This window comes from Marmota monax, unplaced genomic scaffold (assembly GCF_021218885.2).
Source record: "Marmota monax isolate L192 unplaced genomic scaffold, Marmota_monax_Labrador192_F-V1.1 WCK01_AAM20220418_F8-fsc00045, whole genome shotgun sequence".
NCBI lineage: Eukaryota > Metazoa > Chordata > Mammalia > Rodentia > Sciuridae > Marmota > Marmota monax.
This window is the reverse complement of record NW_026692132.1, coordinates 10,813,822-10,885,910: the sequence shown is the minus strand read 5'-3', so window position 1 is coordinate 10,885,910 and position 72,089 is coordinate 10,813,822. Positions and strand designations below refer to the sequence as shown.

Here is a 72,089-nt window from a genome sequence, read left to right as displayed (position 1 = left end):
AGATATAGCACTAATCTCCAGGGTATATAAAGAACTCAAAAAGCTAAACATCAAAAAACCAAATAGCCCAATCAATAAATGGGCAAAGGAACTGAACAGACATCGCTCAGAAAATGATATACAATCAATCAACAAGTACATTAAAAAATGTTCAATACCTCTAGCAGTTAGAGAAATGCAAATCAAAACTTCTCTAAGATTTCATCTTATTCCTGTCAGAATGTCAGCTATTAAGAATACAAACAACAGGGGCTGGGGATGTGGCTCAAGCAGTAGCGCGCTCGCCTGGCATGCGTGCGACCCGGGTTCGATCCTCAGCACCACATACAAACAATGATGTTGTGTCCACCGAGAACTAAAAAATAAATATTAAAAAAAAAAAAGAATACAAACAACAATAAGTGTTGACGAGGATGTGGGGAAAAAGGCACACTTATATATTACTGGTGGGACTGCAAATTGGTGCAGCCAATATGGAAAGCAGTATGGAGATTCCTTGGAAAGCTGGGAATGGAAGCACCATTTGACCCAGCTATCTCACTCTTCGGTCTATACCCAAAGGACTTAAAAACGGTATACTACAGGGACACAGTCACATCAATGTTTTTAGAAGCACAATTCACAATAGCTAAACTGTGGAACCAACCTAGATGCCCTTCAATGGATGAATGAATAAAGAAATTGTGGAATGTATGTTCAATGGAATACTACTCAGCAATAAAAGAGAATAAAATCATGGCATTTGCAGGTAAATGGATACAGTTGGAGAATATACCGTTGAGAGAAGTTAGACAATCCCCAAAAAATAAATGCCAAATGTTTTCTCTGATATAAGGATGCTGATTCATAATGGGGTTGGGAGGGGAAGCATGGGAAGATTAGACGAACTCTAGATATGGCAAAGGGTGGGAAGGGAAGGGATGGGGCATGAGGGTACAAAAGATGGTGAAATAGATGAATGTCATTACCTTAATACATGTATGAAGACATGAATGTTGTGAATATACTTTGTATACAACCAGAGATACAAAAAATTGTGCTCTATATGTGTAATATGAATTGTAATGCACTCTGCTGTCATACAAACAAATTAGAATAAATTTTTTTACATTAAAAAATCAATAAATGGGATGGATTCAAATTAAAAAGTTTCTTCTCAGCAAAGGAAACAATCAATAATGTGAGGAGAGAGCCTACGGATCGGGAGAAAGTCTTTACCACATGCACCTCCAATAAAGCATTAATCTCTAGGATTTATAAAGAACTCAAAAAACTTAACACCAAAACCCACAAATAGCCCAATCAATAAATGGGATAAGGAACTGAACAGACCCTTCACAGAAGAAGAAATACAATCAATCAAAAAATATATGAAAAAGTATTCAACATGTCTAGCAATTAGAGAAATGCAAACCAAAACTACACTAAGATTTTATCTCACTCCTGTAGAATGGCAATCATCAAGAATACAGGCAACAATAAGTGTTGGCGAGGATTTGGGGAAAAGGTACACTCATACACTGCTGGTGGGACTGCAAATTGGTGCAACCACTATGGAAAGCAGTATGGAGATTCCTCAGAAAACTTGGAATGGAACCACCATTTAACCCAGCTATCCCACTCCTCAGTTTATACCCAAAGGACTTAAAATCAGCATACTATAATAATGCAGCCACATCAATGTTTATAGCAGCTCAACTCACAATATCTATACTATGGAATCAATCTAGGTGTCCTTCAATAGATGAATGGATAAAGAAAATGTGCTGCATATACTCAATGGAATATTACTCAGCTTTAAAGAAGAATGAAATTATGGTATTTGCCAGTAAATGGATGGAGTTAGAGAATATCATGCTAAGTGAAATAAGCCAATCCCCAAAAACCAAAGGCCAAATGTTTTCTCTGATATACAGATGCTAATTCACAATAAGGCAGGGGGCACTAGAGAAGAATAGAGAGAGCTTAGATTAGGTAGAGGGAAGTGAAGGGAGAGGATGTGGGGATAGGAAATATAGTAGAACGAAACAGAAATTATTACTATATATATATATATATATATATATATATATATATATATATGACTTCATGACCAATATGATTTTACAACATGTATATTCAAAAAAATGAGAAATTATACCCCATATATGTATGATATATCAAAGTGCATGAATGCATTCTACTGTCATGTATAACTAATTAACACAAATAAAAAATTAAAAAGGAAAAATAATATATACGATATAACTCACCTACTAACAGTGGTTGGTTTTTAAAAGAAAAGAAAATGTTTACTTAGAGATTTGCTTTAGCTCATGGAATTTTAAAATTTATCCTGGTATTTACCTTTGTGTAAAATAATTTGTTCCATTAAGCCCACTAATGATTATTAAGCACTAATAGAGAAGCCCTTTGAGGAATAAAGCTATGCATGTGAAAAATACCCTGCCTTTTTTTTTAAATAGCTGGTGGTTTAAAAAAATTAAAAAAAATTTTTTTTTAGTTGTCAATGGACCTTTGTTTTATTTCTTTATATGTGGTGCTGAGAATCGAACCCAGTGCCTTGCACATGGTAGGCAACCACTCTGCCCCTGAGTCACAACCCCAGCCCCATAATAGCTGATGTTTTTGATAATCTGTATTTGATTACTTTTGGTCTTTTTTATCTTGATATAAATCACTTTTTGTGTTTCAATTTTTTAAAAATTTATTTATTGGTCTAATCAGTTATACATGACAGCAGAATGCTCTTTGATTCATCATACACAAATGGAGCACAATTTTAGACTTCTCTGGTTGTATCCAAAGTAGGGTCACACCATTCGTCCAGTCATACCTGTACCTAGGATAATAATGCCCCTCTCATTCCACCATCTTTCCTACCCCCATGCCCCCTCCCCCCTCCTCTTTGCTCCTATAAATTTCCTCCCTCCATTCTTATTAGCATTCACTTATCAGAGAACACATTTGGCTTTTGTTTTTTTTTTTTTTGGGGGGGGGGCTTGGCTTACTTTGCTTAAAAATATGAAATGCTTCAAGAATGTGCAGCTATCCTTGCACAGGGACTATAAATCATTATTAAGCTGGATATAATGTTGCTATATCTTGTTGTTTGGCATGGCATTTAAGAAGATTCAGTACTTTTGCAGCTAAGCATTTCCTTTTGTCTACTTCTTTGCAAAGTGGTATTTGAAAACATCTAACATTCCAATCAAAAATGTATGAATCTTAATTTATTAAAAATTAGTCCTTTTTGAAATACAATTTACTAGGCATAAGTACTTATTCTATTGGAATGAGAGTAGATTAATGTTTTAAGAAGTTCTTTCATCTCTCCCAGCCCAGATGGAAGGCAGAAGTTGTGGGCAGCCTGCAGTAGCTCTGTCTGCTACTATGGATAGATTTCTTCCTGTTCGTGGGCAGGTGTTTGGGCTCTGGCGTTTGGTCCACTCAACAAATAATTTCTGACCCAAAGGTGGGCTTTAGCTAGGAAGGAAATAATCCCTGGACAAAATAAATCAAAGTAGGTTGTTTCTGGTACCCAAGTTAGTTAGAATCGCCATCTTTTTTGTAGTTCCTAGGAGACAACACATTGTCAGCAGACTTCAGGACCTCATATTGGTTACAGACCTTGCTTGAATCCACTGTTACAGCCTTTTGTCTGTCCAGTGCTCTAAATTTGCGTGCTTAGAGTTCAGTTGGATTACACCTTTAAGTTAGATTGTTCTATCATAGTGTTCTGTAAGGATGCAGTGGGGGGTGCTGTGGGTAATATGCTTGTTCTGTTTAAATTGTTCAAGCACTCCAGAAAGCAGTAGAAAATGCGTCCTTTCCCCCTAAATTCTATTTTAATAAGGATTTTAAATGGATAGACTTTTTTTCTGGAAGAGTTTTGCTCTGGTTTTATATCAGGGTATCAAAATGAACTTCCCCACGTCCCTATCCATTCTCTCTCTAGATTGCGGTGCACCTCTATTTCTTGGAGGTAGGTATGGCTTACCTTAATTTCTATCTTTTGAATCTTGGGGTGATCTGACCCTATTTAACCAAGTCTCTACTTACTTTGAATTCACTCCTGGGCCAGTTCCACGTTTAGGGTGCCATCATAACGAGGGTGACAGCCAGCATCTCATTGAAGGGTTCTTCTTCTCACCCAGGAGAATGTAAGCCACCCGAAAACTTAAAGTCTTAAATAATTAGTGAAGAACAAAACACAAATAGTCAGAAATATATTTACAAAAGCAAAGCCCCTGATAGATCTAGTTCACATGGGTGCTGAAACTAGAGAAAGAAAAGATGGCTCCTGTGGTTTATTTAAGAGGGTACATCAAAGGCATGGATAAGTTTTCAAGGGTAGAGTTCTGCTTCCTTATGTCTTGCCTTCAGCGGGTTGATTGACATCTTGGCAGGTCACACCCATCTCAGGTACTGTGTGGGTCACGGCAGAGCAGGATAGAAATTCATACTGTCCCTGGCAATTGACCAGAGAAATGTCCACTGGTCATTCCCAGACATCAGATGTTTCTATCCACTAGGCTTCCATGTGTGGTGACCCACATGCAACCCCCAGAAGGCTCATGACAGCTAAGGATTTCCTTTTGTCTACTTTGTTTTGAAGAAACTGCATTCACATATGGTGAATAAAAGACTTCTCTAATGTTTACTATATTCCCAGGAAGTAATTATAATATTATATTTTATACCAGTCATTCTTTTTTCTTTCTTTCTTTTCTTTTTTATTTATGGACACAATATCTTTTTTTTTATTTAAATAATATGAAATGATTTACTTGCATATATAGAAATGTATAAAACAAACTAACTTTATAGAATAATAATGAAAAAAAATAAGTAAATACACATTAGCTTTTAAAAACGTTGTGAACAACCAATAGCATTCAATCTATATTCTTTGGGGAAAGAGATGAAAATCATAAATTAATTTAAAATGGATAGATGAAATATGATTGGAAAATGACATATTGCTAAATAATTTCTGGGCACCCAAATAAGTGACAAAACAATCTAAAGCAAATAAAAAAGCAAGCAGATCAAGAAGTTCAGAACTTGGACACAATATCTTTATTTATTTATTTTTATGTGGTGCTGAGGATTGAACCCAGTGCCTCCCATGCGTGAGGCAGGCGCTCTACCACTGAGCAACAGTGTCAGCCCTATACCAGTCATTCTTGTCTGAGGGTTTTCCAAGGTATTTATTTGTACAGTCAAAAGAGTTCCCACTGATAAACATGAAACCCCACTAGTTCTCCTTTCCTGGGAACCACTTTATTTACTGAACGTCCCGTGTCCCCATATCTAGCTCTTGTCACACACTGATCTGAAATGACATCATGTCTCCATAGATGACTAGCAGAGCTATTTTGCATGGGGAAAAATATCTTTCCTTAGGGACCTATGTTTGATATATGCTTATGAATTGGGAAACAATTTCATTTCTGGTAGGTTGTAAATAATGTAGGAAGGTAGCACAGTGCTGGAAGAATTGGTGCAGCCCCCATGACAGACTCAAGGCCAGGTCTGATTCTGCTTTGTGTTCATAAAACTGGTTTGTTGACTCATATGCAGGAGGCAATATAAGGCAGCAGGAAGAGTTTGGGCTTTGGAATCAGGTACATCTGCATTTAAATCTCAGATTTATCACATGAGTGGGTTAGTTAACTCCCCTGGGCCTAATTTGTCACCTGGAAAATGGGTTAATATAGAGATTCTAGAACTTCCTTGTCTCTGGTCCCTTGGATCTTAGTTACTATTTATTTATTTTAGTGCTCCTAGGCCAAAATAAATTTCCAACAGTTCTATTTACTAAGTAGGTAAGTCCAAATCAACTTATTAAGCATTTAGTTTCCAGCAACTTAATAGCTATTTTACAAAAGAATACAAATAAATTAAAAGGGAAAATATTCTTATTTTATTCTTAAACAACCACAATTCCTTTCTAATGGCATGTATGTACCTTTTGAACACTGTATAGCATTTCTATTTTTGGAATAAGATCAATTCACATTGATTTTCATATAGTACTTGTTTTATCACAGCTACCAGTTTTTGCAAAGTTTGATATCATTTAAAGGAATATAGCATGACATAGTATTGAAATTGTGAACTACCTTGAGCTACTAGTTTGTACAGTGTACAAAAGTCACTGTATTTCCCTTGGAAATTTAAAATATTCTGTGAGTTCATTTTTGCAGTTCAGATTGCCTCAGCATGCAGTTTGGGAACCATAGAGTTGAGTGAATTTAAATGCCAGGATGTTACAGAGATGAAAAGGTGAATAGGTGAATAGATGGTGTTTGATAATTCACAGGTGCTCAGTAAATGCAACTATGGACACACATTTATTGAAGGAAGGAAAAAGGGAGAGAGGAGAAGAAGGTGCATGAAGAAGAATATGGCCCAGAAATTGATCCAGTAATTGTTCCCCTCAAAAATAAAATCCCCTCAATAGGCTGAGACCAAGTCCTCTTGTATACCTCTTGCTCTTGCACTGACAACTGTGTTATGGTGCCATCCCTGTCCCACAGTGAGCAGTGCACTGGAAATTCTACTTGAAAGATCTGGGGTGGGGAGTTCAGTTTTGCTGTGGTTGCCTGAGGAAAGTATGAAGCCCCTTTGAGCCTCAAGTGAAGACGGATCAAGTTAAGGACACTTTTAGCTTTTGGCTCATTGCAAACCAACAGTTAACTGACAAAACAGCCAGAGTCAGGGTGGAAATGAGGAAGAGGTAATGACTGCAGTGAGCTAGAGAGCCACAGCCAGGCCAAAGAGGGCAGTTATGACTCAACTCCAGCTCATTTTTACTAAATTTTCCAACTTTTCAAAAGATGCCAGAATACCTTGTAAGGATACCTCATAAGAATTCTGATTTTTAAAATATCAAATAATTAAAAAAAAAAACCAATGCTTTTTGGTCCAACACCATGAAGTTCAAACATAACATACGTTTAGGCTAGTTTTCCAATTCAGGAACCAGACCAATCCCTTTACTTCCTGGTTGACAGAGTCAGGAGCAAACTTAGTGTATATGGTCCATAGAATTAATCATTTTTTAAATATTCTCTTTCTCTATATAACAAAATTATTTTCAATAATAATTGGGAAATAAAGCTGCTGGGGCTCAGAAAATGATACCCCAAAATATGATGTTTTGACATACTGAGCACTTAGAATGAAAGAAAACTGGAAGGTCTCAAAATTTCTCTTAGAACCAAGGTCTCTATAAACTTTCTTTGTTTAACCTTCCCTGGACTCTTAAGCCCAGGAACAAACTCTCTCTGAAGTCCTTTTATCTAACTAAAGGAACTTCTTCCAAAAGAAAGCAATTGTCTTAAACTCTCTTGTGTTACCATTCCATTACTATAACCAAATGAGATAATCAACTTAAAAAGATAAAAGGTTTATTTTGGTTCACTGTCTTAGAGATTCCAATCCAATGAGTTGGTTCTGTTTCTTTGAGCTTGTGGTTGAGACAGTACATCATGGCAAGAACACAAGGCAGAGCAAACCCGCCTACATCATGAACCAGGAAGTAAAGAGAGATTGAGATCAGGGTTCCACAAATCCCTCCAAGGGCACATCTTTAATAACCTAAGGACATCCCAGTAGGCCCCACCTCTCAAAGATTCCACTGCCTCCCAGTAGTGTCATGCTGGACCACACCTTTTATCACACACACCTTTGGGGGACAGGTTGAAGATCCAAACTATAGCACTCAGCTCTTAGGAATCTCAACAAGTAACCAGAAAAGATTAAATGTTGAGAAAGACACTAAAAGTCATTGTCATTGCCAAGACAGAATTTTTATCTGTCCTTCTGAGGGCAATTCCAAGGGATTACCTGAGAGACTTTAAATTGCATAGCAAGTCAGCCTTTGTTTGCAGTGTTTGCCCCTCTGCTTCCTGAAACTTGTTACCACCTCCCATAGAGCCCAGAGGAACTTTGTCCTAGGCTATTGTCTGTTCTCTAGGCTCATTGGTTTCCCCTAATAATCATTTACCCTGTTAAGATTGGTTATAACACCTTCCCTCTCCCCAGTGGGTATTTAAGTTTCAACTGTCTGACCCTTCTTTGAGTTTCATATTTTGTGTGACTCGGGGTACATGTGGATATTAGTGAGTTTGTTTGTGTTTTCTCTTGTTCACCTGAATATTGTCAATTTGTTTTTGGCATACTTAATTACTGAAATGTCAGAGGGCAAGTTTGAGCTTTCCTGCAAAATGAAGAAGAATATCAACTGGAAAAGAAATTCAGAAAGGGAAAATTTCAGTTACTAAGCATCTTGTAGATAAATATACCAGGAAAACAAATAAAAAATAAAACGAATGTACAAAATGGAAAATCATATTGATGTTGAAAAAAGGAAAAAATTTGTCTCATAATAATCTCTCATTGTAATGAATAATGTTACAGATTGTTTTTGAGCCTAAACTTCATCATAATTCATCTTTGCATATTCATGTTCAAAAATACAGCAATCTATTTCTACTCATGGTTAATTGAAGAGCACTTTTTATTAATTTGAATTTTGAAAAGTTTCTTTTATATCGAGCAAATATATATATATATATATATATATATATATATACATATATGTATATATGTAAGAAAAATCTTAAACATAAGAATAAATTATCAGAATCATAACGAATCCTGTTGCATATCAATTCCAGAAATTACAATGACTGCTTTTTTGAGATTAATTTTAATAACTTTCATATGTCTCCACTGTTGAAAAATTTAAAATACAAATAAAAACTGAGTGTCACAATATCAGAATCGATGCAATTCAAGTTCTGTTTTCTCATCTTTTTAAATCCTATGCTTCTATATTTTATTTGGAAACTATTCTAAACCTATTAAAAAAGAATGAGTAGTACCACAAAGATTGGAGAAATAAGTTGTACCAGAGTGAGCTGGAACCATTGTAAACTTACTTCCTAAAGGTATCTGTGCAGTCAAGTAGTCATTTGTACCAGTGTGACTGCATAGCCAGATGTTTTTCAAATTAGCTTCCAAGTGGGACACAAGATCTATTAAAAGCAAACAATAAAAGTGTTCTAATTTGCACTGTATGTATATTTGTTTGTTTAATGTGTTTAATACAGATCCGTATGAGATTTTTAGGCCAAGAAGATTTTTTTTTTAACAATATTGTTTAGAATTGCTGGCATGCTGGCACATGTTGATAATATATAGCAAATGGAGCTTTAGTCTATAGAGACAATGGCATGATAGGAACAAAGGGCAATTGCCCCTGAAGTTTGGGTGGAATAAACTGGCAAGGACAAACAGGAGAAATGGCATATGAATTTATTAACAAAATAGATGAAAAGTCACAGCAAAAGGGAAAAATCACAGAAGTATCATTACCCCCAGCTCAAATTTCTTCAGAAACATGTATATTCTTCTTTTCATAAGTGGAGGGAAGAAGAGGGAAAATGGACAATTTTGAAGAGTTGTTAATGATTTTGTGGGGAACTCAATGGGCTTGGAGAACCTACCATGCATGACCTGGGACAAAGTCTGTTTGACCTGCAGGAGAGATAATTATTTTCTTTGGGACTGAAATAGAAGACAATGGTGTGTGATGAAAGTCTGTCCAGGTGTGTTGATGGACTTCAATCTCTCATCCCAGAATGAATTTAAGTAATGGAAACTCCCAGAAGTAACCAGATTGAACTGTTTCTTCCTTGGGGTCCAGACTTTAAGCAGAGGAGAGAACTTTGCAGAAAGCCTGTCCTTGTGCCAGGAGCGGGAACAATGAGGGAAAATGGGAAGAAGTTGGTTCTGAGTTGGGTTCTGAGGCCTCTCAGGACATCGAGGCACCAGTATTAGGGATATCATTTGCTGAGCTCCAACACAAGTCATCCAAGAACACAGCTCATCAGCAGACCTTTAGCAGAACCCAGTTTTTTGTTTCCTGACACTGAGTACCTAGATGGGCAGCACAGAACAGGGAGCATGCTCTCAGGGATTTAGAAAGGAAAAAAAAAAAGATTAATATTATAGCAATTGCTAACAAATTGATCATTTGTGGTAAACTTGTTAACTAGATTATCTGGATTCTGTCAATAATTCTGTAATCTGTATTTTCATTTTACAAATAAAAAAACAAAGGTGTAGAGAAGTAAATCATTTGTCCAAACCACAGCTCTTACAGGTTCAATGACAGGCCCCATAGACTGGTGAGTTATTAAGGTTTGTATCACTGGAAAGGTAAAGGTAGGTCAGAGCACACTGAAGAACAGAATTGCCAAAACCTGTGAGCTCCTTCTGAAGCTGCCGTTGCCCTCCTGCCTGCCTCCACTTTCCTAGCAATTCACCTTTGCACTTTAGGATTTCAGGAACTAGGCTGAGTCTGAGTTCTGGTCTCTACTTTGACAACCTGTGGGAACATAGGCATGCTACTTAGCCTTCATTGTTTGTGAGTAACGTCATCAAGGGCCCTTCCAAGAGGAAAGCATAAGCCCCTTCTAATAATAACATGTTGACTACAGCAGCTCCCATGAGGTCTAGAGAAGGAGTGGATGGCTCTTGTAAGCTGAAAAATCCTGCTTATATCCGATCTTTCACAGGTTGTCTGGAAGATTTTGAAACTACCTTGTTTCAGGCATCTGGTTCTTGGTCATGCTGCATGGATCAGCAATCATCTCTCTATATGCTGAGATTTTCTTCTCCTTTATCAGTTGGTATTCTTCTCACTTATGCAATGACAGCTGGACTAGAAATTCTGTCCTTCCTTCACAGTATTCTTGAAGTTACTCATTTCCAGTATTTTGTGATTATTCTTCGTATCTAATTTCTCTACCTTGGATGGGCGGAGCACTATGGGTTTCTGCAAAGGATAATTATTAATTTGAGTACTTTTATGAATTAACAGGATACAGCTATATAATAAACATAGGCTGACATATTCAAGGCTGTATTTTTCATTTTCTTCTCTCCTTCCTGGGAAACCTATCTCTAAAACTCATTATCCCCTTGCCTTTTAGTTCCCCTATGAAGGAAAGAAAACTTTTTCTCTAATCTCTGAAAGTTTGATAATTGAGTCTCTAAAAAAACACACAAGAGATAGTTTAACAAAGAAAAACCATTTTAATGACATGCATGGGCATGGGAGCCCCACAGAATATGAGACTTTTTTTTTTAGAAAGAATTTTTTAATATCTATTTTTTAGTTTTCGGCGGACACAACATCTTTGTTGGTATGTGGTGCTGAGGATCGAACCCGGGCCGCACGCATGCCAGGCGAGCACGCTACCGCTTAAGCCACATCCCCAACCCCCAGAATATGAGACTTGAAGAAGGATGAGATGATTGAAATTTTTATAACATCTGAGTTACAGAAAGTAATCTAGAGGATTGGAGCTGATGGGTGGTCATTACATTATGAGGGAGGGGAGGAGATGCTGGGTGAATAAAGGTGGTCTTGTTATGCAGATAAATTCTCTCAGGTAATAAAAGTTGTTTGGAAATGGCCCTCAGAGGCATAGGTGACTCTGGGAGTGGGGTCTCCTCTCTGTGAGTTTTCCTCCTTGGTTGATGAGATTCTGAGTGGGGAACACAAGGACATTGAGTTCTTTTTGGAAGATCTATCTTCAGGCAGACAGGAACCTTCTTTTGGAAGGTCTAGCTTCAGAAAGTCCCCTTAAGCTTTGGAGAAATAAGAAGGGTGTGAGAGGGGAAGGAGTTCAGAGGAACCATGGCTCTTCTTTAGTGCTAAAGCCCCATCGTATGGAGTATCATTTTCTAAACTCCAACACCCCTTACCTGATATATTGTTTTGGAGAACTTGCACTAAGAGGCAAATGCTAAGAGGTAGCCTGAATGTGTGAGTTAACATCTGTACTTTGGGGAACCACAACTTGCTAGGGACTTGAAATCTGAAGAACAAGTTTTAACCATTCTTCTGGCAATTATTTGTGTTAAAATAGGCAAAAATCTTAACCCCTATGGGCCTCACTTATATTGCTTGTTGGGAGGCAATGACCCCATCTCCCAGAGCCATTCTGAGAGTTAAACTCTAGGCATAGAATAGGGGAACAATAGCATTTCTTTTGCAAGGACCATAGGAAATAGAACTTTATCTTCCAATATCAATATCATGCATCTTGAACTTAGAGGTATGTTTAGTTCTGTTGTAGGTGACATGATTTTGTTAATCAGTTTGATTCCATGTATTTGCTCCAAAATCAAGGGATGCCTTATTCTTAAAGAGGGAAGAGTGGAGAGAATAATTTTTGAATCCTCTGGTATGACCAGTCTTTAAGTTGAACTTTGATCTAATGCCATAGACTTGACTTTTTTAAGGAGACCATGTTCTTAAGAAGTATTTGTATCCATAAGGGAAGAAAAAAAAGTTCTTTGGGTTAAGTGTTTGCTCAGGAAATGGGAAGAGTAGATTATTAACTGCTCTCCTTCTACCTACAGATTCCTGGGATAGGAAAGTATCACCATCTATCCTAGCTGGCAACCCGTGCTGGGTTCACAAAATCTGACTATTCCAATAACTTAAGAAAAAGGTGAAAGAAAGTTCGAAGACACACAGAAGTACTTTTTCAAAATCTGGGGACAGCTCTGTGACTTTGAGGGTCTGTGGAAAGAGAAAGAGCCACTGGAATTCTGTATTCTTATATAGGGGACACACAAAGGGAGGTTCCATGGAACATTATATCCCCAAAAGAGCAAAGGAGTAGGATTACAAAGGAATAGGTGGGTGTAATTCAACCCACCTGGGTGATGCCCACTCCTGGAGCCACACCTTCCTTATCTGAGCGGAGGTAAAGCCCAATGTATTGTGGGGTGCAATAACTGTTCAGTATCCCTTTACTCAGGACTTAAAGGTGTGCCATAGCTTTTGTCTAGAGCAGCTCCCGATAGGAAAGTACAGGCATTTTGATCGCGAAAGCAAGAAAATTTGAAATGGAAAATCTGAAGCTGAAAAAAAAAAAAGAAAATTTGAAGCTGTTAAAAAAGACAAAGTTACAAGAAACAAGAAACAGAGGCAAAGGAAGCTAAGTCAATCTATGGCATAAAGTAATGGGAATTGTATATTTTTCCTGGTGGTCCCAAGGAAGTATTTAAGGGTCTCTGAATTTGGAGAAGTGGGAAAGGAAATAAAGGCAAGAGAAGAGAGTAGACACAGTAACTGTGGGAGATGACCTAGGAACAGAAGCAGCCAGGAAAGGACACTGTGATAAGAAAAGATCAGTAAAGTTATAGGAATGAGGTTTGGTAGCCAACTCTCTGTTGTTTCCCCTTCTGTGCTCTAATCTCCCTCTGAAACCTGCAAGTTACTGTTGTCACGAACATTGTGAAGTGGTGAGTTGGAGGTCAAAGGAGGTGAGCTGTGTCCATGTTGAGGAACATCCCAGGTCCAGGAAAGATGACAAAGTACAGGTAAATATAGAAGTGCTCCAGGAAGGAACTCAGAGAGGAGATGATGAGGACAATGTTGAGAAGATAAACACCCCCCTAATAGGGACATTCTCAGAAGGGGTTGGATGCTTGTGGCATTGTAGAAGGGAAAGGGTGACTGGTGACCCAGCGCAGGCTAGGGGCTCTCATTATTATATCCAGAGATTAGAGAAAAGTATAACCTCAAAGGTGGAAATTTGGAGACACTTTAGCTCAAATGTAATACTCTAAGCCAGTTCTACCCAGAGAATAAGGCCAGATCCTGTCCAGATCTCAAAAAAGCAGAGTGAGTCTCCCAGGGTGCTTCACTATCAAGGGAGCCAAGGGTTTCAAGAGAAGAAACAGATGACCTGTGCACAGAAACTTTCCACTTGTGGGTTGTGGGTTGTGGGACAGTGTTCAGACAGACAAAGGTTCAGGGCAGCCTGCCCGGAGTTTACCTTCAGATGCAGGCGAGGCTCCTCAAAGAGACTGTGGGCTTTTAAAAAAAGGAATTCCCATCAGAGTCATGACCAGCGAAAGACAAACGCTGGTAGAATGAGGAAGAGAGGAAGAAAATTTCACTCAGGAACAACAAACAGACCCGAAGAACAAAAGGAGGAGTTCCACAAGAGATAACTGAGTTATTTTTCCCCGGGGGAAAGGTGAAAGTGTGTGAAAACCACTCATTCCTTTGGGACCCTTGGTGGTATTATCTCAGAGAAGGATGTGGCATTTGCACAAGGTGGCAAGTGCTGAGGGCAGAGTGAGCCAGATGCACAAGCTCTCGGGTTCACTGGTGTTCCTTACCTCTCAGCCTTGCCTAGGCCACCCTTCCTTCCTCCCAAATCTCCCAATCACTCTTCACATGCTAACTCTGTCTGGAAGTCCCCAGTCTGTTCTCAGCCCTCCACATTTCCCTGGTGGAACTGATGGCTGAATTATGCACAGAACTATTGTTCTTCCTTTAGTGTATTATGAGTATTTTCCATAATCACTTGCTCTGAGGTATAACATTGAAGTCTTCCTCAGGAAAGGCTCAAAGGCTAAGCATATTGGACATGAGTTCCAGTCCCAGCTATGACTCTAGGATATGTTCAGATGCACATATTGGTCATTTTACTCCCTTCTCCATTAATCTTTTGGTTTTCTTGGTACTGGGAATTGTACCCTGGGGTGTACAGAACTATGCACAGAGATTTGGGAGGGGGGAAGAGTGGCGACATCCTTTGTACAAGGATGAGTTCACTTAACCTGAAAATGGAGAAAACAGTAAAACTCATCTCACTAAATTGTGAAAATCAAATGAAACAGCATGCATAAAGCATTTAAACAGTGTTTGGCACGTAATAAATGCTCAATAGAAATAAAAATCAATAAAGACATTCATACACTACTAGTAGGAGTATACATTAGGACAATTACAGTCATTTTGAAAATGATTTAGAGGTATACATCAAATTTAAACATATGTAAATTATGACCCAACAACTTCACTCCTAAGTATATGTTTCCCTCAAAGCACACATATTAATGATCTTTCACTGCATAACAAATTCAATATGAAAATATGTCTCAAATTTAGAAAAGTAGCACACCACAGTCAATGGGCCATCTGCAAGTCAGATGAATTGTGCTCTTTTAGGTCTTTTGAATTTCATGCTCTGTCGAGACAACTATAAACACATTTTAACCTTAAGAACTGATGGTCATCATTGTATTACAGACCTGAGATTTTTATCAAGACTAAACAAATTGTAACTATGTAAACCAACATGTTGTTTTTCCCCACTGCAGATAATCTTGAGACTGATTTAAATGCAACATTTCTCAACTTTTTGCAATTTTGACGTTAACTTCCCCCTGTCTCTTCTCTTTTGATCACTTCCCCATCTCTTGTCATAATAATAACTGCATTGTGCAACAAAGTTTAATTTCATCCTCAAGCTTGTTAAAGGACACATGAATTAGAGGAAAGGATATTGGATTAACAGTAATGGAGAAGCTAGGCACAGTGTTGTGTGCCTGTAATCCCAGTGACTTGGAAGCCTGAGGCAAGAGGTTCGCAAATTTGAGGCCAGACTCAGCAACTTAGTGAGAACCTGTCTCAAAAATTAAATTATATAAATAAATAAAAGGGCTGGTGATGTAGCTCAGTGTTAAAGCACCCCAGGTACAATCCCCAGTACCAAGAAATCCGAAAGATTAATGGAGAAGAGAGTAAAATGAGGATATGTGCATCTGAAAAGAACCTTCTTTTGGATGCCAAAGAAGTCCACTAATTTCCCGTTGTAACGTATTCACCAGCAAGCTTTCCAGTCCTGCTCCTATTTCAATTCTAAGAGCTGGATGTTGGGGGAAAAGCTGGAATTATGGAATTTTGTATATAACATGATGCCTTTTGGTCTGATCATGTTGAAAAGCTACTTGGGGATGGACATGAGACCACAGATGAGACCACAGACAGGGTTGGCAATTGGAAGATGACCAGAGGATGCTGTTTCTTTCTTTTATAAAATTAAGGCCCATTGGGGAAAAACGCAAAAAATATTTTGGCCTGGACTCTTCTATGTTCCATTATGGGAGTCTAAAATTTGAACCTATTGATCAACTTTATGCATTTTTCTTTCAAATGGAACTTTACTGGGTAATTTTAGCTATGAATCACAAAGAATCTTCAATATCAGTGTCTATAGAATGAAATGGCTGAAACAGGAATGAAGAGAAAACGGTTTACCTGGGTGGTATATAAATGGAAGTACCCTGAAGACCTGGCTATCATTATTATATTCAGAATTCTGAATAAAAAGCTGCATAGTTTGTCATATGCTTTGTGGCATAGGAGTCTAAGGTGTTTCCAAATAAGCATTTGGAAAGAAACAGAAGACCAACAAAGTTTGTTCTGGGATTTCAGATCAGACTAGATGGAATACAGCTTGGATGCAACCACTGAAATTTAATGGGAGCTGTGAAGGAATCTCTGCACTGGGGCAAATCCATACAGCTTTTAGTAGCCTTCTGGTGAGCTCCACTTACGTTTATCAAGAGGTTAGTAGGACAGTGCACAGAGGCTACCAGAAAGTGAGTTCTGTCCTGCTTCCTCTTGATCCTCAAAGGAGTACTTATGTGAACCACATGTTGTTCAAAACTGTTATTTAAAAGACACTTTTGCACTTAGTTACTCTAAAGATGAGTGAAGATTACAGTTGTCTCTGTATCTTCAGGGATTGGTTCTAGAACCTCCTGTGAGTACCAGTATCCACGGATGCACAATTCCCTTATGTAAAATGTGACCCCATGTATGTAACCCGTGCACATCTTCCCATGTATTTTAAATCATCTCTAGATTTGTTATCATGCCTAATAAAATGTTAATGTTAGTTCTATGTAAATAGTTGTACTGTATTGTTTAGGGATAATAACAAGAAAAAAATCTGTACATATTCAGTACAGATGCTTTTTTTTTTTTTTGGTGAATATTTTCTGTCTCTGCTTGTTTAAATTTGTGGATGAGTAACCCATGAACTCAAAAGGCTGACTCTACGTGTAACAAAGTTCTTATATCAAAAAGAGTAAGTGCTCTAAGTTATATCACTAATACATACAACCACTGTTTCTTGTGCTTTAAAGAGATTAAATCTTCCCAAAATACACACCTAATTCAACAAAGGAATGATGATTTTTAAGACTTATGTTCTGTAGATGGGGAATAACCACCATATTTTTTTGATAATTGACTTAATTTGAAATTTGGATGAAAAAAATTTCAGGTCATTATCCATTCATAGAATATTATAGGTTATAGGATTTTTTAGCTATTTCAAAGGATATTTTCCATAATGTCTCAAAATAAAATTAATTGTTTTAGGACAACAATTATAGAGCTCCTATAGAGTATCAGGAACTACTCCAAGAGCTGTGAATTATATTTATATATAAATATATAACTCACATATATATATATATTGTGAGTTATATATTTAAGCCTCTATATATCCCGAGGAGGTAAGAACTATTCTTATTCCGATTTTACAAAGGAGGAAACTCAGACAGACAGAGATTCGAGAATTTAAACAATATCACACAGCTAGAATTAGAAGATCTGGGGTTTGAATCCTTCTATCTGTCCTCAGAGCACATGTGTAATGCTTCAGTAACATCCATCTATGCAGTGAAGCGTTTTCATTGTATGCTTCTGGGCAGGCGCCGGACACAAGATGATGGCTGCTCAGTACCACATGTCTCGAGGCTGGTGCTTCGCTGCTCTGTGGCCCTTTCAGGATGCAGGAACTTCATGGATTATTGTACCACTTTGGTCTCCCTGCTGGTTTATTTTTTAAAATGTAATGTCTTTATTGAAATATAATTCACATAACATACAATTCACCCATTTAAAGTGTACAATTCAATGACTTTTAATATATTCACAGAGTGTATAACCATCAATATAATCTGTTTTAGAATATTTTCATTGCTCATAAAAGAAACCCCATACCCATGAGCAACCATTCCCCACTCTTCCCTCCTCACACCTCACCTCCCAACAAGAACTAGTCTGCTTTCTGACTCTATGGATTTTCCTGTTATGAATATTTCATATAAATAGAATCATATAATATGTGACTTTTTGTATCTGACCTCTTATTATGAAATTTTCAAGTGTCATCCATATTATAGCATGGATTAGTTCTTTTTATTATTGAACAGTATTTAATTGTGGGAATTTACCACATTTTACATATCCATTCATCACTTGATGGAAATGTTTCCACTTTTTGGCTATTATGAATAATGATACTGTGAACATTTGTGTGCAACTTTTTGTGGGGGTGTGTTTTAATTTCTCATAGGTATATATAGTGGAGATGCTGTGTTTATGTTTAATCTTTTGAGGAATTGCCAGACTGTTTCCCTCTTTGCTTCTTGAAGTGCTCTTTAGCTCACTGTTTTTGCAAAAGTGACTTTGCTTCTCTTAGAGGCAGCTTGGAAAGCAAGAATCCTAGATGTTGTCTTCAATATCCGACATCTGGTTTACTATAAATAGTGACTTTCAGTAACAGAAACCAAATGGAAAGCTTAGAGTAACCTTGAGTAATTACCTCATTCCTTCTTAAGTCTTTTTAGGAGAATATGAAACAAATTTAATACATGATGGTAACAGTAATAGTTAACATCTGTTAAAAACCATAGGTGTTCCAGGCACTCTATGAAGTATATTACATGCATTTTATCATTCAACTTTACAACTACTAAAATGTTTTAGAATCCTTCCATTCTAGGATTAAAAAATAACCATAAGAATGACAGACAGCCATAATTCTATCTGTATTGATAACTAGGTAGTGGGAGGAAAGATTTAGCTTGAAGAAAAAAAAAAAACCTAAAACAAAAAGATGAACTCCTCTAAAAGGAAAACTATTAAGAAGAGATTTAGCTAGATCAAAGATAGTTTCATTGAGGGTTTATCAGGAACAGGAAATAGAGTATGTTACTGTCCTCATTTCTTCTGGGTATGGGTGCTCACGACACTGTTAGGGTTTACATTTTCTATAGGTACATACAATTTGTTGCCAACAAAGTACTATAGAGGTTAATAAATATTAACAGAAAAGAAAAGAGGAACTGTTCTAATACAACATATTTATTGGCTGTTGTAAAAAGTTTTCCTGTTGCAAAGTGCCCATCTGTTGCTGGGTATGAAAATCCATTTGAATGTTTGTTTACCAACCCACTTCAGACACCAGTGAGTAGGCAAAGTTAAACAAACAAAAACAAGAAACAAACATTATGTGGTATTTTGCCTGTGATATGTTTAAAGTAAAAGTGGGAAAAAATAGAGTAAAAAATGGGTAATTTATATATATCATAATAAACGAGGGCCAAATTATGGCTGCAAAAACCACTGTTTATAAAGAATGACTATAATTCATATGGTATGACGTTTCCTATTCAAAGAGTTATATATCAGAGAATGCACAAGTAGACTTCTTCCTAGAAATAAAAACCAAACTGATTATTTTTCTTCAGTACATTTGATAAAAAAAAAAAGACAAATAATGAGTGTCTAATTGAAGAGTGTCTTGTGTTGATTCTGATTTTGTGTAAAGTTGGCCCAATTTCTCATTTGGAATAAATTCTGAATACACAACTACAAAAAAAAAAAATCAGAAGCATTATTTTCAATGAACTCTAAATTGCCCTTAGAATTGAAGGCCCTGGGAAGATTTTATCCTACATTCTGCTTTAGTCCTTAGGAATCAGTTACCAGCTGCTTGCAGTCATTTTCACTCCTTGGGAAAGACTAGATCTTTCTGTTTAGCAACCAATCCAGGAGCTGGATTTCACCACACTAACCACATCTTCCTTCTCTGTATCATACTTGTATGTTTTGGGTCCTGAAAAGAAGTAAATGTGGCCTAAAAGAGATAAAGTTGAAATTGTGGTTACTGACAATGACATAAAGATATAAAAATGGGAGGATTTGTAATTACAACTTTCTTGAGGGGCCGCCAATGGAGAATTGGGTGGGAATCTATCAGGTGGCTTGTCTTGTGCATGGCTCCCATGCCCTAGGACCTGACACTTCTAACTTCTTAGCCATCTTATATCTTACTCTTGCTTCCTGGAACAGTAAAGTATCATCTTTGGGGTCCTCCAACAAACCATCCTCAGTTATGCTTTGTGCTTTTGTTCAGGCTATTCTCTTCAAAGAAGCCCTCTCTCCGTTCCTCTCCCTAGTCAAATCTCTACCCAATCTTCAAAACTACCATGAAATCTCCAATTACTGCTGCCGATTCTAATATTTTTTTCCTCAGATCACCTCTTTCAATTTTATGAGGTCTACTAGGTAAGTTAATACTGAATAATAGACTATCTTATTTTCCAGTAATTTCATCTGTTTTGGGTGAATAGATGTTTCCTGATGATGCTAATAATTCTGTGAGAGCAGAGGCCATGTCTGGAACTATTTTTGCATTTCTGAATAATGTCCAGTTCTGTTCTCACATTCAAGAGGAATGTGTCGACTAAATTTAATCAACTCAGTTCATTAAACTTTCCTAGCTATGTATTAAATTTCAGGAGTTGGCTAATGGAAGGGGGGAAGGCACTGGGAAGACTGAGACTATGTATTTTAAAGATGAAAAAGGTAATCTGGACCTGGGCAGACTTTATGATCTAGCTGACACATCAACTGAAGCTATCTGTACTTCTAAACTTTTCATTAGTAAAGACAGAACTGCAATGGTCTTTTCCAATTCCTCTTTCTAGTGGATAATCTGGTGATCTAAACATAGAGAAGTACCCAAGACCAAAAAATAACAAATGACTCCTATTTGGAAACCCATTTTCTGTTCCATTCAAGCAAAGCCCAGATTTCTTGTTATGATTTCTACAAAGAAAAATTTTCAGTGAAAATATTTACCATTTAATTCCACAGCAGCATCTATTTGGCCACTAACTCCTGAAAATTCTTCTTCAGTATTTTTTGGGTAGTCTTTATCCATTTTCCTTTTTCGTTCATCATAGCTGAAAGGAGTATTTAAAAAATATTAGTAATTAGAGATTTTTCTTGGTTGTGGATGATGGCATGTTTAGCCAGGGCTGAGTTATGACTTGTTTTAGATGACACACATACCTGCTTGCTCTCTCTGTGAATTTCTTGGTTCACTAAACAATTGAAAGCCTTTTATTGGGGCTTTAATTCATGGAGTTAGCACTATATACTCCTGGAGAAAGGATTCAACAAATAATGTATATTGAATGAATAAATGATTGTGTGAACATTCATCAAATAAGAAGCAAGAAAATCTGTAATAACTGAGCCTCTGCCTTTTAAATCAATTTAATTGAATTCCATTGCTTTTGTTTGCTGGAAAAATTATGCACTTTACCAAACAGTAGATTAGGTTTCCTTCTCTGGATAAGTAACCACCATTGAATGATAATTGTGAAAACTGGTTACTATATCTCTTTGTGATCTAAATTATACCATATAAAAAAAAAACACTGTGACCCATATGAGTCAGTGTGACTATATGAGTTCAGCATTAGGAAGAGATGACTCTCACCTCTTTAGTGAGACTTTATTTAACATGTGAGAAAGTCCCTTCCTATTTAGCCCAGAACTCCAAATGGGGACATTCCCAGGTGTACATCTCAATCTTTTTCCACCAAAAGGTCAAACAATTTTTCCTGGGCTACTGGGTAGTTTTTTTTTTTTTTTTTTTTTTTTTTTTGTGGCAGCAGATTATGCCCACCATCTCCTGAAATGTGCCTTTCATGTGGCTCTGGATGCATAGGCCAACGGACAGATCTTTCATGATACTGAGCAGGAGTCAAACTTTAGGAAAGAAATATTTAGCTGAAATTGACTAGGGATTAAGCAGCTTTTTGGAATGTTGGGATGAGGTACGGAAGCTAATTCTTCCAACACATTGACTGTAGAATGTTAATATTTCATTTAAACCTTTTGTATAAACACTTCAAACTCAGGGGCCTATGTAACTAATACAAGGTTGCTATCTTTTCATTTACCAACTAAGAAAAATACTATCAAGTCATCAAAAAAAAAAAAAGCCATTACTACCTGTCTTCATTATCATTTTACAAAGAAAAGAAACTAAGTCACCAAAAAGGTAGAAGGGACAGTATGAGACAATTCTTGCTAATAATCTGTCTTTATGTTCACAGAGTACACCTCCATATATTTATTAATATTGTGTATAATATTGTGCTTTTTTTTCTGTGAACTAGTGTAAACTTTGTGATGCTCTAACCCTTTGTTTGTAGAGAATTCTGTTAGATGGCTTTGGGTTTGAGTTTGACTCTCATCTGCTGGTTCTGTGATTAGGATAATGTACCCTGTGCTCTGAGCCCTGGTTTCCTCATCTGGAAAACAGTTAGCCATGAGGATAAGAGACAATGTGAACATGTGTGTGCACACACACCACGTGCCTGGCTCATGTGGCATCCAGGACAGACCTCAGCCATAGACTTTGTGATTTATTTTGACTCCGACAACCATTAATTCTGACTTGTTAGTAAAAGACTGAGTGGACTTTGTGATTTGACCTGGAATCTTAAGTCATTAATACATTTAATCTTTAATCTTCCTTTCTTTTGTTTTTCCTATTTTTTCTTTCTTTCTCTTAATCTCTAAACACACTTTATCAGATAGCATTATATACAGTTGTAGGCAAGGTTGAGAAGAGGTGGAAAAAAGGTGAGTAGAAGAGGTTAGAGGTGGTCCAGAAAACATAACCTTTCCTGAAAGCACATGCACTGTTGTGTTGAGATTTTTTTCTCCAGGAGATAGAAGAAAAATTATGGGGAATGAGGTTAATCAAATTATGTTATGAATATGGCCTAATGAATCCAACAATTATATATAATTATAATGCATAAATAATTTGTAATGCATAAAGAAAAAAATTAAATAATAGGTAAGAATCATGGACATTTTGGCATTAAGTGGGGAAGAGAACTAAAGAATGAATGTATGTGAAGGCTCTTTATATTATGGATTCAAAAGACATGAAATACAGCTTCAGATAGCCTTTTAAGCTGTGTGATCTTGAGCTAATTATGCAACTTCTCTTAGACACAAAGTTTTTTACTATAAACAGAGCTAACAGTCTGTACTTTTCAAGATTGTTCAAAGGCAGATGGGAGAGTGGGAGATTATAAGAGAATATGAGAAAACACCTAGCATGATTCCTGACACACACAGGAAATCATCAATTCATATTGGCTGAATTGAAATATTGAAGAAATATTTTTTATTCAGAATCTTTTATGTGCTAGGGATCTGCCAAAATAATTGCATACATTTTTTCATTGAGCTCTTTATGTGAGATCTAAATATCAAACTAAAACTCACAATTTGCAACTATGTTTATTTCCTTTATAAACATTTGTTTAATTTTGATTAAAGGGTATCAATGTTAAACAAATCATTGCTGATTTAAACTAGTTAACCTTTTTCCAGTGATATAATAGTGCCACATGTATATGATGTAGTTTTTTTATCCTACTCTGCACATTTGTACAAGTCTAAAGACTTAGGGACAATTTTGGTCTAGTGCTTGCTGTTTTGTACGTGCAGAACTTAGATTTGTTAGGCATTTCTGATGGTTTGATTGTGAAGATTTCTATCATATGTCAATGACCTACCTGCTTCCACCTGCCTCCTTTGAAGGACTACATGTAGAATTCAGTCAGGTATAGGATGCTTAAGGAGAATATCAGAACAAATGGTAAAAGGGGATTTAGGGACAAGGTATCTGAGATATTTTCAGGAAGTTTCATTAAGGTGAACTTTCCTGTGTGAGTCAATGATACAGAAATCTCAAATTTCCCTTTGAAGTTATTCATTAACTTCTAGCCAAGAAACACATGGCTTTCATGGAGGAAGGGGCCTTTGTGGTGTATACTAGGGAAGAGTCATGGTGAGAGTGATCATGACTGAAAAGAAGGCAGGAAAGTGAGAAGCTACCTGTGCCATCCCAGATGAAAGCCAGAAAACAGGACCCCATAAGGAAAATGACAGTGAGAAGTTTCTGGACTGAAGCATTTGTAACAATACAGAAAAATATCTATGCATAATATTAAGGTAAAAAAGTCAGGTTATAAAGCTATATACTTCAATATTTTAAAATGAGGAAAAGGGGCTGAGGCTATAGCTTCGTTGGTAGAATGCTTGCCTTGCATGCACAAGGTCCTGGGTTCAGTCTCCAGCACGTGCACACACACACATGCACACACACACACAAAATAAAAAATAAAAATAAAAATAAAAATGAGGAAAAACCCCTGGGGAAAAAAATGGAAGAAAACAATACAAATGGCTGTCAAAATATGTAGCAAATGTTGACAATTTGATAATTCCTTCTCTTTTATGTTTTCCATGTTTTCAATAGTACACATCACATGCTGTCCTTTTGACCCCTTCTTTCTGGGCAGCCTTATACTCTCATATGGTCTCAGTTAACCACCTGATTATACAGTGAATTCTAAAATGATCTCTCTAGCCTGAGTCCCCTTGAGCTGAAGACCTATAAGCCCAACTCTCGCCTGGATATTTCCATTCTGGGATCTCACCAGCATGTACGAAATGGAGCTCCTCTTTATTTTCCTGATTCTGCTGCACTTCTCAAATTTGCTACTTAGGTAAATGTCAAAATCAAAAACCATTTATCAAGGACATAATTCCCAACTAGTCGGTTACAAACACCTAAGTTTCTTGTTGCTTGAAAAGAAGTCAGGTTTATTCCTTATCCCCAAACTCATCCTCCTGGGATGGTTCTTGCAATAGTTCATGCTTTCTTTCTAACAATCCAATAGGTTTTATTTTTTTTTTGGGGGGGTGGTGGTGGTGGTGTACTGGGATTGAACCAGGGGCCTCCTCACTGAGCTACAATCCCAGCCCTTTCATATTTTTAAATTTTGAGACAGGGTCTTGCTAAACTTCCCAGGCTGGCTTCAATTTGTAATCCTCCTGATTGAGATTCCCAAGTCACTAGGATCGTGGGCATGTGCCACCGCACATGGCAATAATTCAATAGTTTTTTAAAATATATTCACAGAACTGTGTTTCATCAACACAATCCACTTTAGAATATTGTCACTGCCCCCAAAAGAAAAATCATGCTTTCAGTCATCAATCCTTACTTTCCCCACCACTCTCCACGCCCACTCAGCCTACCCAGCCCTAGACAATCACTAGTCTACTTTCTGTCTCTTTAGACTTGCCTATTCTGGACATTTTATATAACTGGAATCATATGTGGGTTTTTTGGTGACTAACTTCTTTCATTTAGCATAATCTTTCAAGATTCATGACTATTATAGCATGTGCCAGTACTTCACTCATTTTTATGGCCACATAATATTCTATTGTATGAATTTATATATATGCCTATGAGTGAAATTCTGGATCAAACGGTAATTGTAATTTTTTCAGAAACAGAAAATAATTTTTCAAGTGGCTGCACTAATTTACAGTCCCATCAGCAGTTGTATGAGGGTTCTGATTTCTGGTTTGTCCATATTCTCAATCATATTTATTTGAAATTTTGATTATAGCATCTTAGTAGGTATGAAATAGTATCTCATGGTGGGTTTGACTTGCATTTACCTGATGACTATTGGTATTGAGCATCTATTCATGTGTTTATTGGTCGTTTTTATATGTCCTTTGGAAAAATTTAGGTTCTTTGCCCATATTTTAACTGGATTATTTGTCATTTTTTTATTAATTGGGTTACAAGTTTTTTTATATAATCTAGACACAAGTTCTTTGTCAGATATATGACTTACAAATATTTTCTCCTACATTCTAGACTGTCTTACTTTCTTGATAGTGTTCTTTGAAGCAGAAACATTTTTAACTTTGATGAAGCCCATTCATCTATTTTTCATATCTAAGCATCAAATTGCTCAACCCAAGTTCATTGAGATTTACCTCTATATTTTCCTTTAAGACTTTTATAATTTTAGCACTTACATTTAAGGTGTTTCATAAATTTTGAGTTAATTTTTGCATATGGTGTGAGGTAGGGGTTCAATTCCTGGTTTGTATGTGGCTATCCACTTATCCAGGTACAACGTGTTGAAGAGACTATTCTTTCTACATTGAGTGGTCTTAGCACCTTGTTAAAAATTAATTTGCCATAGATGTTTGGGTTTATTTGGACTATAAATTTTTGATCCATTGATATATACACCTATCCTTATTCTGATAGCATACTTTTTTGATTACTATTTTTTTGTACTAAGTTTTAAAATCAGGAAGTTTAATTTCTTCAAATGTGTTTTTCTTTTTCAAGATATTTTGGTGATTCTAGGTCCTATATTTTAACATGCATTTTAATTCTGATAGGGATTGTATTGAATCTTTAAACCAATTTAAGGAGAAAAGCTGTGTTAAAAACATTAAAGCTTCTCATGAATGAACATGAAATATCTTTTAATTTAGATTTTGTTTAATTTTTTTCAACAATATTTTGTAGTTTTCAGTCTATAAGTTTTCCATTTCTTTTGTTAAATTTAAGTATTTTAGTCGTTTTGATGCTATTTTAAATTAACTTGTTTTCTTAATTTATTTCCATATTGTTCATTGAGGTGTGTAGAAATATAATTTGATCTTTGCTTGCCGAGTTTATTTATCACTTCAAAAGATTTTTTAAAGAATATTTCTTATGATTTTTATACAAAAGATTATGTCAAATGAAAACAGAAATAATTTTACTTTCATTTCCCTCTGGATGACTTTTATTTCACTTATTGTTAACAGGATTTTTTGTTGCAGAATTTTGTTTGTCACAATCAGAACCTCCAGTAAACATTGAATGGAGTGCTAAGAATGGAAATTTTTGTTTTGCTCCTAATCTTAATGGGGAAGGCAACCAGCCATTTACCAATGAGTACCCCAGTCATGGGTTTTTCATAGATGCTCTTTATCAGGTTGAGAAAGTTTCATTCTATTCTAAGTTTAGTGGGTGTGTTTTTTTTTTAATTACAAAATGGTGATATATTTTGTCAAATTCTTTTTTTTCACCTATTGAGATGATCATGTGGTTTTATTTTTTTACTCTATTGATATGATAGATTACATTATTTGATTTTTGAATATTAAAATAATATTACAATTTTGGCCCAAATCCCATTTGGTCTTTGTGCATAATTCTTTTTATAAGTTACAGGATTTTGCTTGCTAGTATTTTTGGAGCATTTTTGCACCCACATTCCCAATACAAATTGGTTTGAAGTTTTCTTTTCCTTTGATGTCAGTCTGATTTTGGTATTAAGGTAATGTAAACCTCATACGATGGGTTAGGTAAATTTTTTTTTCTATATTTTGGAGAAATTTGTGAAAAAAATGGCATTAATTCTTCTTGAAATATGTTGGTAGAAATCACCAATGAAGCAATCTAGACTTGAGCTTTTCTTTGTGGATAATATTTGATTACCAATTCAGTTTCTTTCTCATTACTGATCTAATCAGATCATTATTTATTCTTGAACTGGTTTGACTAGTTTGTGTCTTTTAAAAAATTTTTCTGCCTTATTTAATTTATTGGTATGTAGTTGTTCATTGTATTCCTTTATATTTTTTTTCTATAAGGTCATCAGTAATGTCTTCTCTTTCATTTCTGATTTTAGTAATTTGAGTCTTCTCTTTTTCATTCAATTTACTAAAACATTTGTCAATTTTGTCGATATTTTCTAAGCCACAACCTTTGATTTTGTTGATATTATCAAATTGTTGATTTGTTTTCTATTTTATTTGTTTAACTGTAATCTTTATTATTTCCCTCTTTCTGCTTGTCTTAGGTTAATTTGTTCTTGGTTTTGCAATGTCTTGAAGTAGAAATTTAGATTTTTGACTTGAGATCTCTCCTCTTTCTTAATATATGCATGTATAGCTGAGAACTGCCTTTGCTATATCCAATAAGTTCCAGTACAGTATGCTGAGTATTAATTTTCATGTATTTCTAAGTATTTTTTAATCTTTTGTGATTTCTTCTTTGACTTATTGGTTACTTACTAACTAGTGTGTTGTTTAAAACATACATATTTGCAAATTTTCCAGTTTTCCTTCTGTATTGATTTCTAGTTTTATTCCATCATGATTAGAGAAGATAACTTGCATGACCTCAATTGTTTTAAGTTTATTGAGACTTGTATTGTGGCCTAGACGTTCTCTATCCTGGAGAAAGTTTCATGTGTGCTTGAGATGAACCTGTATTCTGTTATTGGTTGGAGCTTTCTATAGATGCTATAGGTTTGGTGGTTTGAAGTGCTATTCAGGTTCTTTTCCTTGTTGATTTATTTGTTTCATCCTTTACTGAAAGTGGGGTATTGGAATCTCCAAGAGTCATGGATCTATTGCTAATTCCTTTTTTGTTTCTGTCAGTTTTTGTTTCATACATTTTGGGGCTCTGTTGTTAGATTCACATATGTTTAGAGTTGTTGTTTTCATGGTGGATTGACCCTTTTATCATTACAAAATGTTCCTCTCTATCCCTAGTAACATTTTTTTTAAAGTCTGTTTTGCTCCATATCAGTATAGCCACTTAAAGCTTCCTTATACCTGTGATTTAGATGATATATTTTTTTCATTCTTTTACTTTTAATTTGCTTGTATCTTTGAACATAAAATGTGTCTTCTATAGATATAGTTGGATCTTCTTTGCTTCATCTTCTTTTTTAATTTTTTTTTGATGTTGGGGATCAAACCCAGGGTGTCATACATGCTAAGCAAGTGTTCTACCACTGAGCTATACCCCTAGCCCTTCTTCTTTTTTTAAAATTCAGTTTGATAATCTCTGCTGTTTGATTAAGATTGTTTAAATCCATTTGTATTTAATTTATATTATTGATAAGGTTGGATTTACACCTGTTATTTTACTTTTTGTTTTCTGCCTATCACATCTTTCGTTTTCTCTGTTTCTCCTTACTGCTTTCTTTTGTATTGATGAAGATTTTCTAATGTAACATTTTGGTTTTTTTAAAATAACTTTTTAAATTATATTTTCTTCAGCTATTTCCTTAGTGGTTGCTATAGGACTTACCATATACAGATTAGCTTATAAAAATCTGCTTCAGATATGTACTAACTTGATTCCAATGAGATACACAAATATCAGCCTTAAATAGTTCTATTTCATTCCCTTCCCTTTGGAGTTTTGTTGTTTTATATATGACATCTCTATATTACAAGTCCCCAAATAATTTTATAATTATAATTTTATAAAATTTAGTGTCTTCTAAAGAAGTTAGGAGAAGAAAAAATAACAAGTATATATTTGTGACTTTTTAAATATCATCCTTCTTGCTCACTGTTTCTGGTTCTCTTCTTTTGTTCTGTGAATCTGAGTTACTATGTGGTGTCATTTCCTTCCCCTAATACAGCTTTGCTCCTACCCATTCTCTTTGTACTGTTGGCATACCTATTTCTACGTAATAGTGCCAATGACACCTTATACACACAATGTTTTATACAATACTTAAATTAGTTAAGAGAAGAAAGAGGAACTGTGCCTTTGTACTGTGTCGGGACTACGTAACTACAATTGCTGGTTTTGTGTGTGTGTGTGTGTGTGTATGTGTGTGTGTTTGAATAATTGTCTGAAGTCACTTGCTTACTTTTAGCCTGAATTACCACCTTTAGTATTTCTTGTAAGGCAAGTCTGCAAGTAACAAATTCTCTTGAGTTTATGTTTACCAGAGAATGCTTTCATTTTTCTTTCATTTTAAAGGAGCTTTGCTAGTTATAGCATTCTAGGTTAAGAATTTTTTTCTTTAAGCACTTCAAATATGCTTTTTGCCACCATTTGGCTGCACTAATTTAGCTGGTTTCCCCTAACTAGTTAAATCCCCCTCCAAACCAGTCACGTTCCTGCCTGAGTAATTTTTACAACACAAATCATTGCATTGGTCCCTTATTTAAGATATTTAAACATGTCCCTCTTTTCTACAGAATAAATACGGATCATCCTGAAAGTCACTGGCCCTGCAATCTATACCCTGCTTTCCTTGGGGTACTCTCTTGTTTAGTCCAAGTTCTAGTCATACTGAACTTGAGGTTTTCCCCACACTCTCAGGCCCTTTTGTGCCTCAGTGCTTTTGCTTCAACCGTTCTCTCTGCCTGGAAGCCTGCATCCCCACCCACTCTGGGAAACTCCTACACAGCTCTCAGTGGAGTTCAATCATCTGATTCCCCTAAGAATTCTTTCCTGGCACCTGTGCTAGAGTTGGTTGTTTCCTCTTTGTTTCGGTCCTCTGATGCTCATGCGGTCTTTGGTTAGGGCAATTTTGGCTCTTAGATTTGTTAATTATTAATCTATGTATTTACTCTCAACCGTATGATCTGTTGAGGGCATTAATCGCACCAACATGAATTGAATGCTTAGTATGTGATAGGCACTTCACAGTGTTTCATTTAATCCTATAACTCCATGAAAGTAAGTGGGTAATATTTTAAATTTCACTTTGAGATGATGAAGCTAAAAGAGAGAGGTGATTCAGATTGTCAGATGATTGCAGGTAGGGTTAAGATTAACACCAGGGCTCTCTTATTCCCGTTCACCCACTAATCAGGCAAATGCTATGCCTTCTCTTGGGTGTCATGGGGACCCATACAGAGCCAGACACATAATCATGCCTGATCAATATAGTTGAATGTGATAACTCGGTAACGATTTTTTAAAAAATCAAGACATTAAAAGGCAAGATTTCAAATTGCACTCCATATTCTTATTTTTTGTTACTTATTATTTATTTCTATGTGGTGACTAAATATAAAATCTTTAAATAAAATTATCTCTTTCCAGTATTCCTGGGGCATCCAGAAGGAGAGTATGTGGAAGATGTATCTTACTTTGCAGCAATGATGCCTCTAGTCTATCTGTATAAAAAGAGTGACTTGGGGTGGCCATGAGATTGAAAAGGGCTGGACCTGTAGATTTAAAAATCACTTTACATAAAATTTAGAAGTCATTACCTCTCTGTGAAAGAATGATGGAGGTAATGGCAGATTCCTACCCCCCTAGGAACCCCTTGATAGAGCTACTGCTTTGCTATTGGGAGGTGAGGGAGAACATCTATAGGAAGAAATTAGCTAGAAATGACAAAGTAATGTAGAGAAAGAAAAACTGACTGTCGTTGGTGCCCGCTAGAAGGAAGAGGGGGTTTAATAAAAACACATCAGGGGGCAGTAGCCTCACTGGCAAAGTTCAGCCAACATGTCGGTTGGTGATGTGGTAAGTGGAGGCATCAACAGGGTCGAGCTTCCTTTTAAGATTTCACTCTGTGGTTTTCTGTGTGCTTTTCCCTTGTGAACAACTTCTACATGACCCTTAGGTGTCACTTTAGAGCCTAAACCAACCTTGCTCCAAGCCAGCCCTAGATCCTCTAGAGGAAGAACTTCAATCATTTTCTCATGAGTTTCATTCACAGAAACTGGGTCGAAATCCTAGGAATTCATGGAGTAGCTCCCTCATAATAAGCATATTTTAGTTTTTGTTTTGTTTATGTCACAGACTGAACTTGCATGAGGACCAGCTCTAAGAAGCGATTAAGGAAAATTAAGACCTAACACACTGTCAGTGGATGTCGATGTAGGATTCTTGAAGCTGTGGGCTTCTGTATTTTTTAGTATGGCCATATGATGCTTTGCCCTTCCTTCCCAGCCTTCTCCTTCTTTCTACCCAGAACAGGGATGTGCTAACGGAAGCTCCACTGGACACCTCAATTCATGAGGCAATGTGGGAATGGAAGCCACGTGCTAAGAACTGGGGAGCAAAACATAAGAAGCAGCTTGGGTCCCCAGTGACCACAGACTCACCATACTGACTCTAAATCTGTTGAACTCCTGACTTTTTACATATATTAAAAATAAACTCTTATGTGTCTTTGTTACTAGCAGCTGACCACAATGTCTAACATTGAGGTTCACGTGACAATAGATGTCATCAGTGTAAGGACCTGCAAAGCACAATGTGCAGAATTTAGAGGGAGGACAAATTGGGCTGATGTAATAGCTTGTTCTAAACTTCTTAGCTGTAGGTCAGCTTGTCTGTCTTATTCCTGAGTGGATGTGCTTGTGCATGGGTTGTAGTATGTAAAGTAGAAGATTCCCATTGCTGAAGGGATTTTTTTAAGCTTTGCCAAAGACAGTAATTTCAATCAACATCAAGGGTTTTCAGCATTTAAAAAGGAAATTCCCTTTGATCAGCTTTGTGACTGGATTGCCACTCAGAAATATTGAGGTTTAGGCAATTACTGGTTCATTATCACAGCTTTTAAAATAATTATTTGTTAATTAGCCATATTAGTTCCTACTGTTACTCAAGAGTTACTCTTTTTGAGCACCTACTATGCACGAGATTCTGTGCTGGGCGACTGCATGTATCACTTAATGCCCTGGGAGGGTTAAAAGTGACAATTCTGGGTTCTTTCCTAATCAGCAGGTCGAGCTCCTTGAATCAATGTCCTAAACCAGCTTTTTAATATTTTTTTTATGTTTTATTTTTTTAGTTGTAGTTGGACACAATACCTTAATTTTATTTATTTATTTTTATGTGGTGCTGAGAATTAAACGCAGGGCCTTGCACAAGCTAGGTGAGCGCTCTACCACTGAGGCACAACCTCAGCCCTAAACCAACTTTTTAAATGAATCCTCTTTATCTAGATTGTACTAAAGACTCTTTCTTAACATACTCACAGAGACCTACTTGGAAATGTACAATGTTATTTTCTCTGGGAGCACCAGGCATCATAAAAATCAGTGACCTTCTCCCTCCCCAACTTCAATTTACAGAGAATTTTAAACTTTTGTCTTCAGGAAGACTCTTGCCCTGGCTGTTTAGCTTGCATCCAGCCTAACTGGAAGTCCATGCTTTACTGAGAGTCCTGGTGGGTGGTAGATTAGCCCAAAGACAAAATGATTAGAGGAGAAGAGAAATCATGAGAGAGAGGGCAATACTTCCAGTGAGAATAAGGCTGTGAACACTCTTTGGGAAATTAGATGAATGACTCACATAAATGCCCTCCTCTCCCCTCCCTTTCACAGGCATCTGTTGATCTCAGTACCTTGAAGATCCACAACAGGAATGGGGTTTCTCAATATCTATCTCCCCACACATTCACACCATGATCATATCCTCCTTATCTTAAAGACGACCTTTGGAAGATCATATTCTGCCCAGTAGATATTAGTGTCTCAGTAGATGAGTTTCAATGCTACGTTTCAGGGAGGTCTGAGAGGAAAGTATCTGATTCAGTGGTTGAAATGCTGGGCTGGAAGTGACAACTCAGGACAGCCCCTGATACTTTGAGCAATGCCTCCAGGTTCTCAGTGACTAAGAAGAGTCATAAAGGTCCATATTTGTTTCAGATTCTTTTCTATGAAATAAATTTTTTTTCTCTTCTCATGAAATATATCTGTGTTCTAGTTATAGCACTTTCTCAGCTCCCAATTGGGGAAGATGATATCAGTAAGGTGGGAGAAGATGACAAATATTTTTTATAAATATGATCTTGTGCCACACAGATGGTTATTAGAAATGATAAAAGTGAAAATATTAGACCAAAGAGATCCTCTAGATCCTCTTCAAAGGTATATGGTGTTTAGCATAGTCACCTGCTTGGAATCTGTTTTCGTGTCTCTTTTGAAGTTCAAGGAAACAGAAAGTGCCAAAGAGATAACTGAGAGTAGAGGAATGTTTGCAGCAGAGGAGATGTGCCTTTGAGGAGTTTGGCAAAGAGGCGCAATCATTCCTCAACAGCAGTCAACTAAGGATAGAAACTTTGTGAGGCAAAGCATGACCCTGTGTGCAGTGGTTAGGTGGCAGATCACACCTTACTCAGATCTGCTTATAGTAATACCATGCAAGACAGGCATGAAAATAATATGGTATTCCCCTTTGGATAAGATGAATCTTCTTATTTTAGGCTAGATAAAAGGACTTAGCCTAAATTATTTTCCTTTCAGCTGAGTTTTCCTTCAAAGAGCCCCACATTGATTTCTACATACATTTTTTTTTGGTCTCAAACTGCAGAGAATTCTGAAATGCATTTTATGCACATGTAACAGTAGAGTCAGTTCCCACTCAGGCATTTCCAGAGGGTAGTTAGGTACTTGGGGATACCAAATCCACAATTTTGGGCCAGTGGGTCCAGTTACTGAGTTCATTGAAAGATCAGGATGTTTGATGTTCTAGAGACCAAACAGTGGGATTATTGAATGAATACTTCATTTATCATTTGGGTGATTCTGTATATTGAAGAGCATCTACTGGCCATCTTAAAGACCAGTGGTCAAGGAAAGTCAGTAGGCCTGTTGAAAACTTGCCTTGCAGTCTTTTTTTTACAAAAGACTTTTCTCCCTTCCTATTGAATATACCTAGACAATAAAAAGAGAAAGACCATACCTGTAATATTCATCTCCCACAAAGAAAAGGGTCTTCTGTGGCTTCTTGAGATAGACAGCAGCATCTATTCTCTGCACATGCCTTGGAAACCCAAAGTCATAAATAGTCCGAGGAGGACCTTGCATTTGGAATCCTCGTGTTATCCAGTAGTGGGGGCCTGAAAACAGAAATTAAATTTTACACAAAATTCTGTATCATTTAGTGATGCCTGTCACTCCTGAAGATGTATATGTAGGACCCTAAGTGGAACTTGTGCCTGAAGGTATTTGCCATGACTATAACTCAAGATGAGATATAAGCCTCTAATTATTCAATTCAGTAAAAGATTTGAAGTTTCCATGGAGACAAAAATCTCTAGTTATGCTTTAAGGAAACAATAATATGGATACAATTGTGTCTTATGTTTAACATCTTTAGTATTTCAAGATACCTTTCATTTTTAATCTAATTTCCTCTTCAGACACATGAGAGAGGAGGGTCAAGTGATGTGCAAAAGCTATAATTCTCACTTACATTGGCACCAGTCTTCCACCCTTATCCGTCAGTATCAAGAAAATATAAGCAAAAACTGATAGTTATCACTTCTTGGATAATTTCATTGGCTAGCTATTGTCACAATACATCTTCAGGGTTGATGTGTTCAAGGACCTCAGTAGAATATGCCATGTTACTCTGAGCAGCATGGGGCAGGGACCAGGTTTTAGATCCCTGACCACAGTACCTCATGTGTTCCTCACAAAATCAACAGCTAAGTTCTGAAAACAGTAGATGGTCACTGATATTTATGTCATTGTTACAAAGTAGGGTGGCTTTTTCTTTTTTTGGTACCAGGGATTGAACCCAGGGGTGCTTAACTACTGAGCCATGTCCCTAATCCTTTTCATATTTTATTTTGAAACAGAGTCTCCATCAGTTGCTGAGGCTGGCTTTGAATTCAAAATCCTCTTGCCTCAGACTCCCAAGCATCTGGGAATACAGATGTGTATCACCTAGGGTAAAATTTCATTCCCAACCTGAGAAGGAGCAACTGAAAACATGCTCCATGATCCTGAACTACTACTGTCAGAACTAGATATTCCAAATAGGTGGGTACTGTGCTCCTGTTGTTTCTTTCTCTGAGGGATCTATAGGATACCTTTGAAGAAGTAAGCAGTGCCCCTCTCAGCCACTTCGTAAGCTGCATCCACGTTGGACATGAGCTGGGGGAAGGAGCTGGTGATAGTGCTGGGCCGAATCCCTGCTGGCACGTGAACCTGCCTTCGCCAGAAAATCCTATTGGGCATTCCAGAAGAAATCAGAACAAGTTTTAGATCTTCAACTGCTTGTGAACTAAGATGTTACTGCTAGCCACACTTCAGGGGTCATTGCTAAATCCCTTTTGTAACCTTATAAACAGTTTCTTCTCATCTTTGTTGTCTTAGCATCTTTATGGTCCTCTTTCATTTACTTAGGGATGTTCAAGACACCCAAGATATAGCAAGGAAAATCCACCAATGATTTATACATCAATGCTGTGCATTCTACTTCCAGATACTGCATGAGATGAATTTCTCTTTCCTGTTCTGATTTCTTAAAAATTAAAATTTCAAAAAGAGAAATAGAAGAAAGTGAACATAATAATACTATGTAATAGTATGTATAATGAATCAGATTTTGTGTTTGGGAGATCCTAATTATTCCTTATGAAAACATTAAATAATCATAAGTTCTGGTATTGCTATGTAACTGTCTATTGGAAGTGTTTACATCTTTGAGCTGGTTGGATAATTAACAGAAAATCTAATATCTACATATTACTTTAAGATTTAGCAACTTAGTCATCTGCTTGTCCAATATCATTTTCATAAAATCTTGGCAAGGTACACATGAAGGTACTGAGCCAAACTCTCAGTGTAAATGTGGTCCATTTTGCATTTTAGAGGTGGAAACTGTTTTTCCCCCCCTAAAACATGTTTACTTGGATTCTTAGAAGCCCATAATCAATGCATAAGATTATTTTGAACAGAGAGAAACTGTAATAAAATTCTGACATTTAACTTTCCATGTAGTTAGCTTAGAAACTCCCCAAATCTTATGTTGAATTTTCCTACTCAACTAACAGATATTTTTGGAGCACCTATCAGATGCTGTGATAAATATCAAGGATGAAACACTGAACAAGACCAAAGTGCTTATAGTCTGGTAGTAGAGACTGAAAAAAAATTAGGCAATTCTAATTCAGAGTGATCTATACTACACAGTTAAGTTCAGGATGCTCTGGGAAAATGAAAGAGGGATACCTGATTACATCCAGGGGTTTAGTGAAGGTGTTCCAGAAGAGGCAATTTAAACAGATGAGGAAATCTCAAAACAAACAAACAAACAAACAAACAAAACCCAAAATATTAAGGAAAAGGTATTCCTTATTTCCTAAGAGGTATTATGACATAGAAGAAAAACCATCATTACAGAAGATGTTCTAGCTCAAAATTCGGTTTCATAATATCTTAAATGGGAATAATCATTTACTGGCTAATTATCATGAAATATTTAAGAGGATTAAATGGGATAATGTATGTGAAAAAACATTATAAACTGCAAAATGAGCACCAGACATGCTTCACCATGCCTGGTGATCTCTGTTTTTTTTGTTGTTGTTGTTGTTTGTTTGTTTGTTTTTTCTTTGTTTATAACTCTACTTTTTTTTTCCAATGAGACCTGGCCTTTTCTGAAAGAAAGACAAACTGTATTCCCTTCTCTATTCTTTGTATTACTCACTTAGCACTTAGGGTTTTCAGAAATGTTCAGAAACTACTTCTTGCCCTAATTAGGAACCCGGTGTGGAATCTGAAAAGCAAGTGTTTTCCAGTTAATGTAGTTCAGTAAAACAGTTGTGATATGCTGACCCTGTTCAGGCCCCTGAGGTAGAGTGGGCATTTCAGGGATTTGCAATAGTCAGGCTGAGGACATGAGGTAGTATTAAGAGGAGGCATAGAAACAGACATGCCCTTCCACAACCAGGCTCTGTCTGAATTATGTCTCTGATGAGGTGTACCCAATTTCCAACTGCTTTCTCTCTGGGCATAGTAAAGCTGGGAAGAATTTTCTTTCATTTCTCATTTAAAAATCAAGAAGGATTCTAGGCAAAATTAACCCTACCTTTTTATTCATTTATTTTTGTTAATGTATTATAATTATACATAACAGTGAAATTGATTGTTAAATATTTGTACTAATCATAAATCTGACCTTTTATATGGAGTTATTAAACTTTGATGTCCTGAATAACTCAATATGAGTGACACAATGACTAAAGAAGAAGGCAAACCAAAATATACTTTTGAAAATGTTTACAGGTGAGAGAATCTTCAATTTCTTACTGTATCAACCTTGATTAAGGATACTGTGAGGACTAAATTTAAATAGCACATTCTAAATCAAGAATGATTTTTGTGCTCCAGGGACAAAATGATCTTGTGCCTAGTGACAATTTTGGTTGTCAAATTAAGGCCACCCGGACATCAGAGCCAGAGATGCCACTCAATACCCTACATCACAGGATAGCCCAATGTAACAGACTTGCTTGAGTGAAAATATCAGTAGTAGCAAAATTAAGAAATCTAATGAAACACTGTTATGATGTATTATAATGTATGCATTGTTTGCATAAGAAAAATAAATGCTATCCATCACTTATATAAATTATCAAAAATTTCAAATGGAACATGTAATCAGTCATAAAAAAATCCCCATAAACCAATGGGGAAAATTATATCTGCCAGATAATAACACAATAGAACACATATTAAGAGGATTTACAATTTTAGAGCTATTTATCTCAGTAAAAAAATGTATTAAAATTGACCCCAAAAAGTATAGCAAGTAACATCCCGATTTATCTGTAAGTGGATTTAAAATATAAACCAAAAAATCTATAAGTCTGTCAGAAAAGAATAGCTGTGTAATATATTGGAACTATGTAATGAAAACAGATAAAAGAGATCATATCAGTAGTCCATATTTGATCTTTGATAAGGAGGGCGAAACAATGGAGCTTATTGATATTTTCAACCAGCTGATTAGATATTTAGCTGCACTATTTATCTTTGTGTACCAATAGCTGACGCTGTGCCTGGTACATGATCAGGGTCCAGTAAATATTTATTGGCTAAATAAATAAGTACCAGAGAATTGAGCGGAACATATTTGATCAGCAAATTTCATATTCTCTGAAATTTTCATTTCTTTTTACTGTAGAACAGTAACTAATTCATCAAATGTCTGGTGCGTCTTTGATCCATATTGTGGAAGCTTTGTTCTTCTTCTTCTTCTTCTTCTTTTTTTTTTTTGGCACGGGGCATTCACTGAGCTACACCCTCAGCCTAAACCTTTGTTCCTTTTGTGTTATACCCAATCATCACCACTCTCCACCTACCCAAGCAGAACCCTGTCAGTCTTTCATTTTCAGGAGATGCCTTCACCCATTTGGAGAGTATTCAGGCAATTCAGCCTGAGCTGAATGAGCGCTCTCATTTTCTATTGATAAATCTTCAACCTCACTTTCTCCCTGACTCAGTTATTCTCTGTCATTCAGAGGAAGCGATGTCTTATTTCTTTCTGGCTTTCTGATGCTCTCAATTTAGTTACTGCTTGCTCTCCTGAGATCAGGCAATATGGTTGCAATGAAAAAGAATCAAGGGATGCTTGGAACCCTTTTTTTGTTTTTTATCCTGGTCCTGTGAGTTGTTTAATTTTTCTGAGACGGAATTTCTTTCTGTCAAAAAAGAGTGAGAATAATATGTTTACAAATTTATTAATCTATGATGTATAAAATTCAAGCAGTTTTTTTCAACATCAGTAAATTTCCTACTTAATTTGTCTCGTTGGAAACTTTGAAGTACACACCATTACATCATTGCCTGAGAAGCCATTCATTTTGTGGGTTCACTGATCAGGGCTGATGATCTCAGAATACTTCAGAGGCCAAGAAATCAACCACGCATCCTCTACTCCACTGAACCAAGAAAAATACAGCTTATAAAATGAAAGGCCCAGATGTAGACAGTGACGTGGGTTAAAAATAGTCAAAGCTGTGCATGGTGTCCTTAAATTAAGAATGTTTACAGCCATCTGAGGAACCCACAGGATCCATGTTTAGAAGCCATGCCCTGTGAAGGCGAAGCTCGCCATCCCTCACTCAGGAGAGAGTTCAGGAGAAAGAACACAGAGTCAGAGAACTTTGTTCACCTTCTGGCTTTTTTTTTTTCCTGAATTTTTAATTCATCACAGAGAACTGGTCTACGTAACTACAAGTCTACCCTATAGCCAGAAAAGACATAGCCCCAGGCAGAGCATGGAGGAGGAAGACTTGCTCCCCCATGTGGGGCTCTCTTCAAGCCCACGGAATCCTGGGAAATGTGATTTCAAACATACCAATCGCAGTGGGCACTGATGGTATCGTCCTTCCTTCCTACAGCATTTCACTTTTCTTTTTCTGCATTGGCTCCTTTTCATGTCTTCCAACATGAACATTTCCCATTTTTGAAATTCTCTTTTGACCCTGCTGCCTTTGCCAGCTGTTTGTCATTAACAAAACTCCCAAATGAACATCCATCTCTGCCATTTGCACTGCGACTCCCTGGGGCCTCGGCCCTTCCTCACTCCTGTGCTGTGACTATGTTCCCTAAGTGTCACCGGCAGTTAGTCCCTTCTCTTCAGCCCTCCATCTGGCGACTTCAGCAGTGTTTTCCATTGTTGATCATTAAAAATCAAAACAACAACAACAAAAAGATGAACCTCCTTTCCTGGATTTATCTAGGATTCAACCACAGGGATTTTGTGGCTGCTATCAAGCAAACCAAAATTAAAATTCTATCTGAGGACGGTAACTGTGTGAATTTAATGAGCAAATGTGTGTAAAATGCTCAGCATCTTACACAGCAGGTCATAAAATGACCATGAAATGTCAGCTATTATCCCTCTCGTGGTTGTCATTTCTCTTGGAATGCTGCTTCACTCTCGCCTTTATTAAGTGCTTTTCTCCACTGCAGTCACTTCCTTTCTTCCTCTTTATTCTCTCTTCCATTCTGTTACGCACTTCCTATTTTTAACTGCCTCCTCTGTGTGGGAGATTCAAAACCCACGAAACTGCCAGCTGTGACCCCTTCCCTGGGCACTTGCTTATTTCTATGAAACCCCTCTACAATTGCCAGTACTTTAAATCTGACACATCTAGGATAGACTTTGTTTTTCATGTGTCCCAAATCTCGTGATTCTCCTGTGTGGACAACACCATCACAGCACAGCCATGAGGCTGCTCCCTGCTGGGGCCCTCCTCTCTCACTGGTGAATCCATCAGCAGCCTCTTATACCCATCCTTCCCTTACAGATGATTATTATTATTAGTAGTATTATTCTATGAGATATGCAAAATCTTTTAAAATGTGAGTGTGAGTTAGCGATCAACAGATTGTTAAAAATAAAGAATCCTATTTTTGAGGAGAGAGAGAGAGAAAAAAAAATCCTTTCCTTGCTGCCTGCTGGCTCCCAACCTGTAGGCAGATGGTCTGGGAACAGCCTGGAAAAGACCAATGTGCAACAGTTCAAAAAGCCCATGTTAATTCATGTTAAAGTCCAGTGCTTTCCTTGGTAGTTCCATTTCCTAACTTGCAGATTCCCCATATTAGGAACTGGACAGACTCTGGCCTGCAGTGGATGGTCTTCGGGCTGAGATGGGGGTCTAGTTTCTTCATCATTAAATAAATATATTATTCATAAATCTATTATTCTTCTAAGATCTGTAGCTGATTGTGATGGTCTTGATTTTATCATTAAAATTATGATGGGAAAACCCCCAAATAGCCTGGAAGATATAATATAATTTTAATATGACTGCAAATCCAGTCATTTTTCTCTTTTCTTTTGTAACTAATGAAGGAAGAATGAAATAGCCTTAATGTTTTGTCATGTATTATAAAGAGCAAATGAAAGTGCATATCTATATAAATATCTACTTATGCCTTTTAACTGATTGTAGGTGAGCTTTGTTCTTTTCACCAGATCATTGGAATGTACATGTACACACTAGGGAGAATATCTAACAATCTCATGGGGCCTTTACAAGGTCCTGCATTCCATCTTGCTTTGGAAACAAACTGCATGGTTATTATGCCACAGCTTGCAATGTCCCATTAACAGATTATTGTTGGTGACGGGGAATTCCGGGCTGGTGAGTGGGAGAGAGCAGATCAGAGCCCTTTCATAATCAGTGACTCTCTGATTGCCATTCTAACTGTGGCTTGAAAGAATTCTTTGTTCTTTGTCCAGACTGAACAAATACTTTGGGACTTGTGGTGGCAGCTGGTAGGGGATCAGAGCTAGGGAGTCCTGGAATCCCAGCTCTGGATGGCACCTTGGAGCAGTAGAGCAGTGTAGTTAGGAACACTGACTCAGGAGTGTGATAGCAGGTTTGCACCCCAGCTTCACCCTCTTGAGCTATATGCTTCTGAGCAAGTTGTTTGTCCTTCCTGTGTCTTGTAGAAAGAGAATAACACCTTTGTAAGGATTTGATAACAAGGTGCTTCACATAGTAAGTTCTGAACAATTGAATTCACTATTAATAATCAGACAACATCCTAATTTTACAGAGAAGACAGGCTCAAGGTCTCTGGCAAGTTAAAGGCAAAGCCACTTCTGACTTTTATCCTCCTTACAGCTTTTCCTCATTCTTTGGAATGACCTGTCCAGCCCCAATAGCTCAGTACATCCTTAGTAAGCCATTTCCCCTTCGCTAATGTCCCACCTTCGCTTACTCATTCCTACAGGTCTCTTGTATCTGCCTTCTGTCCATTCTGTTTTCACTCTCAGCGTTCATAGTCAAAACGCCAAAAGATGTGTCCTCTTCAAATGGTCATTAGTCATTGCTAAGTGTTCATAGTGTGATAGAGGGTTTTTGGTTTGGTTCTGCTTTTTAAAGAAAATAATTATAATTGAATGCAAAGGTATAGTATCCTGACTACACCGTCTCCTTTGCCACTACCACAGCCACTGATATTTATCAGAAGAAGCAGCTACGCTCTACACAATGGCCTCACTTCTTTATCCCTGAATGAGGGCTGCGTGCTGTTCAGTGTCCGGACACTCTTTCACTGTGGACTCTAATAATGTTAAGCTTCAGGTGAATCCTCAGCCCTGTGTCCCAGCTCTGCCTGCCCTCCACCTTGTCTACTACTCCTGGGGCAATGCCTAGGGTTCCATTAGGTTTACTTTTTGGTAAAGCAAAAGCTGCCAATGCCAAGATGGAGTTGCTTATATTAGACACGAACCAAAGCAGAGCTGGAAATCATGAGAGGTTCTTATGCTTCTCTGTGTGAGATAACAACTACTACCAGAACACTCTCACAGTTCAGAAAAAAAAAAAAAAATCCAGGTAAGTTGCTTCTGTGAAGCAATCAGTGTTATCAGTGAGTGATCTCCAGCACCTGCAGTGAGCCTCTGTGGCTGAAGAGCTTTGGTTCTGGACAGCTTGCAGAGAACATCTCCTTTTTTGCCTTCAAAAGCTTCCCCTTGCCCTAACCTCCTCAGATGCATCATAATTCAAGTAGCACGTGTACATGGACTGTGGTCCTCTGCTCTCTCTTAGATGAACTTGTGGTTTCCCTGGAGATCCTTTCTCTCTGTTGTTATTTTGATTGACAGTAATAGTAGGAAAAACTTCAATTATCAATAAATCTTAAAAAATAAAAAAATACATAAAAATGACAAAAATCATTTAGGTCTTCTAAATACCTTAGCCGTTTCTAAGCCTTTTTGCTTACATGAATTACATATTTTTTGATTCCCACTCCTATGCACAGCAACTGCCATTTACTGAGCCCTCACTTTGTGTCTGTGGCCTTATCAGTAAGAGGGAGGTTCCCAGCCTCTGCTCTGATTTGCCTTTGAAAAGTAAATACCTTTGCATTGTTAAAGATTTATTGCAAGCTGCACTTAATTTTAAAAAATTGGAAGCAATATAGATATTCTGAAATATGGGATTGGTTAATTAAGTAGTGGTATATCTATTCATTGGAATAATAGATAATATATGAAAGATTAAAATTAAAATTAATTGACATGAAAAAGTGAAATGATGTTGAGGGAAATACATTTCAAAATCAACACAAGTAGTAAAATCTTATTTTTGGTAAATGTTTGCCTTCTCATATTAACAATAGATAACTTTTGATCCAGAGAAAGAGTCTGAAAGGATTTACAAAACCATGGTTAACAATGTGATCACTCTGTTACAAATTGAGTGTTTGGGCCACTCCTTCCCCTAGCTCATAGGCTGAAGCCCTAACCTCCAACTTGATGATATTTGGAGGTGGGGCTTTGGGAGACAACAGGTTTGGGTAAAGTCATGAGGGCAACACCCTTATACTAGCATTTAGTGCCCTTATAAAAGGAGACATCGGAAAGTTCTCTCCCTCTCCCTACATGTGTATGAAGAGGCCACGAGGGGGGCTGAGGGGGCGGCTGCCTATAAGGCAAGAGAAGAGGCCTCAGGATGAGACCTACTTTACAGGAACCTTAACTTTGGACTTTTCAGTCTCTAGAACTGTGAGAAATACATTTCCATTGTTTCAGCCACCCTGTCTATGATGTTCTGTTATGGCAGCTTGAGTGGAATAATGCATTCTGGGTGGTGGGATTCTTTTGTATATTTTGTTACTCTCTCTCTCTCTCTTTTCAGAATAAACAAAAAGTATTTTTGTAATAATAGGTTAAAGATCTATTTCCCAAAGAAACATCAGATTTCTCAGACATCATCTCCTCAGTGAAGTCTCTCTGGACCTCTCAGGTACTTATTCCGTGTATTGGTCTCATAGTTCTTCTATATTTTAGAGCTTGTGTCTTGCCATGATTTTTGAGTGTCCTTCTGTCTCAAGCAACTATGAGGTGAGCAAAGGCAGAGAGGATGTTTATCCATTTTTACATCCCTAGACATTACAGTAGTGCTTGGCACCCAATATGGGCCCAATGGAGAAAAACGATAATGCCATACACACATTTCTGAGCTCCTCTGACTATCCTGGTGTGATTGGATTCCATCTCCAGTGTAGATAAATGTGGCTATTTCTCTTTTCTTCCATGAAAAGAATAAATTACAGTAACCAGTGTTATGGAGGCAGCAGCCATGTTCCCCTAGAAGCCAGAGAGAGGAGAGGAAAGGGATCTGTCTTCTGTATGCTATCTGACAGCTAACGGAAAGGAGGAAAGTTGGAAGCCTTGAAGAAGAGATTACCACCCACCATCATCCAATCATCTTCCTATTTGCCTCTTTGTCCAAATAGTCAACCAAATATTTATTGAACACTTACAACATGCTCTCTCTAGGCACATAGTAGTAAAGAGAACAGATATCAGATAAATTTGGGCTAGTGTCTTACTTCAGCCACTTAACTGCTATCTTGGGAATTTTCTCTTTGAGTTACTTTCTTCCTCCCTAAATTAGGAGTTCTGATCTCTACTGTGATAATGTTTAGAAGAAACACTGCACATGTATGGAAAGCACTTCACACGATACCAAGATTATGATAGTTTGGGCAGTTCTTTATCTCTGCAAAGACCCTTGCTGTTCACCCTACTGCTATTCAAGACTGCATTTACACATGAACTTCAGACAGGGCAGCAACAATGACCTCTGAAGGGATGTTTGTCTGGAGGTGATCCGAGGCCTGACAAGAGTTGGGGGTATGTCTGAGGCTTACCGGTCCCTGAAGAACAGAAGCTCCTTCCCCAGCATTGTCACGGCATCAAAGGATGCTCTGGAGTCACAGGGATCGGGGTTGGATGGCTTGTGAGGAGGGACATGGGGAATAGTGGGTTTTCCCAGGAATGGTTTCCGAGGTCCTAGGATTCAAAGTGTCTTGGTCAAAATGGTACCAGGAATTTGGAGTTTGTACACTTCTGCTCTAGAGACACAGGGGCTTGTGCACTTTCATTCTGTATGTGTTATGTCATAAAAAATGGCAGGTAGATCTGGGTTTGAATCCTGGCTGCCCTCATTGCTGAGCTGTGTGATTTGAGGCAGATAATTTAACTCTTTAAAGCTTCAGTTTCCTTGATTATAAAACGAGAACTGTAATAATAGACTCTACCTCCAAAGACTTTTATGAGAATCAAATAATGCCTGAAATCACATATGAATGCTTAGCCTATAGTCAGTGTTTAAAACATGGTTGCTATTATTTTGTTGTTATACATAATTTCTTTGATATATAAGTTATATTTTAAAAATGTAACTTAAAATTTTCCTTAATTATTTCTTGGTAATTAATTTCTATTTTTCCCCCCTCATTTAGAGTGTCACTTCCTTGGGTGCTTTTAAATTTGTTTATTTATTCTTTGGCATTTTGTACTGTGCTTAAACCTTTACTAGGCACCCAGGAAAGACTGAATGAATTCATGTGGAGATAAAGCACCCTGAAGGTTTTTGCTATTGAAAGGTATCTTCTGGTAGATCTGTTTGTAAAATAGGGATCCACTCCTTGGAAGAGCAACTAGTGAGTCTTCATCTCCCACACTCCATCTCTGAGCACTACCTGCCATAACAAACCTATGTTATTATTATCTGTTCACTCCTGTATAAATACCCTGTGAAAAAACGTGCTTTGGCTCCTGGCTGAGAAGGATGGTGCCTTGCAGCCCACAAGCACCTATAAAGGTGAGTCTTTGGCTTGGCCCTTCTTAGCAGCCCATAAGAATTGCATCACATTGCAGTTTTGCCCCTGGATGCTCTGGAGTAGAGTATGTGAAATAGAGGCATTCACAGTATTTCCCCTGTCCCAGCGTGGAGTGGAAGTGGCATCTAACCTTTGTGGAAATTAAAGCTGGCTGGCTGAAGGCTTCTTTGGATAAAAATTTGTCTTTTGTGTGCAAGGTGACATATGAGTGCTTGCAGATGCAGCGCCCCTTTCTAGTTAGCAGGTGGACTGGCAAATGCTCAAGAAGTCACAGGGCTCTGGCTCTCCTGGCTCTCTAGGCTTAGAGGATGTGGAGAGGCTCTGGCAAGACTGAGTAACCAGGACTCCAAGGTCCAAGGGAAAAATCAGTCCCCTAAAGTTTTCTACCTTTTTAGTCACTGAAGAAAAATTATCATCTTATAAAAGAATTCAGTCTTTCCTGGGTGCCTAAGAGTGGGTCCCTGTTTTACACACAGATCCACCAGAAGATACCTTTCAATAGCAACAACCTTCACAAGAATTCATTCAGTCTTTCCTGGGTGCCTTTTTATGAATGGATTGATTTGTTTTCCCTTTAAGGAAACTCGGATATAGTTTCTAGTAATATTTTATTACCTTTTGAAAGAATGTTAACACTTGAGATAATTTTGAATATCTTAGACCCTCAGCTTTCTCAGTTATCAAATGAGGAAAATATCCTACACCCTACAGTCATGTCATGAGGATGACATGAGATGACATATGTGAGTATGTTTCATAAACTGCAGACTGCCTATGCGTCTGGGTGGTGGGGTTATAATCATCATCATTTCTATTTTTAGGAATATAAGGCTACTTGTCTGCAAATGGGGAAGCACCGTATACATGAATTGTAAAATATATGCATCCTCTCTCAAAGTATAAATTTGACTTGCACTGAAACCTTTACTAGGCATCCAGGAAAGACTGAATGAATTCTTGTGAAGATGAAGCACCCTGAGGTTTTTGCTGCAAAACAAAACAAAACAAAAAATAAACAACAAAAAACAAACCAGATAATGGCCATTTTTCTACAGCCATCCAGGTTCAGAATGCTCTGGAGGAAAGATGCAAATTAAATTGCACATCTTAGGAAAAAAAACAATGTTCATAACTGGTAAATAGGCTCTTGACAGAAGATATCACTGGGTCTGGGTCTCCAGCTTAATTATTACCTATATAGGTAACTCCTGGCAAAATGCCCTTTCTCTAAGTTGGAGACCAAATGCCTGTCACTTTCAGGATTAGTGGGCAAAGAAATGTAGCGATCATACCGTACAACGCCTGGATCCCTTTTACATCATCCTTGGGCAGGCGGAATCCATAGGGATTCTGGTACTTATACGTGGGGTACATCAGTGCTGTTGGGTCGCTGGAATGGGCCAGGCCCAGGGCATGGCCAAATTCATGAGCAGCAACAGTAAATAAATTGAAACCTAAACAATGTGAGAGAGAAAGGCAGCATCAACACAGGTTTTTGTTTTCTCTCTCTTCTCTCTTTCCAGGAGAATTTATGCCCAAATCACAGTTAACTCATGTCCTTTTCATAGCTGGATTGTTCAGAGGTTGGTAGGCCATTGTGGCAATTAACTGACTTTAGTCTAGTTCTTTCCCCTTGTTGGAGAGTAGGGGATGATAGAAATGTAAAACAGTCCAATTTCTTTTTTTCTTTTTTTGTCAGTGATGCTTGATAGATTGATAAAGAAGGGCCTTTGAGCTAGTAGTGGCAAAATAATACAGATTTAGACCACAAATGCTTGAACAGTTTTCAGTTCTCACAGCCTACTTCTATTTATCCACATTTCACACTGATCTCCAGATGACCTGCATGATATTCTGGAAGCTTTTTACCCATCCCCATCACACTTCTTAGGAGAGTACAGATTCCCTTGGGTCACTTCTGAATGTAGCTTATTTCCAAGTACAAGTGAGAAACAATAAAATGTCGAATTACTGAAGAAAAGGAGAGCTGTGTGTTGAGGAGGGCATTGCTGTTTCCTGAGATTTTTATGCTATTAAACAGATCAGACAAGTCTACAGCACAATCTTGGGTGGATCTTTTCCCTTATGGAGTTCCCTTTTGGATTTTTGGCTTACTTGTTTTTCCTAGCCAGCCTCCCTAGTTAAAGGGTGGCTTGGGACGTTGAACCTCAAGGTTTCATGATGGAGGCCCAGGAGAAGGTACAATATTTTCCAGGTTATGGTGAATTGTGCATATATACCATTCATCCCCATAGTCCACTTCTCAGCATTGTCGAAATGTGTGTCTCCTCCCAGGCCTTCTCCAGGTGCAAATGCATGGGCTAGAGTCCCTCGAGGCCCATCAAATGGATAGGAATCCCCATGATCTAAATAACAGGAAATAGGATTAAGTCCTAGCAGTTCTGAGGGGCAGAGAGAATGAACAACACTTTGAATAGCATTGACACTTAAATTTACTTTCCCAATATTCATTGTTATAAGAAGTTCACATATCAACAGTAACTGCCCATTGAAAAATAAAAAGTACAACTTCATACTTCAGAGGTAGCATTAAAAATGAAAAACCTTTTTTTTGTGTGTGGTTGTTTTTATGGTGACAAGCATCCTGTGAGCTATGCATGTACCTTAGATTACAAAAGAAGAAAGAACAAGGGGACATTAGATAGTAACCTGGTCACTGATTGGAACGCGCACATTTGGCAGAAAGGACTTTTGAAATACGAGTCAGCTGAGAGGGTGTAGTAAATTTAACAAGCTTTTTGATTATCCCACAATATAAGTCAATTTAAGGAAGTGTTGAAAAGGAAAAAAGGAAATTTATGTATAATTTTTAAATACCTTCATGTGTGAAACTCATGAAATTTAGGGAAAATTCTAACCTTTGAAGTTCTAGGTTTTTGTTTTATTATCTATATTTAAATTAACCTTTCATTGGGAACTTAACAGAAAAGAAGGAAGAACAAAATGAGGGATGTAGTAGAAGCTACATTTTACAATTTTTTTTCAGAATCTTTGTGAGTATGCCCTATTTTTTTTTTTTTAAACCAACAAAACCAAAGTCCAGTTGCAGCATTTCTCCGGTGTCAGTGCAATGAAATTTAACTTGGGTGCCTGTCCTGAGGACATAATGATGACTGCAGGGCCCCTAGTCAACCTTTGTATTAGGGGACAGGGTACCAGCTTGAAAGATGAGAGCCATATATTAACTACATGGCCCCCAAAGCTGCCTTGAGTCACTGTGCCCTGACACTTCCCCAAGAGGCATTGGTCCTCTGGGAGCAACAGTAACCGCCAAGGGCCAGGGCCATTTCTTAAGGATTTGTGCTCAGGACTTGTTTGATCTCTCTCTCTCTCAGCCCTTAACTATGTTCTGCCCCAGAGGCATCAGACTAAAATTAAGATCAAGACTTGAAATGTCAAGGGTACGTAGAAACATTGTCAGCAGATGGCAAGAAGCAGCAGCTCTCCTGTATCTCAACCATTAGGAAGCTGAGAAGGGAAGGGGACTTCATAGGCTATTTGACTTCCTTTTACTTCCGACACGTTTCTCTGTAAAGGGTTCAGAACTCTCCGTGGATCACTGTGCAGCTCATGCTCTACTCCTTAGTATTCCGTGTGAATGCACCTCCCAATAGGTAGTCTACAAGGAACCATTGCTGTGGGTGAAAGGCTGCCTCAGGGACACTGAGGAATTCAGTGAAAACTTGTCACCGTGAGTCTGTTCTACAGCTGAGTCTCTTGATGGCCAGATAATGCTCAGAACTCGTGGGTTCCGTTTTCTGACCAGATGAAGGCCATGGTCTAGGCCTCTGCCCTTCACCACACCACGTGATGGAGAATCGTGCTGATCTCTTGGATCAAGTATGTAGAAGGAACACTGTTGGAACAGTTGTCCTTTGCTCTAGTAGATGAAATTCAAGAAGCACCACAGTACCTCCAGTTTCAAAAGAGATCATAATATCGGCTTCTCCCGAGTTTATTCTAACAAAGCTCAGAGGGACGGCGCTGCTCCAGGCCTGCAGGGCCATCTCTACTGCTTTTTCCACTTCAATAGGACTCATGGAAGATGTGTATTTGGCTATTCTGTGAAAAGAGAAGGAACGAGTTCTTCAGTCAGTAATTGTTCCCAAGCGACGAAGGCAAGCACTATGTTATAGCTTGTAAAAAACCAAAACGGTTGAATGTACATCTGTAATTTAAGGTTTTTTCCCTCTGAAACAATAATTCTTATTTTGCTTTTTATAATATGTTAAGTTGCTTCATGTTAACCAACAAGACAAATGAAGGGGAGAAACGGAAGTCGCGGTGATCTGGTACTGAAACGGTTTTGTTTTTATTGTCATGGCACTATTACTCAGTTTAAAGAATAATACTTGTATAACATTACAGTTAGTAAGAAGTGTATTTTCCTGAAATTGGTTTTAATTGAGAGATGGCCTCTTTTTCCTCAAAAGGGCAACTGAATTTTTCAATTATAAAAAAATAAAGATGTGCATTTTGGGGGCTTTTCAAATTCTCATTCAAAGGGCAGTGGGATTTCCCCAGGACTGTTGGGGAATGTTTTTTTTTCTTAACATAATGCCTTCTCAAAGAGGAAATCCTAGCTTTAAAAAAGGATGCTCATTGGGACTGGAAAAGGAGGGCAGGGAGCATTTCAGCAAGTCCTGGTGTGACAATGACACCTAAAGGCAGAAAAATATAGTGCTTTTTGGGCAAATAATGGGTAGAAACAGAGACAGTGGTTCTTTGCTCTGAAGCCTGGGGCCTGGGGTTTCTGGCAGCAGTATGGAAAAGGAAGGGCAGGAGAGAGGAACATCCACCTGGGACCTTGGGCTGGGCTGGAATACCATTGTGTGCCAAGCCACCTTGGAGCAGGATCTGAGCCTCCTTTCCCTCTTCCTCTAGTTACTGCTCCAGTGTTTTGCACATAGAAGATTCTTGGGAAATGATTGATAAATTAAAGAATAAAAGTTAGCCACTTAGGGACTACTCAGTGTGTAATCAAACTTTAAGACCCTCGATTACTACCTAGGAAGTTTGTTAAATATACAGGTGTGGTCCAGGAATCTGCATTGCAGCAAGCAACCTTGGTTATTCTGATAAATGGTACAACTGCAACCAGAAACCAATAACTGGGGTTCTAAAAGAAAGGACCATGTTGGACAGAGAGGATGGTAAATAGCTCATTTCAGAACTTGGAGGGGAAGGAACAAGGAGATCTTAAAACCCAGGAGTTGGGACCAAAAGGAGGTAGTTATAAAGGGGAAAACCAGAAAGACCCTTAAAATAACTATTTAATGTTGTCAAAATATGCCAAGCCTACGTTGCAGTATCAATCTGTAATTTATCACCTTGTATAGTTAGTACCTTGGAATTTTCTCACATTATAGACAAGTCAGGTGTATCTTTGTGTCGATTATGTGTATAAAGAGAAAATCCTGACCCAGAATCTATTGAAAAAGCAACAGTAATCATAGTTAATATTCTTTGAACAGATACCGTAAGCACTATTTTGTATTTTGTGTGTGTGTGTGTGTGTGTGTGTTTGTGGTGATAGAGATCAAACCTGAGCCTCACACACCCTAGGTGTGATCTACACCCTAAACTCAGCTCTATTTAACTGTTCTCTATTATCTTCTTCTCAAAACAACCGATGAGACAGATAATTATCATCATCATCATCATCTACATTTTCTGATTAGTCAGGATTTGAGCCCAGTTATGTCTGACTTCAAAGTTTATGTATATAAGCATTATATTGTATTTTTCTTTTTAAATCATCTAGTATTTGTTATAAGAAGTTATTCTGACATCTAGTAGCTACTGTATTCTGTACAGACAGGTTGCTAAGATCACTTCTTTTGTCTTTGAAGGGTGAGGAAATAAGGAACTTGAAGGGAGCAAGAATGGATGGGTAGTATCTGTTGAGGGATTATGGAGTTGCCCGATTTATCATGGAACATTATGTTTCTCCAAGTGCTATGTTATCTTGATCCATGCCCTTTGTTTTTGTGGTGCATAGTCATGGACTAAAATTCTGGGACAGTTTGAAAAACAAAACAAAAAACAAAACAAAACTATGAAAAGATTCCATGGATTTATATGCCAGTTCTGCCCTAGTGGCTTTGATTTTTTTGTTCACAGCGCCACCTTATGGATTTTTGGGCTCCTAGCAGGTAATGGCCGAATCCTCTGCTCCCTGAGTGTGTGATCATGGTTACTCACCAGTGCTCCAGAACAGTTTAACAACTGGTTCTGCAAAGGAAAATAAAAGTCTCCTGATTTGTATGGTTTGCTGATTTCTGTGTTGTAAATATTATCACTGTGGCTAATTTCAGACTAGCGACTTGCCAGCCCTGATTGGGGAAAAAATGAGCAGGAGGGCACCATTGTGTAGTGTTTCTACCATACTGATAAAATAGATGCACCCAGCTTTGTAAATATAGGTGATAATAAAATGTAGGAAAACAGCAATATGTTTTGATTACTTTTGCTTTCTAAAATAATCTAATTGTTAATTTAAATAGTTTAATAATGGGTTTATCTTAGCAATGAATTCATAAAATTCTTGAGAACTTAACTGGCCCCCAAATTCCTGTCATTTTAAAGACTGCCCCCTGAATTGTTAGGAGCCAGCTCCAGCACACCAAAGCCTGAACTTCTGCAGCAGGCCTGCTTTCCTTACCTCTACATACCTTCTGGATGTGCTCATCCTTAAAATGCAATAGAATCAGGCCTGGCTCTCCACTACTGGGAAATAAAGTCCAAACATCACATTCTAGTTGCTGTTCAGGCTACTTCTCCAGCCTCGCTTCCCACAGTCCCCTTCCTCTGCCCTCTACGTAAATGGTCAGGCCATTTCAGGACTTGTACACTGGTGCAGGAATGCTGCCTAACACCACAGGCTGTTGTCCTCTCTGCTATTTGCTTCCCTTGCTTTTCTATGAAAAAAAACCCTATCATTTGCAAGAACTGGAGCCAGACTACAAATGGAGACCATTCTTTTCCAAAGCTACAATCATCTGGCATGTGTGTGGCTCACACTTGCAGGCACTATGCACTCTCCTGAAGCCTATTCTCAGGCCGTGGGGTATGCACTGTGGATGACCCACCCTTAGTTGAACTAATCTGTGAAGGAATTAGCCCAGAAGTAGGTCCAGGCTGCTGGAGAGGAGATTCTGGTCTCAATACCCAGAGCACAAGGAAGAAGGACAATGGTTCCTGTTAGCCGTGTCCTGTTGGTATGCACAGGAAGAGTCCAGAGGATGGGGTGAGGCAAGCTCGAAAGAACTGCTTTGCCTTCAGATCAGGCCTAGAGGTTACTGCCCGTCCCTGGCAACGTGGTTGCTCCCTCCACATTCTCCCACGGTTCTCTGCTTAGACCTATAGTTTCATTCTTTTCATGCAGAGTTGTAGCTGTCTTATGTCTGTCTCCCTGAAAGTTTTGTGAGATTCCTAAAGACTGTCATGGGGATCTAATCACCTTTACATCCCTTCAACTGAATGCCTATAGTAGACAGATAATAAATCATCACTAAATGATTTTTGGAATCAATAAAAAAAATTGTTAATGAATAAGTTTTATCTTTCTTTTTGAGCAGATTGTTTTAAGAAAACTGGTGGTATTCTTAGGTTATTAATCCTATACTAAATTACTTTTCCTTAAAGATTGATATGTTGTTTCTAACTGCTGAAATTATCTATAATGCCTAAGATGGCCAGTCATTGTGATAATCATGAGATTTTATTTTCAAGCAAATTGACCATTGTGATTGTTTGATGGACCTACAAAGTTCTTATTTTTTCTCATGGTTGTGAGGAGTCATGCTTTTTATACAGATCAGAAGGAAGATTTAAAAAAAGAGAGAGAGAAAGGGAGAGAGATATTCTTTATGAATTTGAAAAGACTGCATCTCATTACCTGTATGTTAAAGTATTTTTTTTCCATTTGGGTTCACCTGGGAAGAGGCGATAGTTGGCCACGTCAGGAACTCCACAGCGAGGCCTCTTGATCACATCCATTGTATTCTGGTCCAATTTCCCAGTGACTTGGAGGCCAAAGAATGCTTGTAGCTCCTTGATCTTCTTGACCATGGCGTTGCCTCCTCTTACAGCCATCTCACCAACTTGGTGACCACCTTTCTTTGTGTAATACTTGTCAAGATACTCCTGAAATGGACAGGCAGGCAGACACGTCTGTGGCATAGACTCTTGCTCAAGGTAAGATGGGACAATATTCTTTGTATAAAAGTAGTATGTAAAGTACATTCCCATTTTGAAAAAATTAGACATATTTGAATAGATACAGTATACATATGTCCTAAATTATTAATGATTATCTTTGAGTAATGAGGCTTTAGACTATTTTTTTTCTTTTGTTCACCTGCATTTTATAATTTTCCACAGCTAATCTAATGGATATGTATTATTGCTTTAATTTAAAAACTATGGAAGGAAAATGATGTGAACATTTCCCTTAGGAACTGAATATTTGTCATTGAAGTTCTTTATCCAATTTGCAAGACAAAGGCTGTTTTCTTTCATTATGCATAACGTGAGATCTGTGAGTCCTTAACTCTCAGAGGTATCCTATTCCCTCCTCTCCTCTGATCTAAATGCAGGGGTCAGTCTATTCAGTGGAGGCGTTAAATCAGTTCAGGTGGGTTGTGGGGTGGAGAGGTTTTAATTTTTTTTTTTTTTTAGTTGTAGGTGGACATAATACCTTTATTTTATTTATTTATTTTTATGTGGTGCTGAGGATCAAACCCAGTGTTTCATACATACTAGGCAAGCGCTCTACCACTGAGCCACAACCACCACCCGGTGGGGTGGAGTTTGTTTTCTTGGGGCAGGTTTCCTAAGACAGGCTCTTTATCCCAATAAAAAAAAAATGAGCCATAAATTATAAGGCTTCTTTTGCACATACGAACATAAAACCCCTTAGTATACACTGTCCGAAAACCCTTTGCTATGACGCAGGGCTGGGATTAGGATAAAGTGAATGAGGCAGCATCATGTAAATGCAGGATTGAGGCCTGCCTTTGGCTCAGGAATTTCATCTATCCAACTTATTCAGGAAAAGACCCAAAGGGCAGCTAAAGATTTATATACCTTTTACCATATATATAATTTTCTATTTATATAGTATAGCATTTCTTATTTACTAGATATATATTATATAGATCATTTCTACATTATCCAGATACTTATATATTACATGTACATTATAAATATTATTTACTTATACATTATATACACACATATAAATAATAAAATGTTAGAAGAAACAAGAAGTGAGAAAAGCAGAGGAGAAATCTTTATATAGATTATAACTAAAATTTCATAAGTAAACCGAACATACACACCCAATAAATAATGAAAGATAGTGTGTCTGACATTGGTTATCTCTGGGTGGTGAAATTATGAGTGTGTTAATCTTGTCACTCAAAGATTTTTTTTCCCCATTTTCTGGGTTTTATTTTATTTTTTCCACTTCTGGGGATCAAACTCAGGGCCTTGCACATGCTAGGAAAGTGCTCTACCACTGAGTTACATTCCCAGTCCTGTTTCAAAGTTTTCTACAATGAACATGGGCCATTGTTAAGGACAAACAGAAACCAGTAAGTCTTGCTGGTGTGGAGACGGAGCTCTGCTTCCTCACTCTGCCCTCTGTGTGAGAGGAGCTCATTTTCTCTGTAGTTGAAAATTTTAGGCGAGATGAAAACCCAAGAGGAGGAATTGTGATAGGCCACACAGAGCACCAGTCCTGAGGCCTGCACGAGCTGCTCTGAACCAGGGAGGACCACCTGACTCCGTTTTCATTGTTGCCATCTCAAGTCATATTTTCATGTATTTTTTTTTTTTTTTTGCAAAATAAAGTTTGATTCAGTGAGTCATTCTGTTTGTGCAAGCTGATGTCATGATAATGCGATGCTTGTGGTGATGACTGAATGTGCTTCTGAGAGTTGAGCTCTGACAATGCTATGTATATATAAGACAGTTTGAATTGCAAATACTTTGTTCTCTTGCTGGGTTATGTAGTATGCTCTACGTTCAAACTTTTCACAACATGTTTTCATAAAACGTCATGTAAAGGAAGATGTTTGTGGCATATTAAGTTAAAATGCATTTACCAGCACTATTACAGTAATGTGATATGTAGGCCTGAACTGGCACTAGAGGGAAGCAAGTGGGGGAGTCACCAAAAACTCAGTAATAGGAATAAATAAATTTTGAAAATCAATGCAAAAAAGTTCATGGTAAACCAAATCTTGAAATTTTGAGTGAAAAGAAGTTGCAACTCTGTCTCACACAAACCTGGCTCTGAATCATACAAAACTATTTTGAAAGGTATAGACTAAGTAACAGTGGTTATATCTTACTGATAGAATTGAGATCATTTATTTTTTTTTTTTAATTTATTTATTTTTAGTTCTCGGTGGACACAACATCTTTGTTGGTATGTGGTGCTGAGTATCGAACCCGGGCCGCACGCATGCCAGGCGAGCGCGCTACCGCTTGAGCCACATCCCCAGCCCAAAGATCATTTATTTTTTAATTATAGAATTTTTGTAACTTTTTTTGCTATGAATCTATATAATTTTTATAACAAATATTTTTTTTTCTTTGAAATACACACATGAGGTTAGAACTATAGATCAGAAGGTTGAAGACTGGTCATAGTAGATAGGATTAATATAAGCAATTAATGAAGTAAAAATAAAATTAGAAACTATTCCTGTTTAAAAAGAATATGAGTGAATTGCTCCCTACTTGGTGCTCCCAAGGACATGGCTCTTAGTAAATGCCTGTCACATTGCACCATAAACCTCTAGTTTCCACTGACTTCTTGTCCATCTTACCTGTTGTTTGCATGCTCCTTCCTTCTAGGGACACTGTGCCTGACTCAAACCCTGGGCCTGACACAGTTCTGGGCCCATAGTAGATGCTTGGTTAATGTTTGAACTCCTTTTCTTTAGGCAAACTATGCTTTGAAGAATTATCAGAGTTACTGAGAGCCCAGTATTCTAGGAACTTCCTTGCCAGTTGCTGACAAGGCTTTAGCATACTTTCTGGAGTCAAGATGTTCCATCAGGCACTTAGATCTGTTTATATTCCAACACTTGCATGCTATTGGTTCAACAGTCAATGTTGCACTGGGTCAAAGATTTCAGGACCCACCAGAGTTGTCCCATCTGCCTCTCTCCCCTCCCTTGTTGTTAAAAATCACAAAGTTTTGGGGTTGATTATTAAGTGGTCTTCTTTCTACTTCTTTTGCAACCTTTGACAGATAAAATAATGAGGTCCAGAGGATCTGTCCCTGAAGGCTGGTGTCCTTCAAACTCCTTTCTTAGTATGCACTGATAATATACCTCCTGAGAATTAGGACTTTACAACCCAGACTGAAGTATGTTTTGAGACAAGGTGAAGTTCAAGACATTTTCTTCAATATTTTGTCCTTTATGTCTAAGTCACTGAAATGGACTTGTGAAAACTTTTAATGTATCTGAAAAATCTCAAGTTCTAGCCAATGCTGTATCACTAACAAGCTTGGGCAATTCTCTCTCTCTCTCTCTCTCTCTCTCTCTCTCTCTCTCTATATATATATATATATATATTTGATTTCAGCTTTTTTATATATTGGGTGGGGTTGGTTTCACCCCACTGATCACACCAATTTGTGAGTGTCCAATTTGATCCTCAATGTGAAAATATTCTTAAATATATCAAGAGACTTCAAATGCCTTTTCATTCATCAATGATACATCTGGAAACCTATACCGAAAAAATAATCCTTTAGATTAGGCTATTGTGTACAACCGGTACCTATAGAAATATTATTCATATGGAAATAATCTTTCTAATAAAGGAAATAGAGAAACAAATGATAAATCACTCACATTCTGGAAAACTTTAAAGAGATATTTTATGAAAGTAGCATAAACATAAAAATTTTCTTAAAAAACAATGAAAAAAGTAGGAACCATTTTTTTTTTTATTGAGCCCAAGGTTGCTTAACCACTGAGCCACATCCCCAGCCCTTTTTATTTTTTATTTTGAGACAGGGTCTGCTTAGGTTGCTTGTAGCCTAGCTAAGTTACTGAGACTGGCTTTGAACCTGCGATCTTCCTGCCTCAGCCTCCCGAACCAGAAGCATTGGGATTACCGGTGTGCACTACCATGCCTGCCTTGGAACAAAATTTTAAACACAATATTTAAATCTTTATCATAGAAAATATAATGGTAATAAAGACACATGAATTTAACAGTTTGCATTTGGAAGGTTTCATTTTTATTTTTAATTTAATTATGCATTCATAATAATGTGGTAAAGGTAAACTTTTATTATTTTTAGAGATAATTAGAAAAAAATCTTTTAAATGTTCTATTGATACTACCAGATGATCTCTGACTATGATAATTGGACTTCATGATTTTTTTTTTTTTTTTTGGCTTTATGATGGTGTGAAGTGCATTCAGTAGAAATCATACTTGGAATTTTGATCTCTTCCTAAGGCAGCAATGTGTGGTACCATGTCCTCTCTTGATGCTGGGCAGGAACAGCAAGACGCAGCCCTAGTCAGCCATGTGATTGAGAGGGTGATCACCTCCCCACAGAGAGGTACTCCATAGTGTACTATGTTGTTCAACAATGACATTTGGTAGGTTAGGTGTATCAAATGCAGTTTTGGGACTTGTAATATTTTCAAGCTACAATGAAGTTATCAAGATCCAACTCCACTGTAAATCAAGGAGCTAATATAGTAATTTTTTAAAACAACCAAAAAACCTAGAATCAATCCTGGATTATAAGAATAGGTAAGCATTTTATAATTCCATCAGTTTCAAGGCCTTTATATAAATCAGCAAGTCAGAGTTTAAAGGATACAAGTGGACATTAATAAACCAGCTAAGAACCTACTTATATTTTCAAGTATAGATGTCTGTGTCAAGGGTTTTTGGAGGGGGAGGTCTGTGGTGTTTGGAAATGTGGCCCCTTCTGGTGTTTCCAGGCACAAGGAGCCATTTGCTCTCTTCTATCCTGTGACCTAGAAAGAACAGAGCAGTGGGGACAGTGTTTATCCTGACCCAGGCTGCCAGGCCTCTTCTGTCCTGTCCTGTCTCTGGGGCTCATCCAGTGCCTTCTTCTGGTCTCTCAGCTCCAGTGACATGGGACCTCTGATTGTTGCCACTCGATGCTCCTTTATGCGAGGGCTGGTGCATTTTCCTGTTCCTTCTGCCTGATTGCCCTGTCTTCAGGTTTTCACATGACAGCCTTTTTCTTATAGTTCAGCTTCATCTCCAATGTTGCTTCCTCTAAGAGGCCTTCCTGGACTGCACCCATGGTCCCTTTAACTCTATCATCCTGGTTAACTTTTTTCCAAAATCACTGATCACTTTCTGAAATAATCTTCTGCACTTATTAATTGGCTTATCTCCTCCCAATTCCTTCCCACCTCCTCTGTCACCCCCATATAAACCCTGTAAGAGCAGAGACTTGACTTTTGCTCACTCCTATTTCTGTATCACATGTCACATGGTAGGCATTCAATAAATAAAATTCAGTTGTCCATTTTCATTTATGATTTTATAAAGTGATGAGGTTGTTATGTATTTTTATAAACTATAAAGTGAGATCATTAATTCTTCCTAGTCTCTAAGATCCATATTGAACAGATCATTCTCAACGCCTAAAGTGTGATGACTGTGCCCCAGAACTGATGACTGGGGCCTGCAGCAGAAGGTGCTAAGTGCTGGGTGACAAGCTGTGGATGAGTCTTCATGCTTCTTGGTTTAATGTCTTGCTAAGAGTGTGTCATAACAGAGACTGGGGAGGCCTCAGTTTATTTGGAAAGGCAGAAGTAAGGAATCAGTAAAAGTCCCCAATATTTGAAGTCCACCTCATTCTTTCCTGATACCCCAGTAGACCCCTAGCTGACCCTTTACTGGCGAGGCTAGCAAGGATGTCTTCACCAGAACTTTCTGACCTTATTTCTACATAAATGGGACCAGCTAATTATTATTATTAGTTTTTAAAAGGGGCTGATGGCCAATATTTTTGATTTTGCAGGCTGAACTCTGCCACTGTGGTAAGGAAGCAGTCATAATAGACAAGATGTAAACTAATGGCCTTGCCAGGTTTGACTCATGGACTGTAGTTTGCCTGAACCCTGGACTAGAATCAGGGCCTCACACCACCTTATGTCTGTTCTGGCCTCAGGATGGCCCTCCTTCTGGAGGTCACAAACCTCTAGTTTCTGAATCAGTGGCATGAATCTGGGTGGGGGAAATTACATATGAGAAGAAGGGACTCAAAGCTAGGTGCCAACAATAAAATATAATTTCCAATAGATCCCACTACTCTGAGTTACTTTGAATTTAGTTCATTTATAAGTGGGCTTTAGTTAAAGAAAGTTGAATTCAACAGGCCTGTAATAGGCATCTCTTATTGAATTGAGTTTCCTTGTTCATATGCAAGCCTAATACTGAAAAATTTTAATGACTGGTGTGGAATGAAAACCGATTAGGATGGATGAATTGTAAAAACAACTGTTGGGGACAAGCCAGTGTGCAAGGTGAAAATCAGCTTTACAGTGTGCAGGCCTGTGGTCCACTGTTATATATGAGGAAGCAATGAAGCACCCTGAGGGAAGAGTTGTAATTGCACACATGCTATATAGTTTGGGCAGGCTCTGGAGAGAGAGGCCCATGGAGAACATATCTGCACACTTTCGACCAATGCTGGGATTCCATTATTAGAAATTCATCTCTATTGGTCAAGGATCACCATTTCATTTTTAGTGCACAAATATTCAAAATAATTTTGAGTCATGTTGCCTTTAAAAAAATTCCCATATGAATTATTTGTATTATATTCTTTTTCAAACAGTCAGATGGGAGAGATCTTAAAAGAGGGAGACATGGAAAGAGTGAGTAAATGAGGGTTGTGGGGGAATACACTTTAGAGAGGAAAGGTCCTCAAAAAAGAAGAGGGTTTGCATATAGGAAAAACTTGGTTCATTTCAATTTGATCAAGGACCTTGAATTAAGAGCCATTTTTTCAAAATATGAAATCTTTTTGTTGTGACTGTTAGAATCCTAGTAGTAAATTCACAGTCTGTCTTAGTGTGAGAGTGTTATATTTCAGCTTTTATATTTCTGCCCTTATTTTTCATCCATTATTCCTCAAATACTATTTAATCTTTGTGTTTTGTATTTTTTTTGCAAACCACCTACAATTCTGTTTAAAGCAAGATACCTAGATATTTTATTCAGTTATTTATTCAGTCATGCAACACATGCAGTTAATATGCACTGACATCAATCTTAAATGATACCATTGATTAGACTTCAGTGGATTTATAAAATGATTTAAAAGGAATCATAGATTTTTACTTATTTTCTTATTTCATGCTTTTAGGTTTTTCTGGGCCACAAAGAGAAAGAGGAAATTGGGCAAAGATTCACAAACCTGTGCAAGGTGGTAGTTGTTCCTCCAGGTCCTGGGGGTGGCTGCAAATAGGGAGGGGGCTGCAGTGGAAAACTTCAAAGCTGTGATGAGGAGGACAGCTAGGCCAGATGCAGGGAGCACCTTCATCTCCTCTTGGAAGCTGGGTAATTATATCAGCCCAAGGGATGGCAGCCAGTGCACATTTGCACTTCGACCCTGAGCTCCTTTTATAGAGTCCAACAGGTCTGGGCCCTGCAAGCAAGGATGATTCATGTCTCAAATGGTAATTATACAGCTTGCCTCTCTCCCTGATGACGGGGTAACACAACCGTTCATAGGAATCAGGGGAAGCTTCGTTTTATGCCAGCTACTGTCCCCAAAGGAAAGAAACAGTCACTTTTATTGAAGTTTGTTAGCTACTTACACAAATTGGGATAAACTTGATTGATTGACTCCAATTCAACCAAAAATTTGATATGCCTCAGTTTGGGGACATTTTACCATTCTGATTACAGAAAAGGTAAATGATTAAATATAATTGAATTAGAATATAATTGAATAATCCCAAACTCCCCCCCACATTCAACTCATCACCTGTATCTTCTGCATCCACTTTGACATTTCTCAGGAATGAATGCTGATGATAATGATGGTTCTGAGACTCATAAGATTCTGAATCATCAAGGCAACATTACATTATACTGTGCTGACTTAGGGTGGAAAGTGAACTGGTAACAGAAAGCTTTTGAATGAGTTAACACAATAGTTAGCAACTTAGTTAGCCAGAACAGTAGGCAGAACTCCCCATTCTCTGTGCGCTCTAGTTAATTGGGATCATATTCTTTTTCCTGGCTTTGAGTAAGATGAATTTTGATCTAAGGATAGCATGGGAAGGGGAGGTACTAGGGAAATAAAACTGACCAGATTATGTTATGTGCATGTACAATATGTAACTATGAATCCCACTAATATGTAAAATCATAATGTACCAATTTAAAAAAATGATAACAGAGAAATGGTGTTGTAAGGTGGGAAAAGCACTTCAAAGTCAGAAAAATTGAGATTAAATTTTTAAGATATCTCCTAGCCATGTGAAGTTGGGCAAGCTATTTGATCTCTGTGAACATCAGTTCACAGTTTTTTTTTTAATCTGAAAATAATACTACCATGTGTAAACTCCTTAGTGTTACAAGGGTAGCACAGCATATCACATGGTATCTGCTAGTACCGCTTGGCATCCATCCTTCCTGGGTTCTGAGAAAACAGCTGATGACAATGAGGAAATCACTCTCGTCCAATCCAGATGAAATTCAGAGCTGAGAAAGTATAAACTCATGTTTTTCTTGTCTAAAATAAGAGCTGACTTTGAGGGCTGTGGATATAGCTCAGTGGTAGAGGGATTGCCTAGCATGCTTGAGGCCCTGGTTTTGAGTCCTAGAACTGCCCACCCCCACCACCCTGGCCCCAAAGAATGATCGCAGGGATTTTTAATAAAAAGCTCACCAGAAAGTCCTTTACTCTCTATGCTTTGTGTACCTTGCACATATGCACAGATTTCTATAACATAATTTAAGACTGCAACAATTCAGATAAGACGTTGTCCCAGGAGGGCCTCCACCAATGAGATGATGTCAAATCCTGCTTTGGGTCTCCAAGATCACTGCACTTTGTATCCAAGCAGCTTCATGAATTTCTCCCTTTTGCTAATAAAAGCTTCCTTTACCCTCTCCTCTTTGACTGCAGGGTGCACGTTGCCCCAGCATGTATCCTGGATTACAATCCTTTGCTCATTCCTGAATAAATTCTTATACTTGGATACATTTTTTCCCTCTGGGGTTTCTTTTTAGCTTTGACCATTTAAATTCTATTTCTGACAGAACTGTGCATTTGACTTTTAGTTGGTTGATTAATCTCTTTCAGCTGTGTTATTTTTGCCTTTAAAATAGGGGAAAATGCCTATTTTGTAGGATTGTCCTGAAGGAGTAAACAAAGCTCTTAGCAAAGTGCTTAGTAGACATTAGTTCTTGTCTATTTTTTATGTTGGCTTCAGGCAACTGGTTGACTTTGAATGAATTTCTTTGGATGGATCATCACTGGCCTAGATCAATGATTCTCAAAGCACAGTTCCTGGGCCAGCAGCATCACTGCCACCTGGGAACTTGTAGGAAACGCAAATTCTCAGGCTTTCCCAGGTTTATTGAATCACAAACTCTGGGTACAAGGTTCATGGGTCTGAGTCTTGCCCAGGTAATTCTGATGCATGCTGAACTACTGAATTAGTTGAGTGAATAGAATTAAGGAATTCGAGGTTAAAAAAAAAAAAGCCTAAAAAATTCCAAGAACACCTGGTCATAGAAAGTACTCAATACTGCCCTTGCCACCTGGGGCTGTGCTTTTCAATGGTGACACACCTAGTATTTGAAAGTCATTTTGTTGTGGTTGTTGTTGCAAATAACTTATTAAGTTAAGACCTGTTAAACCATAGAGTATGTAAATTATTTGCTTTCCACTTAGATGAGATTCAGGGTTACTCCTTTTGTGAGCTTTCTCCTCTTCTGTTGCCATCTGCTATACTTTCCTGCATAGAAGAGAGTGATGAAGTTATAGCTTGGTCTGAGAGGAACTAGTGAATAACCCTAGGTACTCAGCAAGTCTACTGTCATGTGTATCTAAAAAGAACAAATAAAATAAAAGAGTCTGTGATTCATGCAAACCTCATATCTGTCATGTACTGTGAGATGTACAAAACATGTGTCTCAGAAGGAAAAAAAAGAAAATCACAGATTAGATTCATTCAGCTAACTAAATGATAAGCTCCTTGAAGATTATATGATAGAAAAAGGTCAGTTAATCAAGTTTGCTTAATGAATGAATGTACAAACATATACTTACTATTATTTTTTGATTCTCAGGATAGGAAAGGAATATTATATTAATGATCTTCCAAAATTTGTGTGCTTTCTTATCCTCTACCGCCCTATTACTAAACCTTTATAGCAGTTGCCAAAATTGAGCAAGGACTGAGTCCTTAACACTTCCCTTCAATTATTCATCTCATTTCCTTGTTTTCTCCCCCAAAATATTGTTCCAATTTATCCTGTTGGCCCTGTTGGAAAAGCATACAGGCCAGTGTTAGAGTGGGAGGGATCATGGTATGCAATTCTGAGGCCAACAAAGAGAAACTATTTTCACCTCTAGGACTCTAATGAGTACAATAAATTCCACTTTTGGAAGTAGATTGAAGGAAAAAAGGGTGTGATCTGGAAGCTTCCAATATTCTCATGTACAACATTTCAATTGCTAAGCATGAATAACCTGAACAGAAATAAACATTTATGTTCTTAAAAGTTATTCACATTTAGCACATTGAATTTCACTCAGAGTTGCTGGTGGGCAATACCTTGACAGAGAGAGAATGACAGCCTTAATATTGATAATTTATTACCAGGCTTTCTCTCTTCCTAATTTTTCTGTCTTCACAGGGGAACAAAAGTCTGATTTTTATCATCCTTGTATCAAATCTAAATTTAAATCCAGATTATTCAAATCTAAAAAGATATATCAAAGCAAGTCAATGACTAAAAGGGGTAAAATGTGAGACTCTACTAGAGAAATGTGGAAAGTGAAGTATGTATAGTATAATTAGACAATAAAAATATTATATATGAGGCAGGAGGTTGGAAGCCTTTAGTCAAGAACAACATTTGGGGATCCAGAAGACTCTTAGAAAAAGGGCTTTAAACTACAGAATCAGGCTTACTACAGAGAATTGTTCCTTGCTAGATCCCAGCTTAATTCAGTTCCATTGATTTTTTTAAATTTTTTTTTTGTAGGTGGACACAATACCTTTTTTTTATTTGTTTATTTTTATGCGGTGCTGAGGATCGAACCCAGGACCTCAAGTGTGCTAGGCAAGCAAGCACTCTACTGCTGGCCACAACCCCAGCCTCTCCATTAATGTTTTAATAGATCAAAAACATTTAGATTTCTGAGATTGTCCCTGCCTTTCATGGAATGGGTGGATAAATAATTGTTGGGTAAATGACTAGTTGCCTTTTTGTCTTTCTCAAGTAAAGAGCACAGGTTTCATATTTAGGCAACCTAGACAAAAACACTGATTTGGTCACTTTATAGATGTGTTACCATTCAGTGTTCTTAAATTTCAAGCTACAGAAACCATCTTTGATTAATTTCTTCCCCCTCTCCCTCTCCTTTTCCCTCCCCCTCTCCCTCTCCCTCTCCCTCTCCTTCTCCCTCTCAGGTTGGCAGACAGTTTAGAGAATTTCCAGGAAGCCTGGAGATCTAGGCTGGGAGAACCAGCAGGAATGAGAAGAGACCAAAGCCAAGGTGTGGTCTGCTGGTGGGACTCTTGACTCTTACCACTGGACAATATTATAGCTGGACAGTCAGGATGCTGCTGCTGGGCTCTTGTTTCTGGTTGTCTTTGTCTCATCCACTCAGCATCCATGGTGCTAGGTGTGAGAGTCTGTTGGGTAGGCCTGGGTTGTCTGAACTTGCCCTGATGTCCAGACACAAGAAGTAGAAGGACCTCCCTTCAGTTTGGTCTTCCTACTGGGAGGCAGGATACCTTCCATGGAAACCACCATTAACATAGAATGAGGAATGTCATGTAGAGAAGGACAGATCAAAACCAATTAAGACCAAGTGCAGAAAAGGATCTGTGACCTTCCTAAATGTCTATTTCCTGCTCTGCAAAATGGAGGATAATCATATCTATATATGAGAGAATTAAAATGGCTAATGGATTTTTAGTGCGAAACTCAGTTCATATATGGGAGATTTCAAAATTTTTGTTGCCATAATTTGCAAAAATTTCAGAAATAACATGGTGGATTAATAAAAATTAATATATTGCATTTTCCTATTTTTTTTAAGTACTGAGAATTGAACCCAGGGTTTATCCCATGCTAAGGGAGTACTTTACTACTCAAGTACATCTCCAGCCCAACATTTTCTTTCTTCTAAGTCAACATTGATAATCAAATTGGCCATGGATTAAATAAGGTTTGGGAAAAATAAAGCATTAGGTTATTAAATGTATATGTTAACACAATATATATTCTTTTTGTATTTGTTATCTTTCATAATGTGGAGAATGTTAGCTCCACATGGATAAGGACTCTTTACATGCCACTCACGGCAGCAACCTTAGGGTATAGAATGGCACAAATAGGAATTCAATAAACTGTTGTTGAATAAATGAATGTATGAATGAGTAACTAATTGAGTGATTAAGGCTAGGAATAAGAAAAATAAGGTTGATCTTAGAGGGATAAATTTTAAAGCAATCCATACAATAGATCAAATGAAGATATACAGCATTAACCTAAGGATTTGGAGTGTTTATTAAACCTTTATTATATGTCAGACATTGATTATCAAACGCCTTAAATATGTTTTAAACTCATACAAATTTATGACACCCCATTTTCAAGTGAAGAAATTCCATATGCCCGTACCAGGCCCAATGTTAGAGGTAGAAAAGGTAAATAAAACCTATTCCTCCCAGGGTCTTATACGGCCTAGGGAGAAATTAGTGGAATCACAGTGGTATTGAAGGTCTTAATGAGAACACAAGAAGGAAAGCCCGCTTTTGCATGGGTATCTGAGGACAAGAGTGGGGTGGAGAAAGGAAGGGTCAGGGTGGGCTTTCCAGGGCAGTGGGGCTTTGGTTGAGGGCTGACTCTCAAGAGAGTTGAGGTTCACCAGAAAGACAAGGAGATGAGATGGAAGGATGGTGACAGGAAGTGAGGAGGGAATTCCAAGCTGAGGGGATTATGGGGTTAGGAGATGATAAAGGCCTTCTGTTCTTAAGGTCTTTCTATGCTTGAGGTTGTTTGGGGGCAGCAACAGGAAATGGGGTGGAAAAGGAAGGCAGAGACCTGTCTGTTGGAGGGCACCTCTCACCCACAGTTCCGGTGGCTGAAGCAGGAAGGCAGAGGCCAGGAGTCATTTGCTGCGTGAGCCCTCCTGGCCACAGGTGAAAGCCAAGAGAGCAATTTCCAGCCCAAGCTGCAGATCCAATGAAGCTTCAGGCACAGAGCTAGAATATAGTCAGCAACTCAAGGAAGGCAGCAGACGGGCAGAATGGCAGGGAGCAAGTCTGGAGCAGTCACTGAGCAGCAAAGGCTTTGGAGAGCTTGCTGGGTTTATTTAAAGGACTTGGAGAGGGGTGGACTGGACAACGTCATGGAGCTTTGTGTGTCAGAGCAAGGAATCCAGACATTAATGGTTTGTGATGGGAAACCACCAGAGAGTCTCTTCCTGAGGAATGACATGATGGAGTCTGTATTTACAGAATTGAAAGGAGCACACAGCATAGATTGGAGGAGAGTGGGATGGAGGCATAGGGCCACCAAGGGGTGGGCTGGTAGGAGGCCTAGACAGAGGGCTAACGATGATGTTTATCTTAGATCATGAATAGTAAGAGACGAGCATGTCAGTATAAATACTTAGCATTTTGTTTATTCGTGTAAAATCCTGGGCCTATAATGCAATGCTCACCAATGTGAGCTTTTGAGGTTGGGAGGTAAATGTGTACATAGCCGTTTGTGTCAAGGGTGGGATGTCGAAAGCCCTATTAGAGCACATTCCACTTGCCCAATCCTTTTAGTGAGTCAATTCACTAAATTATAGATCTATTTCAACATACAAATCAGCAATTTCTGGAGGTTGAGAGTTTGCACTTTAGTCTCTTTTTTTTTTAAGTTTCCTTCTTTTCCTCTAGAGTTTTGTCTACATGTAAAATCAATTTAACTGTTTCAAAGGATCTAACGTACCTTCAGTGCTATGGGCTGAATGTGTGTGTCCAACTCAAATTCATACATTGGAACCCTAACCCCAAGGGGCTGCAATTAGGAAGTAGGGCCTTCGGGAGGGGGAAGGGATTCGGTTAAGATTTTCAGAGGAGAACCCTGCCTGCATACATAAATATCCATGCAAGATGAGAAATAGAAGAAATTCATTGCCCTATATTTTTTTAGGAAATATTTTCAGTGCCCTTCAGAGAAGAAACCCAAAGGGCTGCCATTTCTCTTCCTCCAGGCACAGATACATCAAAAAAAATGCTGTTCCTGGATCGTGAAATGGGTTCTTGATCTTGGACCTGTCAGGCTCCAGAACTGTGAGAAGTGAATTTCTTGTTTAGAAGCCACCTAGTTTATGGTATGTTGTTGCAGAACCCTGAGCAGACTAAGAGCAACCTGGAAGATCTTGTGGTGCCAGGTAGTAAGGAAGTGCTCAGAGAAGGACGGAATTCTGTCTGAAGGACATGCACCAGCTTGTCAGCACCCCCTTGGCCTAATCTAGGGCACTCTGAGCATCAGCAGACGTAATGGTGGTACAGAGTTGCAGTGCACTGAATAGAACAGGAATTTATGGATCTTTACTGTTATAAACAAAGAAGCAAACAAACACAGTTGGAGGGGAGAAACTCTCTTTCTTCTAGTAGAGTGCCAACTAATAAATGCAGAAGGAATGATGGCTTTAGAAACCAGTGTTAGGGAACCATCTTCCCAATAGTTGGCTCAGGCAGGAAACATCAAGGAATACTGAAGCCAGCAGATGAAAGAAGATGAAGAAGGGGACGTTCACATAGTTACAAAATCACATCTCACAAAACAGATGTTAATAACTAACGAGACAAGGCACCATCGCCTGTGGTGGGATAATCAGACATGGGTACTACCCGATACATTGGAAAGAAAAGAGCACACATTTTATGTCGCTGGAAAAAAAAAATCACCTGAGCCTCATCATGAGACTGCATCAGGTAAATCCAGATTGAGACACAGGCTACAAAGTAACTGTCCTATGATTTAAAAAAAAAAAAATTAAAGTCAGGAAGGTCAAGGAAAGACCAAGGAGCTGTTCCAAACTGCTCCAGAGAGATGTGACTTCTGGCTGCCTCTCGGGCCACCTTGCTGTAAAGGACATACTGGCACAACTGGCTGACCTTGAATGGGGTCTTTGTGAGAGTTCTCTGTACTGTTCTTGCAACTTTTCTGTATGTTTGAAATGGCTTCAAAATTAAATAATTAAAAAACACTAAAAATGATAATCTGAATAATTCAGGCTCAACTTACTGTGCTGGAAATCAGATACCTACTTCACAGTCAGGCTAGTGAAAGTTTGTGAAAGTTATTTGTAAATTTAAATTGTGGTGTCAACCAAAGGGAAAATAAATACTCTTAAAATAGTAAGAAGTATTTAGGGAATATTTTTTAGGAAATATTTTCAAGAAAATATTATAAGCAGTCTATAAACCACATCCATGCAAACTAATTCTAGCTTTATCTAATTATGAAAGGGAAAGACTGGAATGAAAGATAAGTCCAAATAAGTTAAACATTTTTGATTCATTAGTTACCTGTAATAATTTTTTTATATATAAAAGTTATAATCTTTATTAATAGAAGAAATTTTTTTCTCTGATCTTCTTTCAAAAAGGGTTGAAAATATTCAAAGAATATAGATTTGAAAGGGTGAAAAATTTCTGATTAAGTATTAGTTTAGCTTTGGTCTTTCCCTGATCATGAAGGAGAGTTATACGATCTCTCAAACACCCAGAAAAGATTACAATGGTCTAAAAATTTGATATCATTTCAAATGTATGAGGAACAAGTAATCCTAAATTGGAAAAGTTAAAGAGCAAATTTATTCCAGGAGCAGTGGCACATACCTCTAATCTCAGCTTCTTGGGAGGCTGAGGTAAGAGGAGTCTGAGGCCAGCCTCAGCAACTTAGCAAGCAACCTTTGTCAAAGTAAAATATTAAAAGGGTTGCAGATGTAGCTCAGTAGTAGAGCAGCCCTGACTTCAATCCCCAGTACCACAAAATTAAAAGAAATTAATTCTGAAAACAATATTTAACAATTCATTTTAAGATAATGCATTACATTATTGTGAAAATAGAAATATTTTCAAAAAGTTAGATAACATTGGCTTTTTTATTTTTAAAAATCTCTTCAATATCTGATTTCATAGAAGGAAAGTTTTTTTTTCATATCTGTGTATTCAACCCATGCAATATCATGTTGTGCAGCCACTGGAAAACTCCACTGCATGTCATGAAAGAAGAAGATAAAGAAGGAAAATAAAGGTCAGCACTATTATAAGCAGAATTTTGACCTCATATATCTCCTGAAAGTTTCTTGAGGATCCCCAGAAGATCCAGGACCACAATTGGAAAACTGCCAGATTAGATAAGAGTCTTTACCTGGATAAGTTCAAAACCAAACTCATCCTGTTTTTTAGTTTACTTTTTTACCCCCTGTCCAGCATATTACCCTTCTTACACCCTCCAGCTCAGCAATGGTTCCAGCCTTCAGGGGTGCTTTGTAGCCAGTATGCACAGGTAGAATGGTCCTATTTGTTCACCACCCTTTGATTTGTCAGTATCAATGTCATAGTTGGTAAACATTTTGAATATCATTGCTGCCAACCATCCAGAAACCACGAATTTATGATTGATTATTTCTTCCCTACCTCTATTTGTTCTTCCCTGGCTTTTTAAAAATTAATGATCAACAGTTTGTTATTATTTTAGTTTATTTTATTGACAATGAGCACACCAACTTGATCAAAGTTAAAAAAATATTAGATAGTATCATTACCTTGGCCCAGATAATACAAGACATTTTGCATTTTGTCCACACTTAAGAGAATTTATAGTATTCCATTCAAGAGCATCATTTAGCCCATCTTGAAATTAATTTTAATTTAGTATTTTATTTTTATTTATTTTCATAAAATATTGATGTTTAGAATACTTGGAGATATAGTTCATTCATTTCAACATCATCACACATACCAATTTTATTAAATATATTAAAGAGGGAATTATTTTAAGAACTATGGATTATGTTTAGAATCCCAGAATTTGGTGAGAAGCCTATTATGTTGGCTATAAGTTAGAGAACTTTGATCTATAGGGTCCAATGTGCCTATAACATGTCATTGATTATTCATAATAAGTCATATAAGTCTTACATCATCTCTTTTATAGAACATGATAAAACATAAAAATATAGTTATTAATTTATATAGATTTACATAAAAGCCCAAACTTTCACATTTTTTTCTATCATCTGTAGTATTTTATTTTATTTTTATATATGACAGCGGAATGCATTACAATTTTTCATATCTCTGGTTGCATACAAAGTATATTCACACCAATTTGTGTCTTCATACATATACTTCATTGGTGGTTCAGTGGTAGAATTCCTTGGCTTTTTAACAGTGAAAATTCTTCACTTAATTTTTACCAGTTTTTGTTTTTGTTTTGTTGGTGCTGGAGGCCAACCCCAGGGTCTTGGGTATGCTAAGCACATGTTCTACCACTATGCTACACCCTTAGCCCAATTTTTACTATCTTTTAAACTTTTTTAAATTTGAAAAGATTCCAGACTTACAAAATAGTTGCAAAAATAGTACAAAGAATTTACCTATACCCTTCTTCCAGATTCTCCAAATGTTAACATCTTATATTAATCTCAGGCAACTGTCAAAGTCCAGAATCTAACTTTGGCATAATAGCATTATTTTTTTGTGTGTGTGAC

General features: G+C 37.6%; 1 protein-coding gene across 1 annotated transcript; it reads right to left on the bottom strand.

The window, feature by feature from the left end:
• Window positions 1–19,634: 19,634 nt before the first annotated feature.
• Mmp20 (matrix metallopeptidase 20) lies at window positions 19,635–61,655 on the bottom strand. Its single transcript, XM_046467246.2, has 10 exons — window positions 61,530–61,655; window positions 53,979–54,226; window positions 49,992–50,140; window positions 48,298–48,423; window positions 47,350–47,511; window positions 45,083–45,224; window positions 35,488–35,624; window positions 34,353–34,509; window positions 20,840–20,943; window positions 19,635–19,832 (listed from the first exon to the last, which is right to left on the bottom strand). Exons 1-10 carry the CDS (start codon window positions 61,653–61,655, stop codon window positions 19,732–19,734), a joined length of 1,452 nt encoding a protein of 483 aa, XP_046323202.1. The 3' UTR covers window positions 19,635–19,731.
• Window positions 61,656–72,089: the final 10,434 nt, after the last annotated feature.

Excerpts from the sequence above, each read along its gene's own strand:
- Mmp20 (XM_046467246.2), bottom strand. The coding sequence starts at position 61,655 with ATGAAGGTGCTCCCTGCATCTGGCCTAGCTGTCCTCCTCATCACAGCT. Across the intron at positions 50,141-53,978 it reads AAAAATACTTTAACATACAG|AATAGCCAAATACACATCTT; the intron begins GTAATGAGATGC and ends CTCTTTTCACAG. Across the intron at positions 34,510-35,487 it reads CACTGCTTACTTCTTCAAAG|GCCCCCACTACTGGATAACA; the intron begins GTATCCTATAGA and ends TTCTGTTTTCAG.